Source organism: Stegodyphus dumicola, chromosome 6, assembly GCF_044657685.1.
Source record: "Stegodyphus dumicola isolate Sdum_Otavi_A_Nest chromosome 6, ASM4465768v1".
Lineage (NCBI taxonomy): Eukaryota > Metazoa > Arthropoda > Arachnida > Araneae > Eresidae > Stegodyphus > Stegodyphus dumicola.
The window spans coordinates 196,114,292-196,186,380 of record NC_140773.1 but is presented as its reverse complement, the minus strand read 5'-3'; the positions used below and the strand labels follow the sequence as shown (position 1 = coordinate 196,186,380).

The window sequence follows — 72,089 nt, the reverse complement described above, 5'->3', positions numbered from 1 at the left end:
TAATGTTGCACGGGAGAATGTGTGAAAGCCTGCCTGATAAGTACCTGCTCGCGGTTATATTATTACTATTTATTATCTTGCATTTGAGCAGAAGCACTGCGAACCTTACGCATTATGTGGACTTCAAATAAGCTAAAGTTCTGGAGGTAAGATAAGGTATAGTACTTCTCTACTAAAGCACTGTAAGCAATATCTGCAGGATAATGCAAATTATTGTTCTGCAGGTATAGTGGGAGTAATTAGCTGAAATTAAAGACAAACATTTTGATTAAAAAGTATGAGCCAATAACAATGCCAGTTTAACCAACAGGCAATAGTTTAATTTTGCATTCTTCTTAGAGTAAATTGTTTAGTATAATTAAAAACAATTTTGGAAAGCTTTAGAGCTAGGTCCATGTAACCGGTACTTTGTGTTACATAATTTTAGTTTAATTCTCACAAGTGTTGAGGTAAAATAAATTTAAGTATATTTGAGTCTCTTTTCTTTAAGAAGTTGTCATTCTAACGGTAAAAACTCCCTCGCATAAGCAACAGAGAGGTGTTAATACATTCACAAAACGCCAAAAGCTGCCATGCAGCTTTTTTTTTCCGAGATTTGTGGGGGGATTAAACTGTCGGTATTAACTGATCTTACCGCTCAGACTCTGGTGGGCCCACAAAGGTTAGGCCTTTTAGCAAGTTTTCTTTTGAACATTTCTGCGTCCGTATGATTATTATTGCCGTTATGGGCATAAAAATAATAATGATATCGGTTCAGAATTTTCGTGTATTGCTCATTTTTACTTCCTTGTACGAATTAAAGGAAATATTGTAATCACGAAAAATTCCGGCTATCCTATTTCAACGAAAATATGCATTCTGACCGCTATCGAATGCAATTTCATGATGTTTTTGCGTGACATCTGTACGCAAGGACAAAATAAAGGACTCTTTTTCCCCGAACGGATTATAAAATTGATTTAAAATGGATACAGAAGAGATTTTTTCGTGACGTCTGTACCTAAGTACGTATGTATGTATACATCTCGCATAACTCAAAAACGAGTAGCCTCAGAATGTTGAAATTTTGCTTACAGGATTGCTATAACATGTATTTGTGCACCTCCCTTTTTATTTGCGATCGGCCATACCAAAAGTATATAAATATAAATACACGTCTTCTCCGAACACATCTTCCATAATAATTCCATTCTGTTATTCGGCTTGATGAGCTCAGTTTTTTTTAATTTTTATATGTTGGTAAATTGTACGTAGTTTTGCTTTAAAAATGGTTGAATTATGTTATTATTATCTTTCAGTTAAGGTTTAATCTTAACTGTTTTAATTTTATGTATTTAATCTTCATGCAATAGTTGTAGAATTATCAACAATTTATAAGTTGTTTAAGTGCAGCTAAGCCTAATTTTTTTTCCATAGCAGCCATATTTGTTTACATTAGAAACTTAACAGAATAGTGAATTAAGTCAGTTTTTTTACGCTCAGTATTTTTTTTTTTTCCGAGTGGGACCAAAAGTAAACTTTCAGCTTTGTGCACCGAAAAATCTGCATTGTTGCCTGCTAGCCGAATTGCTTGTTTTTGCGTAGAAAATCTAATTTTAATTTTAAAAAAAAAATTTCGTCATTTTTCTAACTGTATTTAGTTTTGTATTTGCTCTATAGATTTCATTTTTTATTGATGATATTTTGAGGTTTTATGCATTTTTGCTTCACCGCTAACTGAAAACTGAATCAGTTGAATGAGAAATCTATATCTAATGAAATTCGATGAAATAAATTTAAAATGAAATGCAGCAAAAATGCATATAATTTAATATTACATAGAAGGAAGTCATGTGATGACCGCATCAGTTTTTTTGTTTTGCATATAGCTGAAAGAGCTTGTTAAATCTTCTGAGTTAATAAATAAAATCAGGCCTATTATTATCATTTTAACGAAAAGGACAGCAGTTGACTCCGTAACTATACTAATAATTACTAACACTAATAATTACTATTAAACTACCAGTTATGATTACAATAGTATAATTATTGTATTTAGTTATTCATTGATGTAGGCATTTAAATTCAGGACACGAAGTAAAATAAACAATAAGCTGATCTAACAATAGTTATAATTAATCACTATCATAATTTATCATTAATCATTTATTGTTATTCGTTATCATACCGACGCCATCACCTGGCATTTTAGTATATATTCTGGTCCTCAACATGTATATGTTGCGGAAAGAAGGCATTAAGTGCAATTAACTCGTAAATTAATTGTATCATTCCCATCAAAGTTTTGATTTTAGTTTGTTTGGTGAACGGAAATGAAACCTGCGTACTATAAAGCCTTTTGTAAAGTTAGATTCCCGTATTTTGGGCAGCGGAGCTGACATGGAGAAACTTGAAATATTTACTTCAAAAGCACAAGCGTTTAGTTTTTAAAAGACAAATACACAAAATATACTTGAAACACAAAATATACTTGAATTACATTTACACAAAATATACTTGAAACACAAAATTACACAAATACACAAAATTACACAAAATATACTTGAAATACGGAATTCTACTATAGATCTTAAGCATAAAATTGGACTGTATCTTGCACTGATTTCGGAGTCACATTAACAAGTATCATTGATATAATGGTTAAAAGAGGTTAGCCGTTAAAGCAAATACTTTTTACAAAAATCTCCACTGAAAGTTCAAAGACTTTACTCAGTCACGACTGCTTCCGTATATTTTTCTTAATTAAAATACTCTTTTCAATGAAGCTTTAATGGGTGCAGTTTCCTAATTGAGTTGTAATATTTTTTATCTTCCGATTTGCAAACAGTAGAAGAGGAGGATTTCACGTTAACCATTCGTATCAGCTCATTGATCCGGACACTGGGTGTCATCTATACAGGTTGCCACATAAATATTGGTATAATTATCAAGGGCAGATAGGACACGTCAAAAGAATTGAGTGACAACTCCTAACCGGAAACGTCGTGGAAAAGTGATATCAAATGTACAAAAATGAGAAACACAAAATAAAGATTAGCAGACGTATTTATTACCTGTAAATATTGCATAGCATTGTAGTAGATGATACCCTTTCAACATGCTACAAAAGATGTTCAAAGCTTCCTATTATTACAAGCGATACATGCGTTAATCCGACGGATTATGGATTGGCGAACAGAGTCCAAAACACCTGGATTTGCTTGGATATCTGCAGCAGCGCAGACGATTCTTGCAACCATACCTTTAAGTGGTCCCCAAAGAAAGAAATCCAGACTGCTCGGATGAAAAAAGCATGGGGGCCGAATAGCATGACCACCACGCGCAATCCACCGTTGGTTAAGTGACACACTCAAATATCTCCGAACACATCTTCCATAATTTGGAAACCATATGTTGCGTTTTACACTTTGTGGCAGAAGCTGAAGTAAGCCTGGTAGAACCTATTCCAAAAAGATAAAATAATTTGATGATATCATAGGTGATGGCAACGAACTAGTCGCCAACAAACCAGCCCAAAGATTGTAAACAGCACCACCTACCGGCGTAAGATCGTGTTTGAGGGCATATCTACTATGTAATTCTCAATCTGGTTGACGTACCCTACATGATGTTAAGGTTTGTGCGAATATTTATGGGGTACCTTGTATATGTAAAGAAGAATTTTTTTGTTTATGTAATTCATACAAATATACATATTTATTCTGATCTCAATGAAATTTTGCACACTGGACAAGAAGAAGGTCACATTTTACATAAGATTTCGAAAACCCATACCACGGAGTCCATACTCTTGGCTTTTGCATTAGAAAATTGAGCTCAGCTTGAGTACATGTCACCCATCTTAAGTTCACGTCGGCGTTGTTGCGATCCTGCTGTCCGTAAAAGTTATACAGGCTAAGCAAGAAATTTCTAATTGTTTTTTTCTTTCTACAGGAAATAAATGTGAGTATTTCTACACAGTTTCAATTTTGAAATCGTGTTATCCATCTTAGGTTCACGTCGTCATTGCTACATTCACACTGTCAGGTTTTATTAAAACCCTTTGATATTGCCATCTTAGATTACTCTTTTTAAAAGGAAAAAGCAGAATTAAAGCTCCACCTCTATCAGTTTTTCGCAAATATTTTGAAAATTGCATCGGCTTATACCTGGAAAGACGTAAAGGGTTTACGCCGCTTATAAGTGAAAATTGTGGCCGATGATCGTGTTCGTAGATGGCAAGTCGAGCGATGAAGAGTCGATTTGTTTTGAAACATGTCCGGCACCTTGGATTTATTTACTTATTCGGAGGCGATTAGTCTCAGTGAGAAGGAAGAGCAGGCTTGGATGAATGTAGCAGTTTTGTTTCCGTGACAGTCTCTCAAAATAACGACGAATTAATCTGAAATGTACCGGGAAAGAAAAAAGATCATGAGGTGGAGGGGGGATGAAGGTAAAAAGGCATGCAGAGCAAGAAATTTACATGACTAGAAAATGACGTAGAACTGCAGATATAATTTTTGATGAGAAATGTTTCAGCTGTGTCAGTAAATTATGCCAAACTTTCTTTCCTTTCGTCATCAACTGAACAGCTCTCCCACTGAATAAGGCGTGTGTCAACCTTTTGGATTCCCCCCCAAGTGCCACAGCAACTTGTAACGACGTTGCAAACTCGTCGCGGATGTCGTTGCAAAAACGTTGCAATATGTCGTCTTTAAGACGCCCAGATGTCCGCGAACATCCACTGATTTGCAACCGTTGCAAAGACGTCTTATTTTCTTTTTACGAGCTCTATTTCACGAACACTATATTCTCGATTAGCATTGTAGTACGTTGCTTGTAGTACTTGTAGCATTGTAGTACTGAAGGCAGTTGAAATAAGTAGATACAGAACAATGAGAAGATTCACAATGCGTTCTTTGATTAATAGTGCATTCATTACATTTACTTTTAATATAAGCAATAGTATTTATATCAGTTAATGCTTGATTGAATTTCAAACATGCAGTAAGTCTTTTCAAACGCTTTACAGATGGCATCTTTACAAATTACTTGAAAGAACTGCTAGAATCTGAATTAATGGCGCAGTTCCTTGTTCGAATTTGGCAACTAGCCAAAGCGAGCAAATCTCGAGATGTTCGTTTATATAAGCACCCAGTAAATAATGTACAGGTCTGCTTCTCGACTGTCGAGTTTTCCGTCATATTGAACAGCCGTGAATTCGTCCTTACTTCAAAAATAAGAAATAAAGTCATATTTCAGTAGTGAAATAATTGCTAACATGTGATTTACATTGATGTCAGAAATATGATTTTTTAAAGTATATAAAATGCATAACTTATTAACTTACTTCATAGATTAGTTTCATTTTTAAATATTTTTCTATAATATTTATAAAAAATATTTTAAGTATTAATTAATTTAATAAAATTTTAAACAATTATTTAGCACGTATTTTTAGTACTAATTAAATTTAATAAATCAAAACTATTTATATTAAATTTACATTTAATTAGATGAATCTACCTTAGATTAATATATATAGATGAAATAAAGTAATGAAACATTGCAAAGTAAATCTTATGCGGACTTCAGATTCTTGAAAGGGCAGATTTAGTCTCTTTTCATTCTAAAAGTAATGCTGATGAACTAAAAAAAGTGCTAAAACGACCACGTCTAAAAGCGGTCATATCAAATGACGTTTCAGCGACGTCGACAAATTGCCAAGATGCAACGGCAAATATTTTGAATCTTCGCAACGTTGTCTTTATAAAGACGTCGTAAAAGTTACCACGGCCACTTTGCAACCTCTCCGATCAGTTTGCAATGTCGTTGCAACATCGTGTGCTACTTGGGCCATCGATAGAATTAAAAATAAATAAATAAATAAAAATAAAGAGCTTTACTACCGCGTCCTCCGGGAATTGGCCACGCCAAACGAGGAACACTGAAAGAAGGACCAGAACATGGAAAGAAGGCGCATGGTGGGAACTATTGATACTAAGGGGAATACTTTTCACTATTATGGTAAAATGAGGGGGAAAAAAGGAGACAGTTCTATATCTCCCGTTCTACTGGGCCGATTGACTAAATTCAACTTGCGTCTTTCATGTCTCGATAGCGCGACGTAGAGTTCGTACAGGGTGATCAGCGAATAAGCCCTGATTTCAAAATTAAATATCTCTGCAAAAAAAATCGATAGAATTTTGCGGTAAACTGTACATTTATTAGCAAAACTGTAAAAATGGTGTCCAAAAGTTTAGAAAATTTAGTTACGAAAATCGTTACCAGATGGCGCTGGGCACTGAAAACTTTTTTCTCTGAAAGGAGTAAAAAAAAAAATTAATTAAAAAAATAAAGTGAAGCAGCCTTTGCAATCAAAATACAATTTTTTCAAAATGTTCACCGTTCGAAACAATGAGATGGCGTAAACAAACAATGAAATTTGACATCACGTCTTGCAATGTCTCGACGGAAATGGAATCACATGCAACACCAATCACCTATTGCACCCCATAGAAAGAAGTCACAAGGACTCAGATCGGGAGAATATGGAGGCCAAGCTATTCCTGTGTCTGTAAATTGAGGATAATCTAACGCAATTACTCTATTCCCAAAGTATTCATGAAGAAAGTGAAAAACTTTGTTTTTTCGATGTGGTCGAGCCCCATCTTGCAGGAACCAGTCGCTACCTGGTCGATCCTTCAACGCTAGTTGAGTGCTGACAAATTGTTCCAAAATTGTAACGTAACGTTCAGTAGTTATCGTTTCTCGTACGAAAAAGGGTCCGATAATGCCTCTGGCGCATACCGTAGCACATGCCATAACTTTAGGCGAATGCAGTGCTTTTTCTTCATACAAATGAGGATTTTCGGTACCCCAAAATCTTCAGTTTTGTTTATTAACGATTCTATTCAAATGAAAATGTGCCTTCGGTGAACTAGATGCATGTCACATCAAATCTGCCGTTGTCGATCATTGTTAGAATCTGATTCGCAAAGTCAACCCTTTGTTGCACAGCTTTCATGAGTTATGGCCTAATGACTTTGGATTTTGTATGGAAACAGCAGTGGGCTATTTTTAAATATTTTTTGTGTGCTCATGTACTTCAAAACTGTCTCTGATGCAATCCGTCGGATGCTTTTCCTAGAATTTTGCTGAACAAATTAAGAAACTTTGGCTGCATTTTCAGGAGTGACTATAGTTTGCTTAGGCCCAACATTTTCCTTTCGATCATCAGCCACGCTGCCAGTCCATTAGAATTTCGCGAAGAGCATGTGAATGGTTTTCGCATAGGGTCCAACTGGAACATTGAATCTGTTTGGAAACTGCGACGTGTTGCTGTAGGACTGTGTTCTAATCGGTGAAATTCCAGAACCAAAATACACGTTGTTCAATGGAATACATTATTTCACTTTCTACGCTAGCCTCTTTTCACTAGCCAACAGTTGTACAGATCATTTTCGATTTCGAAACACATTTTAAAGGCTATTGATAGGTCATTGCGATTAGAGCGCCATCTGTTAGCAAGTTTCAAAACTAAATTTTATAATCTTTTGTACACCATTTTTACAGTTTTGCTAATAAACGTATAGTTTACCGCATAATTCTATCGATCTTTGTTATAGAGATATTTAATTTTGAAATCAGGGCTTATTCGCTGATCACCCTGTATTACATGTATGTATAGCATTGCTCTAATGTAGGTATTTTAGCATAAAATCGGACTTTTCCTGTAATGACATGCCAATTTTGTTCCATATTTCGATTCTACGACTCAACTTATGTCAAACTGCCAAGTTTTCTAAAACGCGCCCGAGTGTTTTTATTATTTAATATTAGCTGTCAAAATTTTAGCTCCTCAATGTTAATTCAACTTGGTATGTATTCATTAATATATCTTTTGCTTTATATAAACTTAAGTGATTCCTTCTTCCAGAATTCGAAATTTAGGCTTAATCCAAATATAGTTCGCACATATTTTATGATTTATTTTTTAAATTTCTATTTTTAAATATTTTTTATAAATTTTTCAAAAATATATTCTATAAAATTTTTAACATTATTTTAAAGTAGGTTCCTTTTAGAGGAGGTTTTTTCTTGGCGTGTGTACGTACGTACGTATGTCTGTCGCATAACTCAAAAACGAGTGGCCTCAGAGAGTTGAAATTTTGTATATAACATGTAATTGTGCACCGCCCTTTTTGGTTGTAATCGGCCGCACCAAAAGTATATATATCTATACATATACCCACTTTGTTACTCGGCTCAGTGAGCTCAGTTTTTTTATTGTAATATGTTCGTAAATTGTGCATTTTTGGCATTAGAAATGATTTTATTATGTTGTTCCTTTCTCCAAGTTAAGATATTTATGCCTTGAGTTAATCTGCGTGCAATAGTTGTCGAATGCTTAACAATTTAAAAGTTGTTCAAGTGCGGCTAAGCTTAATTTTTTTTACGATAGCAGCCTTATTTCGGTACCTTTGAAACTTAGCAGAATAGTGAATTAAGTTTTTTACTTTAAGGGGGCTCATACACCATAAACCCCTTATGATCTTCGAATATGTGACTGTTGCAAGAATTAGAATATTTTATTTATTTTAAAAGCAATTACTTCCAACTTTTTACCGCTGACTACATAATACAGCTGCTTTGGAAACTAATAACCAGAAATTTTGTATTGCCACAAATATTTTTGTATTTTAATCCGCTTTCTGACAAAAGTTTTCGTCATGTTTCCAGGTTGCGCGCGTGATATTTTAAAAATGGCTAACGGTGCATACTTGAAATTTGTTGGAATTCTTTATATGGGCACTTCTAACTGAACCAAAAATGTGATGAATATTTTAATATTAAAAATTTTATGCACAAAACATTGCAGATTTTTTTAATAAAATACATTTTATAAACTCATCTCCAAATGAAATAAAAATTTAATATGAAATTCTTAGAATTTTTGCTTCACAGTAGTTTCCAAATATTGTAAAAGCTATATATTAAATATGGATTTAAATTATGCAACAGAATGTTTTAAACTGTGCGCGTAAGGTGGAAACGAAATATTTTTTCACAAAGCGGATTAAATTATAAAAATATTTGTGGCAACACAAACTTTCTGATTACTATTTCAGAAAGCAGCTATATTATGTAGTTAGCTGTAAAAAATTGGAAGTCATTGCTTTTAAAATAAATAAGACATCCCAATTCTTGCAACAGTCACATATTTGAAGATCTTATGGGTTCTAAGGTACATGAGTCCCCTTAAACATAATCAAAATAAAATAAAAATGTTTTGATCTTCTGATGTGTTTTCAAAACCAGGCAGATAAAAAGGTACAGAATTGCGGTCCATTCAGTGCACATATCAAAACATGATCTACCTCTTTACTTGCTATTTAAACATCGCTTATGGTTGATCATGGTGGTCGAGTTAAACAAATATATAATTTCCATAGAAGAAAAACTTGACTGCATTTGACCCCGGCTTACGTTCATTGAAAAAAAAAATAATGTTTCCATCGAGTCTAATGACATCTCATTATCTGACTCGCAAACACAAAAAAACAAAATAACAATCAATATATCGTCGATTGCATGGGGGAGTGCGTCGCAAGCAACAACAAAGAAAACTTTTTTTTTTTTTTTTTAAATATTCTGCCTTTGTGTTTACTGTCAATGGTTACAGACAGACCAAAAACACTTAAAGAGATGTTTACAAAGTATTAGTGTTGTAGCTGATTGATTCTCATTAAGACAAGGGCGTATAATTCATCCAAGCTCTATAAAGCTTCTATGCTATCAAGCGTTTATCAGGGATTATAAGCGAAAATAATCGACGAAGCTTGTAAGCTAAACTGTCACACACTTCGGCTAAATGTCATGGTTAATCTTTGCGTTAACAACTGATGCTAGAACAAAGAATATCTTTTTCTTTTGTCAACACGCGAAACTGAATTTCTGCCTTAATATAAGAAGCAATAGACTTGAATAAAATTTGTGTCAAACTTTCAGTAATCTAGAAAGGAAACGGAAAACTTAAGAGGAGAAAAAATTGGATTTTTTATGTTTCATTTCTTATTTTCTCGATAGTTGGTGCTACATTCGCTTCGTCCATTGCTTTCGGTATAAAAACCGATGTCGATCTTCTCATTTTGCATCCCGATTTCAATAGCAAATTTGCCTCTATTTCTAACAACTCAAATATTGAACATGTGGAAATGGACCTGCGGAAAGAAAAGATATCATCTAAAATCACACCGATGCTATGCCCAAGGCCAGATGTATTTTGGAAATGTTCATTAAAACATTTTCGGGAAACCATGATCGAAAACTTTGAAGAAATTCTAACGAAAAAATATATCAAAATTTTCTTTTCGTGGCAGAAGCATTACGCGCAAGCTATTGCCATATTGAATACGAATGGTGCTGAGCTCAGCATTTTCATTGGTTCTTCAAATTAAAACAGTTATTTACCGACTACCAGCTGTTATCTTGAAAAAGCGTATTATGGAAGAATTTCAGACTTTAAAATTACCTATTTCCAAACTGACACATTTTTCTCGAAGTTAAAAAGGCATAATAGATGGAATTTTTTTCAAAAAGTACTTTAAGTACAGAACACCTTCAGTAGAAGAAAATACAGTGCAAAGAGAACAGTAAAGAAGGTACAATAGAGAAGCTTCCCATGTTCGTTCTGGAAGTTGCTTGAAACAAAGAAGAATGAAAAATTTACGAAGTTAAATGCTTTCTGCGCTGCAGGTTCTCATTTGTAAGTTCAAGCCGTGAAGATGTCTAATGATTTGTTTTAAGTGCTAGGAACAAATTTGGTTATTTTAAAGAACCCCATTAGCCTCAAGTGCGCCACAGAAAAAGAAAGTCTAAATGTTAAGTCCTTGTTGTCTAAAAAGTTAAGAAGAACATCCTACAATTCAAAAATCTGTTCAATGTTTCCAAACTTCAAGAGATCCCAAAATAGAAAACCTGCAAGGAATGAAGAAATATTTCTATCCAAACTTTCCTCAGTCTGTGACAGCAGAAAAGGAAATTCTTTAAGAAGGTAAGGAACAACTTACTTCAATATCAGTAGACTGAAAACTACGAAATTTTCTAAAAAAAAACTTAAAGATAAGTTGCTATTGAGATCCAGATACAAATTGGTACACTTAGATACTTATATATACCGAACTATTGCATTACGCAACTTTGCCGGTTCTTGAAGGAAAGCCCGAAAGCACATGACATGATGAGTTTCAGACGTGGGAGGATCTCTGAAGAGAATTCGTAGTAGGTTGGAGCAGGAGGGGCTACGAAATTCGCAGGGCGGAGAGTGTCTGCAGGCACTTTTATACCGAAAGCAAATGGATGAAGCAAAGTCAGCACGAATGTAGCATCATCTATCGAGCACGAATGTAGCACCATCTATCGAGCACGAATGTAGCACCATCTATCGAGAACGAATATACACCATCTATCGAGCACGAATGTAGCACCATCTATCGAGAAAGAATGTAGCACCATCTATCGAGCAAAGAGAAATAAACATAAAAAATCCAAGATAATTTTTTTTTCCTCAAGAGATTTAAGAAGGAAAATTTGCCTTGGGAGAAGTTAAAAATTGGAATGGAAATTGTTGAAACAACTAACAGAACTGGAGTCTGGTAATTGTACTTGTTAGAGATATGATCTCATCCCTTTACCGACTTGCCTCAGATTTCTCTCTGTGGGACCACACCTGAATTTTGTTATGTGATGAGCCTATGGAGTTGAACGTAGTTTCTTAGAGCAGAACATTTAGGCTAACTAAGCATATTCATTTCGCATTCCAGCAATTCATTTGCAAAACTTTTTCGTTCCTAAACAAGAGGGACTTGTGCAGAGATGATTGTGACCTCATTAAAAAATCCTGAAAAAAGTGTGCTGCAAAAATTCATATAATTGGAAATAATTCAGAATATTCATGTGAAACGCATATACACAAGCATATGTTTTAAAATTATTTCATTAGTGTGTCATTGACAGTAGGCTCTCTCTTTTCGTTTAAAAAGCCGCTGGAGTTTAATGCGTAGCATTACTAACAGAAGTGTGAGGATGTTATAGAATAGATAAAACAAACAAAAGATTTTACACACGCATATTTTTTATTTTATTTTATTTTTCATTTATTATATTTATTCATTCAAAATGAGCCTAGGTAAAATTGGTCGGTGATATTGTAGCGAAAATCGCTCTTTTCTACTGAGGTCCTCATAGCTTAGCGGAGAAGGCGCAGGACTCGAATCCCGAAAGTACCGTGTTCGAAACCCATCAACGGCAAGATGCCTGATAATTGGTTTTTATGTAAATATCCTTATTGTTAATGCTATCTTATTTATGTAAATTTCCTTCTTATTCTTCCAGAACATTCCAGGTCTGGAATGTGTCAGCATGTTCACCAGCTGTATATAAGTAGCTCTTCATTTCAGTTCTAGTTAATAAAAAGTCTTGAGTTTAGACTTGTACTTGCCTGTTCATTTGTAGGATCCCCTCATCTACGCGACAGTTTGGTGGAGGCGCCGGGTATTTCTCATTAACTGAGAAATACCCGGCGCCTCCACCAGAGTACCCGGCAGAGTTACGCCGAAGCCTGCGGATTCGAGGACTTCCTCCTGAGTTTGGGCTCTTACAGGATTCGCGTAAAAGATCGAGAAAGATGGTTGATGAGAAGGAAACCGAGCAGAATTCTCCAGCAGCCAGTTCCGCTTCAAGTAATATCGCACCAATACCGATCCTGACGTACCAACTACCCAGAAGCCCGTGTATATTCAGCGGGGATAGCCAAGAAGATACTAATAGATGGCTCAAGGACTTTGATCGAATCGCCAACTATAACCACTGGGATGATCAAATGTGTCTGGCGAACATCATTTTTTACCTTGGCGACAGTGGTTCGATAATAATGAAGATACATTTACCAGTTGGACTGTTTTCAGGACTGCTCTTAAGAACACCTTTTCCCGAGTAGCTGATGTAAACCGCCAAGCTGAACGAGTACTACTCACACGTGCTCAGCAAATCGAGAGACGTCTGAAGCATACATTCAAGATGTTCTCGCTCTCTGCCGGAAAGCAAACCCATCTATGTCCTGAAGACGAAAAAGTGGCCCATCTCATGAAAGGTATTGCTGAAGATTTGTACCAGGTCCTGTCGTCCCAGGACTATGACAGCGTCGATGCCTTCCTGAAACGCTGCCGTCACATAGAAAGCCTTCGACGAAGACGTATCGCCCGATCACGATTCCAGAGGCTGCCTAATGTCTCCGCGGTGTCGGCCGATGCGGACGCCAGTGAACTAAGGTCTATAGTGCGCACCATCGTCAGGGAAGAGCTTCAGAAGGTCCTTACGCAAGTTCAGGGCTACACGGAAATAGAACCCGTAGCAGCGAATGACATAGCATCTGTGGTCCGGGAAGAGGTTATAGAGGCGCTGGCACCACTCACAGGAGCAGGGAGAAGCAAAAGCACTAACCAATGTTTACTTCCAGTTAGGTCGCAACCGATACGTGAAGCCAGCCAGAGAACTGCTCCACAACGTAGGACAGATCTGTGGAGGACTGACGATAATGTACCTCTCTGTTTTCATTGCGGACGCTCAGGACATGTTCTGAGGTACTGTAGGGAAAGACGCCAGATATTTGAAAATGCAAGAGCCGAAAAAGACGTCCAACCCTCGACGAGACAGGGATACTGAATCTACGCACAGCTTCGACGACGAATATGCACAACCTAGTTCTTCCCGAATAAGAAGCAGTTCACCTTATCCGCGACGCTCTCTCAACCGCCGACAATCGCAGTCACCAGTACGCCGTTCCAGCCGTTCCCCACGCAGAACCAATGAGGAAAACTAGCTCAAGCGACCTGTACAGGAGGTGAGGCCGCAGTTTAAGAAAATCCTCCGACGTACACCACAGCCAAGTTGGAAAAGAATAACACTTTTATCACCGTGAACGGACGGACAGTGTGTGAAAGCCCTTGTTGACTCGGGTGCTGATTATTCTGTCATATCCGAACAGTTACGTCGACAGCTAAATGCTCCTATGTTTGCTGAGAATGGACCTGTATTGAAAACTGCCTGTGGTAAAACTGTAGCTGCCTCGGGAAGCTGTGTATTGAAAGTTGATTTGAATGGGACTAAGAAGCCGTTTGAATTCCTTGTGTTTCCTGAATGTAGTCATCAAATGATACTTGGATGGAACTTTTTCCGTGCCACCGATGCCGTTATCGATTGTGGAAATCAAGAACTTACACTTGGAGAAATCCTTCCAGACATTGAATATTTAAATAAGTCACAGCTCTCCTTGTTTTCCGCAACCGATTATGTAATTGAAGCAAACACCGCAAAGCGAATATGTGCCTTGAATTCAGAGCTACAGGAAGCAGATGAAGCTATGATTGTTGGAAATAGAGTTCTTATGTGCGTAAAAGAACTATCGATACCAGCCTCAATTGTCACTATAGAGGATGGTTGTGGTAAATTATGGGTAACTAATTTTTCTCGACAAACCCAACTGATACCAAAAGGGTTGAATTGAATACCGAAATGGCTTAACGACCATAAAAAACGACGCTATTTGTTCCCTAAGTGATCAGGCTCCAGCAGGTTCCAAGGGACATAGGTCCAGGAAAAGGTTATCTCAAGAAAACTTAAAAGAGATTTTTGATACTGATTTGACCAATGCTGAGGAAGACGAGCTATTGAGTCTACTAGATGAATTTAGTGACATTTTTGACTTTAACAGTATTGTTAAAAATTGAAAAAATCCCGATGCAATTCGGGGAAGCGCAAGATTGATACAAATGACAGTGCACTAATCAAACAAAGGCCATACCGTGTGTCAGCCACTGAGAGGCGTGTGATTGCAGACGAAGTGCAACGAATGCTAAAAGAAGATGTGATACAACCATCAGATAGTCCATGGTCATCTCCAGTCGTGCTTGTGAAGAAGAAAAATGGTGAATGGCGTTTTTGTGTCGATTACAGAAAATTGAACAAGGTAACTATAAAGGACGTCTATCCGTTACCTCGCATCGATGATGCTTTGGACTGCCTGGCTGATGCAAAACTCTTCTCTATGATGGATCTGAAGTCAGGCTACTGGCAAATAGATGTTGATGATAAAGACAGAGAAAAGACAGCTTTTGTGTCTCCAGATGGTCTCTATGAATTCAAAGTCATGCCGTTCGGATTATGCAATGATCCAGCCACATTTGAACGGATGATGGACACGATACTAAGAGGTCTCAAATGGAATATTTGTCTTTGCTACCTCGACGACCTAATTTCGAAGAACATCAAAAGCGTTTGAGGGAAATGCTGAAATGTATCCAAAGAGCAGGACTGACGCTAAATTCCAAGAAATGTTCATTCGGCAAAAAGAAACTGACTATACTGGGACACTGAGTCGATCAACATGGGATATATCCTGATACACAAAAGGTAGAGGCTGTAGCAAAGTTCCCTATTCCGAAAAATATCGCCGATGTCCGAAGTTTTCTGGGCTTGTGCTCCTACTACCGACGATTTATCCAAAATTTCGCAGATATCACAAAGCTCCTACATGACTTGTTGAAGAAAGATGCAAAATTTTCTCGGCACGCGTTCCAGATTGAATCTTTCGCAACGCTCAAAAGGCTGCTGACCAGTGGCACTGTTTTGGGACATTTTATTCCAGACACAGAAACCAGGATACATTCTGACGCTAGCGGCTATGGTATCGGTGCAGTACTGGTTCAGATCCAGGATGGCAAAGAGAGACTAATAGCCTATGCATCCAGGTCCCTTACTGCAGCTGAAAGGAACTATTCCACCACCGAAAAAGAATGCCTTGCCGTCATCTGGGCAATTAGTAAATTCAGGCCATACCTCTACGGAAAACCCTTCACGGTAGTCACAGATCACCACTCTTTATGTTGGCTGGCCAATGTTAAGGATCCATCCGGAAGACTTGCACGGTGGGCTCTCAGGTTGCAGGAGTACGACATAAATATCGTCTACAAGAGCGGTCGGAAACACTCAGATGCAGATTCACTATCGAGGAAGCCTCTTATAGAGCCAATATTGAGAACAATGAAGACATCCCTTTCTTTGTAGCAATCGTAGATTACGGAAAAAAGCAACAGAAGGACAAAGACAAACGATTGAAATCCATCATTACAACTCTCAAGAGAGGTGACGCATATCAAAATTATCAAATAAAAAATGGTATACTGTACAAAAGAAGCTATGATCCTATGGGACAGCAGTGGCTCTTGGTGGTACCAAAGCAACTTCGTAGCGACGTTCTAAGAAGTCTTCATGATGCTCCAACCGCTGGCCATCTCGGATTTGCCAAAACGTACGACCGAATAAAAAGGAAGTACCATTGGCCAGGGCTATATGGAAGCACACGGCGGTATGTATCACACTGCCGAGAATGCCAAAGACGGAAATTCCGATAAAACCTCCTGACACACCGTTTACCAAAATTAGAATACATCTACTTGGACGCTTTCCTGTTACTCGAAATGGGAACCGGTGGATTATATTTGCACAGATTACCTTACCAGATTTGCAGTCACAAAGGCAATACCGACAGCTGAGGGCTCCGAAATTGCCACGTTTATTGTTGAAGAAATTGTACTGAAGAATGGTGCCTCCAAAGAAATGATAAGTGACCGAGGACGCAACTTCCTATCCAATGTTGTTAAAGAAGTAATTCATCTGTGCAAGACGCCTCATCTGCTGACGACTGCTTACCACACTGAGACCAATAGCTTAACTGAAAGATTCAATAAAACATTGGTAGACATGTTGTCCATATACGTAGACGTTGAACAGAAAAATTGGGATACTATTCTACCATTTGTAACCTATGCCTATAATTCAGCCAAACAAGACACAACGGGATTCAGCCCTTCCTTCTCATTTATAGCAGAGATATCCAGACTCCTCTCTACGTAATTTTCCCATACAGTATCAAAGATCCCGAAGATAGTTATGCGCAACATCTGATCACTAGAGCTGAAGAAGCTAGACAGCTTGCAAAACTCCATATTATTAAAGCGCAAACCACAGACAAGCGCCGATACGACGAGAGACATCGACCTGTCAGCTACAACATCGGAGACTTTGTCTGGGTCTTCACTCCAGTACGAAAGGTTGGGTTATCTGAAAAACTCCTAAGACGTTACTTTGGAGCGTATCTTTGGAGCGTTACTTTGGAACAAAATAAGAAACAACGGAATTCAAAAGACGTCGTTCACGTGTTGATGTTGAAGCCCTATCTTGATCCGAAAGTACGATGAAAGAAAGCCCAATATTTCCAGAAGACCTGTTGCAAGAAGCCAGACCAGATCGCAGCGGGACGCTGCTTCTTCCTAAGAAGGGGGAAATGTAGCGAAAATCGCTCTTTTCGAGCGAGGTTCTCATAGCTTAGCGGAGAAGGCGCAGGACTCGAATCCCGAAAGTACCGGGTTGGAAACCCATCAACGGCAAGATGCCTGATAACTGGTTTTTATGTAAATATCCTTGTTGTTAATGTTATCTTATTTATGTAAATTTCCTTCTTATTCTTCCAGAACATTCCAAGTCTGGAATGTGTCAGCTTGTTCACCAGCTGTATATAAGTAGCTCTTCATTCTAGTTAATAAAAAGTCTTGAGTTTAGACTTGTACTTGCCTGTTCATTTGTAGGATCCCCTCATCTACGCGACAATATGAATAATAAGATACATAATTTAAGGTATCTGCAGTTATGTTCCCAGCAAATGTTAAATCTATAAATGTATTGACAGGTGGTACTTGGCTAGTTACTTGGCACCATATTGAGATTAAAATAATGTTTTACAAATTCAAGTGCCTTTTCCTTTCGTTTGACGTCTACATTGAAATCTCCCATCATAATAACAAAAACATCTGTATCTATATTAAATACTTCATCAATGAAGAAAGTAGTGTCAGAATACTGCTTCAGTGCACTAAACATAAACGTCTTCAAATCTCCTGAATTAACAGTTGGGGATGAATACATACGAATGATAGAATAAATCGTGACTGTCCATTAACAATTATATCAACCATACAAATACCGCCTGCTTCTGAATCTTGTATTCTTTTACGCTACTTAACAGTAAATCCTGTTACCACATATGCTACACTCGTCAAATTTCTATAAATTGCAACACCACTTGCTTGGCGAAATAAAATAAAATACAGCACACATAACCTTCACACACTGACTTGCTAATGCACTCTTTCACCTGTCTAATGATTAGATTGACTTTTAACATTTGTAATTCCAAAGATATAAGCATATGCGCAGATCTGAATTTTTGCTTTCTCATCATGAAAATGGAACCGCTGCCTATCTACATAGCTTCTCAATAATTAAGAAAATGCTAAAGTTCGCATTTTGGTTTCAAGGACGGATCTGTTACTTTCTGAAAACTATTGCATTTATATTTTTCTTAGCTAATAGCTGAAAATTCAATATGATCATCAAGACATATTCAGGCAGATAATGGCATTTTGCTCAGCCAGCCTTCCTTAGATTAGAAATTGCAGAATGCATGCATATTAAGCGCTGGAGGTAAGGAACTGCTAGAAAGAAAGGAAGGGTTTATAGAATATAAAGAATTTTAACTATCCAGTTATGCAAAAAATTATCCATAAAAACCTTTATCAGTGGTCATCAGAGGAATTATTTGACTCAAAGTTTTTTCCAATAATAGTAAATAATATTTCAGTGAGTGCAACATCTAAGCTATTGCTACTCAAGGATATTCTTCATTCGAACAAAATATCATCTATACAAGTAAATGAACTTAATAACTGTCATTGGAAGCAAGTTAAGACAGATTTAATCATTTCAATCAATATCGGGTATTTCTTTTACTCATATTATTTCAATTTGAATATTTCAGCCCGAAATTACCCAATATTAATTTTCTCCGCATGAGACAAACAGCAAAAACAACTTCGTATAAGACACTTACTTTCTTAATTAAGAAGTTTGACTTCTCTTTGAACTTTGTATAGTCAAAAGTTTTAAATTTATGTTATCTCTTAATGATATATTTGCTCTAAAATAAAATTTGAAAATAATTTAGAATTTAGAGATTTATGGATTACAGAGACTACACTTGATAAATCCCAGAACAAAAATTCCGGATTTGAGAAAGTAACACATCCGGAAATCCGAGCTATATCTAAACCACAATCACATCTGTACTTGTATCTGATCACTCTCGAAATCGATAGAATTTTATTCACTACCTACACCAAAATATGGCTGCTTTTTTATCTAATTGAAGAAAAAAAAACAGTTGTTTCTATAGTTTAAAAACAAAAAAAAATTCGGCTATATATTTCATAAACACCTCACATTTTATCATACTTTTAATCTAAACACTGGGTAAACTTTCTCGACGGAGAGATGAAATCTTCTCCTAGCTTGAACTTCCAATAACAAAGCGTAATTACAGCAAGCGGGAAAACAATTCAAGCATTCATTTGTACACGGGATTGAAGTTCCACGAAAACGAAACGATTAAAAGATTAACAAGATTTAACATATTCTTCCTGAGACCTGAGTACACAACAATAGTTCAATTCGCAGCAAAGCGAATATTAAGATCTCCTACTTTAAGTTAACGAGCGAATCTAAGTTAAATGAGAGAGGATTGTAAACTTAGACTAACAGCGCTTATCTGCATTAAATAACACTATTGTTGAAAGAAATGCTATTCCTAGTTACTTTAATTCAAACACCAAGCTTGTAGCGAGTGTTCTCAACTGTTATTATTAGATGCCATGATTTATCTTCCAAAACAAAAATACGTGTATTTTCACAAAATCGGGGAAATTATATGCAAAGAAAACAGCGATAGTTTGTTATCGATATTATTCTGATGCTTAAATCAATAAAAAAAAAGATAAATAAAAAAATCTGAAAGGTTTCAGATTTTAATGGTTGCTCAAAAAGGTTTGTTAAGGTTTACTTACGCTCTCGCTGACCTCGCAGTCTACCAGTCTACTGTTACATTCACTCCTACTAAACAATTTTTTAAAAATCTTTTTAGCTTTATTACCAAGCATTATTTTCTTCGCACTTACGCCATATACAATTCAACAGAAAAATTACAAGAATTTTAAAATCAGCATAGTAGTATAGGTTTATAATTCTCGATGCAGCGTTAAATGTTCGCATCATTTAACCAATCATAGCTTAGAGTACTTTATGCATGTACTCGGTATGAATACCGCTCACAAATAACTACGTCATTCTTCGTTTCCTAAGCTTCTACTCTGCCAACACAGCGCTGCTTTATCTTGCTTAAGTGCTGACGTCTTAACCAGTGCATATGTAAATCATCGTATTTCATTATGATTGGCTAAATATCTACTAAGATGGTTTTATATGCGTGAAAATAAAGATTGGGACTTTTTCAAAATTCATTTTTGTCAGCAGCATCTTTTCGTCTTTCCACTCAGTCATCTAAGACTGTAAGCTGTTAGGGTATCCGATTCCTCCTACGCATTAAATTATGACATATATATATATATATATATGTCTGTGTGTGTGCGTGTGTGGGTGGGTGGGGAGTTGAAGATGGTATCCTCAAGTAAATAACCTTTCCACACAACAGACATTTAATGAATAATAATAGAAAAGCTACAGATTTGAATTTGAATAACAGTACCTTTGCGCGTTCTCGCGCTTGTTATATACAAATACAGTTCTGCATGATTTTAAGTATTTAAATAGCAACTCGGCGCTTACTCGCGCTCGCTATAATTGTAAAGTTCTTTTGTTACCACTTTTGCGTAGAATCAACATCTATCATCATCGTCTTTCGCCTCGCTCTCGCTGCTGGAGCATAAGTGATACCCTCTGGTGGCTGTGTTGAACTAACTGATACCACATGTATATTATTAAATCGTAATAAATTGCCTAATACTTGCACAAAAGTTGCAAAGTAATAAAATAATAATTTATTTACGAAAGGATTATTGATATATATATATATATATATATATATATACACATACGTTTGGTACTACCAAAAATGGAGGTGGACAACTAGATGTTATAGCTGTCCTGTATACAAAATTTCAATGTTCTACGGTTAATCGTTTGTTAATTATGCGAGATACATACTTGCATAGACATCACGAAAAAATCCTTTTGAATCCAATTTAAGTCCATTTTACAATTCGTTTTGGAAAAAGGAATCCATTATTCTGTCCCTACATACAGTTGTCACGCAAAACAATTGTCCATATTCATTCGGGAAAGGTCAAACTGGATATTTCTGTTAAAATATGACAATTACAATACTTCTTTTGCTTCTCACTAGGAAGTTGCGGTTTGCCTTAAGAAAGCAGCATGTCCCTCAGTAATTATGCAAGCAGTGACGTGAAGGATTAAATTCAAGTTGTATAACTGTGCACGTTCTCAGATCATTTTAATATCAGTTTGTTTTTCAAATAATCTGTTATAGCATAAAAGCATAACGAAAGATTTACACCCTCATACTGTTGGCAATATTAGCTTTCTTGGAAGAAGGAAGTATGGAAAATCACCTACACACTTGCCAGTATGAGAACCAAGAATCTTCTAATTACGTATTCAAGGAGGAAATGCAATAATTCCACAGTCATTCTTCCCTACTTAATAATAAGAATATTGTTTACTTTTATGATCTTCAAATAATTTAGATATTCTACCGAAATCAAACATTCAAAAAAAGTCGAATCTAAAAGCTTTGTTGGTACGATTTTTGGAAGCACTCGAATTTTTAACTCTAGTAGCAATTCTGTGAATGTTTCAGAGTTTTGCCAGTTTTCGCATGCACCATGAAATGCTCCTTGTAACCCTTCAAGACCTCTAATTTTTATCTATACTTTATCTCGAGGCAAATTTGCATTATGTTTAATTTAAATTAGAAGAAATATATTTTGTTACATTATTTTGCTTTATTTGTTACTGGATTGCATTAAATTATACATTATTATCAACATTAATCACAATTACAGGCAGCAACAGATATGTCCTTCAAGAAACGATGTTAGGTCTAAGCCTTGACGGCTCAATTAAAGCTTCGTTAAATTATTTACAATTTCCTCAGTGTTCATGTAAATGTATCTATGAGTATATTATATTTTCATGGTTGCTTCTTTCATTACGATGATTGATGATCTGGTGTTATCTTTCTCCGCCACTATTCCCAGCCGAACTGAGGATGAAGATTACTGTGACCTTATAGTTGGCAACGGCATTTACTTTCCCTTTCTTCTCAGACTCTTTATAGATACTGTATGCTCACACAATGTCATGTACCTTTGAAGACATTACTTAATGAATGCGCAACAGACCTCGTATTTAGAATATACGTATATATATATATATTCTGATAAGACTACCAGGAACGTTAAAAAGCTTACTGTTGTATATTAAAAGTAGTTTTTTTTTAAATTTGTAATCAATATGATGTCGAACTTAATGACAAGATAAATATTTCGTGAGCTTTGTTATTTTATTTTGATATACAGAACGTTGCGGATAAAATGTTTATTATTTTAACTAACTAGCTAGAAAACTGGAAACTTTGCTGCTAGAAAAATCTTTTCAACCCTTGTCACTTCCCTCTTCCCATGACAATTAAAAAAATAAATAAACTTTACATTTTAGCTTGTGAATTTTTATTTACATCTTAGTCTAGCACAAAAGTATTTTATATCACGGATCTATCATCAGAAAAGGCGTTGTCAGTGGCTAATTTTTGCCGATAAACATCACAGTCAAAAAAGATCTATGTTCATTTCTGCTCTGTTAGCGTGGGGAATTGATCTAGATCTTCTGAGCAATTGGCATGAGGTCTCGTACTTTGAGACTAACAGCATGCTTCAGACCGAAAGACAGAGAAATTCATGGCTTTTACAAGAGCAGTTACAGTTAATACAGACTAGATTAATGAGGTCTGAGCTGCAGAGTTTTCATTCTCTTTGTTTTAATAGCACTGAAGAAGCGAATAATAAAGGATGTAATAAACTAGCATGTTACGCTTTTAGAAAATTATGACTTATAAATAAGTTATAGAAAATTATGAAACTCAATTTAAGCAAATTCTTTCTTTGTTCGTAAAATTTTCTGTACTTGCTTAATGAAAGAGCTTTAGAGAAAAAAACTTTTCAGCAACTGAACTGAATTTCTGTAAGCTATGTTTATAATTTTTATGCTGTAACGAAAGCGAGTTTGCCGAGATGGAAAATAATCAGACCTGTGGTCTTTTTAATATTTATTTTGAAACTTAAATAAAGATTTCTTGGTTAAATAAAAAGTAAAACATCAGCTTAGTTAATGAAAGAAAAGACACGGCTTTCCCCGTTGCCGGACGCGACTTACTCTTACGGCGGTAAAGACGCTGAACACTGGTAGTTCGGCTCCAGGTTCGAATCCCGCGAACGGGCTGGCTGCATGGGCGTTTTTGTGGTTTTTCCCATGTGTAACGTGTATACGAGCCAGTTTCCCTTATAAAGTCCTCCACGAAGGCATCCCTCCCTTTAGGCAGATAGCCCTCGCGTGCTTTGCCATAACTAAATAATAGAATTCTACTCTTACGGCGGCTTTTAGACAAAAGCACTTTTACCTTTTTCATTTTCGTCCCAAGGAAACCGCACAAGGGGGTTGTCTTTAACAAGTTTTTCCCTTCTCAGCTATTTCAGCGGACACTTGGGGTATGTTCCGATGAAAACAGTAAGTTCTCTAATTTAAACCGATGTTTTATCAAAACCGAGGATTGTTACTATGTGTACTATGCATGAGTTTTTGCTTTTTAATCTGGTTGTCCGTGGTCCAGCAGTTCTCAACGTCCAGCTCGTTCTGAATTTGTTGGCATTTGCCACCAACGCTTCGCTATTTTTAACCCTCAGGGTTCAAAATATGTTTATAACGTAAACAGTGTTTAACACTGTCTTATTAAATTCTTATAATAAACTGTAGGATGTCAACTCGGAGTGAAAAGAGAAAGAAATTGGTGATGGCAGACAAAAGAACAAGTATTAATCATTGTCTATGCTTGAAAAGTTTTAATTACTGGATGTTTTAGATAAAAGCATGTCTGTATAAACGTTGTATGAATACTACAGTATATAATCGCTGACTGAATGCAACTTAGCCAACGAAAAGTAGGAATGTTTTAAGAATTCTTTGGAAGGGGAGGGGGTTTTGAATGTGAGATGGAAAAGTTTAAAGTTGTAGGAAGCTTTGGTATAGGGATATTTTGCATCACAACAGTGGGATCCGAATTGAGCTGGAAAGTCTAGACGTTGGGCGTGTGTTTGTTTATATGTATACATGCTAATGTCCTTTTCTTATAAATTAAATGTCCTTTTCTGTCTTTCAGCCAGATTCCAAGATTGCTGGATTTTAAAGGTAGGATCCTGTATTAGATGCTCTTAATATTATGTATTAAATATATGATTATCATGATTAATGGTTTGCGCATTTTCTTCAAGAATTGACGATGGAATAAAATCTTGATGACTTAATTCAGGCTTCAATAAATTATTAAGTTCCTGAACGTTCCTGTAATAAAATATATCTTTCGATAGAATAGGATAATAAATAATTCGTTCTGACCCCTTTCTTATCACCTATGCTTATAAAGAGTTTCGAAGCATCAAACGTAAGTCTGGCCCAGAAAGTGTCAAAAATTTTAATAGTGGATGATAAATAGCTGCAAATGACGGAATGATTAATATCTCCTCTGAAGTCTTCCTATGAATATATTACATAATAATTTACCATGTTCTGCTTCTAATAGAGAATCGTAGCATCTAAGATCAAATTATCTCTCTGTAATTTTTTTCGCAAAATTTTTAACTCTTCATGATTAAAATTTCCTTAATGTCATACTTCCAACCAAACTTTAGCACTGAATGTGTAAAATGTCATCATACAGTCAATGATCGTAAAATTATACAAGCAACGGTTAGCATGAACGTGATTTGAAGGATACTCAGTTAACGTGATGTTTGAAATCGCTTTTATTTGCTGCTTTATTGGAGTAATTGGTTAGTTAACGCGATTTTAAGTTACGTACAAAATCTGTTTTAGAAACACCAGTATCGTTAAAATATGTAAAAGGCGTATAAGCGTTCTAATAAAGAAATAATTATTGTCGTTAATATCTCTGGTATATAAACGTAACATTTTAATGAAAAAGCTTATGTGTACACCACATGACATTCTTGCACGGAATATTAAATTATATGCCATTTGTTCCTGCATTTTATTTAAACTTATTTCCTCTAATTCCATTAGAGATATATTTTTCTTTCAATTAATTCAGTTCTCACTCCTCGGCAGGGCAAAAATACATAAAAACTCAAAATATTTTCATTAAAAATTGAAAGATGGAGAAAAACATAAAACACCAAACACGGTTAAAACAACTTAAAAAATAACAATTAGAGTTTTTACGCAAAAACAAGCAATTCGGCCAGCAGGCAAGGATGCAGATTTTTCTGTGCTCAAAACTGTTTCCTTTTGGTCCCACTCGGCAAAAAGACACTAAACCTGCGGAAGCTTTCCTATTTTTGAAGTAAGGACGAATTCACGACTGTCCAATATATATGGCGGAAGGAGAAGCAGACTTGTACATTATTTACCGGATGCTTATATAAACGAACATCTCGAGATTTGCACGCACTTTGGCTGGCTGCCAAATTCGAACAACTGCGCAATTAATTCAGATTCTAGCAGTTCTTTCAACTAATTAGGCAAAGATGCCATCTGTAAGGCGTTTGAAAAGACTTAGTTCATGTTTGAAATTGAATCAAGCAATGACCGATATAAATAATATTGCTTATATTAAAAGTAAATGTAATGCACTGTCAATCAAAGACCGCATTGTGAATCTTCTCATTGTTCTGTATCTACTTGCTTCAACTGCCTTCAGCGAGTGAAATTATCGTGAGAATGCTGAATTTGTTCGTGAATATCTGCTCTACAAGAAATGCCACAATGCTAATCGCGAATCTAGTGTTCGTGAAATAGTGTCTCTGTGATCTATAGTGGTCTGTGGAATACAGTGTTCGTGAAATAGTAACATTTTAATGAAATAATGGTTCGTTCACTTTAATCGTTCGTGAAATAGTGTCTCTGTGGAAATAGTGTCTGTCTCCAATCACTGTGGTTCCAGCGGTGCAATATTTGGATAAACTTACTAGCTTTGTGCTTGGATTATAACGTCATGTTGGCTTTCAGAATTAATTCATATAAAGCCAAAAATAACATACAACGGCAAGCGACTTTTTTTGCTGAAAATGCAATCAATACAGATGCAACAACAATTCAGTTTGTTATGGTATGTTCATTATTTTCAAAATACAAAGAAATTATTGGACTGGTACCAGTACTTAATTTGACTGCTGAAGATGAATTAGATATGCGTAACAGCAAGAAGCAATATATTAAAATTAATAATAATGCACATTTTATAAGTATGTTGTCTTTTGTATAGTATGCAGAAAAGGTTAATGATTTTAAACAGTGTATGAAATGTATGATCGAAAAAATAGTGTTAAGGAAACATTAGCATTTCTATGAAATATTGTAATATATAATTATGTGATATTTAATTGTGTAATATTAAAAAACACTAAATATTTTTATTGATTGCAAATTGCAGTTTTATTACTTTTCGTTTGGTATCTATTCTTCCAAACACTGTGTAATTCGCGTTTTTTTTTTAAATATTGCCGTTATATATGTTTATTAGATTATCTCAATAAATGAATGCTGGAAATCAGGTTTTATTTTTTATTAAATTTAAGTACCTTCTATTTTTTTCGCTTACTTTTTATGTACTTGTGATAACAAAGAAATTCATAATAAATAGAAAAAAAAAGTTTCATCGTGTGCTATTTAACGTAGTTAGCTTACTATCGTATACTATATTATTTAAATTATATAGTATAGGATAGTTTGTACAGTAACAAAAGGAAAGTTAGTAATAATAAAAAGTGCATGAAATAATCATTGTAATCTACCATTATTCTAAAATGTAGAAACTAAAAATAAGTAAATGCCCACCAGCGGCCGAGCGGTAAAGACGCTGAACACTGGTACTTCGGTCTGAGGTTCGAATCCCGCGAACGGGCTGGCTGCATGGGCGTTTTCGTGGTTTCCCCCATGTGTAACGTGTATACGAGCCAGTTTCCCTTAGAAAGTCCTCCACGAAGGCATCCCTCCCCTTAGGCAGATAGCCCTAGTGTGCTTTGCCATAATTAAATACACCACACCAAAAATAAGTAAATACATTAACATATGATCGAAAGAAATGGTGTTAAGAAACACCAGTATTACTAGTAAATACTGCATTCCATAATTATTGCACTTCTAATTGTTGACTATTTAACAAACACAAATATTTTTTTATTAATTGGAAATTTTAGTTCTGTTACCTTCCTTCTGCTATTTATACTTTCAAACACTACTAGTTAATGTTTTTTTCTTAAATAGTGTTGTCATGTATGTTGTTTGTTAGGTAATTATTTCATTTTAGATATGAATATGGGAAATTATTAAATTTAGGCATATTTTTTATCACATTTATTAACTATTTTATACTATTTTCATTTGCATATCTTGGAGATATAGAAGTTAATGGTTATATTTTTTACTCTGAAACTCGAATAAATTTATATTTGAGTTCAGGTAAAATACTGATTATGTTACCTTAAGAACCGCTTCCTAATTTATCATGACAGGGGCAATTTTCAGTGCCTCTGAGATTTAACAGAAATAAATGTGATAATGCTGTTATCAAAAAGGCTTTTTTTTTACCCATATATGTATCTTTACTTTTATTTATATCTAATTGAGTTTTATTTACTTGAAACCTACTATTAATGTTATATATTTATAATAATCACTTTCATAACTACTCTCCCTTAAGGAAAAAAAATGATGAAACCTTAAAAAATCGTAACTTAGAATTTAAGTTATTTAAAAATATAGTTTAAAGTACTGAAAATAATTAAGGCTGTTGTTAATTATGCATATGTAGTCAGTCTAAAGAGAAATTTAAAAACTATAGTTTAAAGTACTGAAAATAATTAAGGCTATTATTAATTATGCATATTTAGTCTAAAGAGACAAGTCTAAAGAGTCTAAAGAGTCTGGTTTTCAGGAAATGATAAAATATTTAAACTTTAGATAAATATACGGAATGCAAAATTTTTAAAAAAGAAGAAAAATATTTTAATTATTAAGCTCATTTTTGTGTATAAATCAATATGTAACACAAGGACATAATAACGACATTTTCACAACTGTTGCAAAAAGGTGGAATATTGCGAACATTTAGGCGTCTTTAAGACGTCGTGATACGTTGCTTTCACAACCAAAATATCACCTGCGAAAGACAATAACGACGTCTATCCGACAAAACCTTATCTGCAAAGACGCAATAAAGACGTCTTTGCAACGGTTGCTAAACAGTGAGTGTTCACTTACATCTGGGAGTCTTAGAAACGACATATTGCAAAGTTTTTGTTATATGTCGTCTATGTTGCAACATATCGGCGTCGTTTTTGCGACATCCGCGACGAGTTTTGCTACTTCCGTCATTTTTTCCCCATAAAGCCATTCTTTCCTTTATGAAGATAGCTCTTGAGTGTTAAACTGTAATCAGAGAGTCCATGTCAAATTCTGTGTCAAAATATCGCACGAAAAATATCTTCAGATTAAAACTTGTTCAGCTCACAATATTTGGCGAGATTCAGGGTGAAAAATTGCTAGCTTTGACACTGCTTAAGCATATTTTATCTGTTTTTCAGTAAACGGAGGATTGCCAAAATCCTACAAATTGCAGTTTCGGTAAAACCAAACAGCAGGCAATTAAACTTCAGTTATGGTACTAGTTTACAGATAGTACTAAAAACGATAATCACTAGAATATGGTAGCTTACTCTTTAATCCTGAATACAGCAACCATTTGCTTGATTAAAATATTTAAACATTTCCCTGGCAATTAATGTAACAAATTGCAGAATACCACAGCTTTTCAAACCTGAACAATTAGTGTCTCATCAAGAGGGAATGGGAGGAAAACGATTGACATCCCTTGAAATGAAAGCTCTTTTTTTTTTTTTTTTCTTGTAATTTTGCTTGTATAGCCTCTCTTCCAGAATCATGATGAGCTTTGAGGAATTTGACTTTTTTTCCTTGAGGCACAAGATTTGTTCATTTTCTGATACTATATGTTACATTTTTGCTTCCTTGTACTATATAAATGAAGTATTGTAATCGCGAAAAATTTCGGGTATCATATTTTAACGAAAATATCCATTTTTTACCGCTCTCAAATCTATCTGAACGATGTTTTTGTATGACATATGTATGTACGGATAGAACAGAAGACTCTTTTTTTTTTTTTCAAATTGATTTGTAAAATGGATTTAAAGTCGATTAAGAAGAGATTCTTTCGTGGCGTCTTTTACATACGTACTTACATATGTATGGATCTCCCATAACTCCAAAGAGAGTAGCCGTAGAACGTTGTGATTTTGTATATGAGACTGCTATATCATGTATTTGTGCACCGCCCTTTTTCCTTGCAGTCGACCGCACCAGAGGTACATATCTATATATTTATGTGAGTGTATGTGTATGAATGGGTATATAGAGTGGGAATATATATATACACTTTCACCCTGTTACCCGTTTCAATGAGCTCAGTGTTTTTATTCTTATATATAGGTAAATTGTCCATTCTTTACTTTAAGAGCTATTGAATTATGCTGTGCTTACATTCTGGTTAAGGTTTTTATGCCTTTAGTTAATCTGTGTACAATAGATTTAGAATAATCAACAGTTTCAACAAGTTTAATTGTCGTTAAGCCTAAAAAGGCCACCATCTTTTTACATTTCAAACGGTTAGTAAAATAATGAATTAAGTCAGTTGGTGCGCTAACATCAGTGCCTTTTTTGCCAGTGGGATCAAAAACATAGCTTCCTGCGCACTGGTCAAATTGATTGTTTTTGCGTAGAAATTCTAATTTCAGTTGCAAATGTGTTTTACGTTTTCCTGTATTTTACAATTTTTAATGAAGATTTTTTGAGTTTTTATGTATTTTTGCGCTGCTGTGAAGTACAGCTTAATTCGTTGAATATGAAATACTTTATATCTAAGGAAATTCGAGGAAATAAGTGTGAATGTAATGCAGCAAAAAATGTATACAATATAATAGGCCATACAAGGAAGTCTTGTAATGTCCACATCAAATATTTTAAGTCTTCGTAGTATATTAATAATACATATTTCTTTGACTTGAACGATTTCTAAAAAAAAAATGATATTTTTGGTTTCTTAGTATAGGAGCCAACAAGATGCGGAGGAGATTTCTTCGGTTACCTCAGTTCTCCGTCATTGTTCATAAGAGAAGATGACTCCAACAGCGATTCTGGAGATGTATTTTCTCATCTTTTTAAAACTATTTGAAATAAGTTCTGAGCCTTCTTAAAGTTTGGTTCCAGTAAAAAATTTAGAAGCTTTTCACAAAATATTGCAAGGAAGGCTACGAATGAATTGAAAATAAAAATAAAAGCTGCTAGAAATTCTTGCCCTTACGACAGTGCAGATGTTAATGATAGCACGCATATTACCCAGTCGTAGGGCGTTAAAATGATAAATTTGGGAATATAGATCAGAAAATCAGGAAAGTTTCGAATCCAGGACAAAATTCGGAGATAATGCAGAGCTGCAGGAAAGAAATATGAGAGTTTTCTGCCTAGAAACTTTAGCGAAAAACTTGTAACTGGGCGCGGGGGGGGGGAGGATATTACTCTTAGTGACACCAACCAATATAAAGAAAAAAATGGCGTAGTTCGTAAACAGCAAATAAGCTTTGAAAATCTCCGGAACTGCACATAATTTGTTCTCGTTTGCTCATTTGAAACCCTGTATGATGATTGCAGAAGAAATATTTTCAAAATGCTTTTTTACCTAATTGGGCCAACACTGGTAGTTCGGTCTGAGGTTCGAATCTCGCAAACGGGCTGGCTGCATGGGCATTTTTGTGGTTTTCCCCATGTGCAACGTGTATACGAGCCAGTTTCCCTTAGAAAGTCCTCCACGATGGCATCCTTCCCCTTAGGCAGATAGCCCTCGAGGCTTTGCAATAATCACACACACACACTTTATCTAATTAATTTGAAAAAGCTACTATGAATCAGATGAGTTAAATTATGTTTATTGATTGGTTTATGAAAGTAAAATTTTTGTTATGAAATGTACCCTTCTTCCCTATAGGAATAATTTCGTTGCTTTTATTATTTCAAGTGTGATGTAGTCTTAGTTATCATGTATTTTAGTTTAGGCCCTACTGTTGTGTAACTCTTAAGATAAATAATAAACCTTAATATTTTTGCAATGCTAGAGTCAATTGTGTTAATAAGATTTGAATAAATAATAGTAGGAAACAAAAATTTAGCTTTAACATGTGCAAAACTAATCTCGTCGAAATTTTCTAGTCTACACTTTATAAACCTTAGTAATTTAGTAACTTAGTGTAATTTTTAGACAATTTCATTAATTATATTACAAAATTTTATTTTTTACTTTACTAATATTACATTGAGGAAAATAATTTCCCATAATTTAATATTTAAAAAATTTGATATATTATTAGGATATGTACAGGCGCGGTGGGATAGCTTTCCCGCAAGACAGGTTTAGGGTTGCCATAAAATAGCAAGGGAAGGCACGATGGCCATATTTGGCAAGAAATCGCCCATTTGGGGACATAATTGGCGATATGCCATGGACGGATGGAGAACCTTCTGGAATGAATTCTTACCGTTTTAGCCCACAGCGTTCTCGAACACAAGCCGAAAGCTATATAACCCTGCTGGCCCACAGTCAGTAGTATGTGCCTCGTCTAGCGAGCTGATAGTCAGTCATTCAGCGAGTGTCTGGAAGTCTAGCGCCGAGTTGGTAGTCGAGTGCATCAAACAGTCTCTTAAATTAGTGTATCGCGGTTAGTGCATCGTCGAGCAAGTGTGGTAAGCTCTGGGAACGACTGAACCGAAGAGTCAGGAGCTGTGCTCTGCGTGTCTTCGAGTGCATGGAGAGTCTCGAGGATTTCCGAGAACAACCAAGCAGAGTCGGGAGCTGTACTCTGGTGCTTTGCAGTGAAGCTGTCTCCACCGTGATAGCTTGATAACCTGAAAGCTGTGTCGCTGATCGTGTCAGCGTGTTTATAACAGTTCGACGACTGTGAACGAGATTTTGAAGTTGTCCTGATTAATACCGGCCAATAAAGTGTGTTTCGATACTTCATCAAGTGTCGTCCTTCTTCACTCTAAATCCACACGAACCCCGTACGAACGCAAAGGAAGAAAATAACGTAACAACTGGCGTCAGAAAAGAAAAACGCAATAATATGTAACTTAAATTATCAGCATAAATAAAATTTTGTCGCTGACTGCCCTGTTATTGGAGCTCGATTCAACATTATTGAATTTAGTGCTTGGTGAAGAAGCTGTAATGGTGGGTCAAAACAAAAGAGATGGAGACAAAAAACGGGCTTTTCCACGCCTCCCAACACGAACGGAGAGAAAATTGAATTGTTAACAACAATGGTCTGAAGGAAATTTTCAGAAGCTGCTAAGGAAACCAAATTGAGAGGCGAATTAATACGAGAAATAAATTTGGGTGACGAAAGAATTATTTGGGGTTTGGGGGGGAAGCTATTGAAGAATTTTTTATTTCCTTCTATTTAACTTACCAGTCGCCCTAAGGTAACGATACTGACTGCCGCATTTTTTGACTCGGGTATGAATCCCGGAGAAAGCGTGAATATTTTAAGTGCACAGTGCCTGTGCGACATAGGGGCACTTAAAATATTGACAAGCCGAAAATCATCCCGAGTGATTTTGTGGTAGGGACAGATGGATTAGAGATATTCGGATCATCTTCCGAGACGTTTTCCATCAAAACCTGGGTCAGAGCTGCTCAGTTTGTCCGGTGAAACTATTGCCTGTACAGCCAATGGTGACATTCTGGTGCTTGTACCTGTCTGAAGGTGCTTTCTAGATTTCATGGGAAGTATTTTCAAGAAAGGAAGAAAATAGTAGTAGATTTCAAATACAAAAAAAGAAATGGATATTTTCGTCTAATGAAAATCTAGGAGATGATCAATTTGCATTTTCCGAAGAAAATTCTTTATGTTTTTTTATTAATATTGTCCTACTACGTTCCGAAACATAAACCACTATTTTTATTTGAAAATTTAAGCCTTTTTCCTAGATATTTGTTCTAAATGTTTGTAGGATATTAACGAAATTGGAGAATGAGAGAAAGAAGCTTAATTGTCTTTGTATCGAATGGTTACTTCTGTATGGAACAATTACACTTTTGAATACTAAATAAACTATGCAAGTAATTACCTTACATAATAACTGAATAAATTCGGTTAATAAAATCGTCATGTCTATCTGTGCTAGCTTACTTGCATGCCTGGAATCAAACAGATAATAATGAATCATTATTATTTTTTTATCTTTTTCTTAATCATAATAAAAGATTATATATTTATTTAGGTAGATTATGTTTCAATCTCACTAGAAAAAAATAAATTCTAATCAGAAGAATGATTTCATCAAAAGTAAGTTATGCACATATAATTTTTAACTTTTCAAATTAATTAAACATCTAATTCCTTTATGTAGAAGTTTTTGCATATATATTTTATTATACTGCTTACATTACTTTTCTGTTGGTTTTTTGTCCCCCTTTTTACACTATTATGAATACGTCCTATTATAGCGTCGGGTAAATCAGTCATCACTGAATACATATTGAAATATCAAATTACTTTTAGTTTTTACATGTTACATAGAGCAAGAGGATCATAAAGACTCAGATACAGTGTCTGTAGTTTGACTGTCCTGGTTTGAATACACCAATTGTTCTCAAAATAATTTTATTCCTATTGAAAGTTCATAGATGGCTTTCTTCGCCTTCTTAATTTGTTCGTCATCCAACAAAATTCGGTGTTTGGGATCTACATATATTGAATCCAACAAGATCTCATTGTCTAGCAAATTAGTTTCTCTTCTCTTCATTGAAGAAATGATTCCTTCTGCAATAAACCCTCTATTTTCAGAAACCACAAACATCGCATTCTTCCATTCTCGCTTCCTCTTAATTCTTCAGATTGTAGATTTTTTGTGGCTATGTACAGTTTAGAAAGAATACCAATTCTGCAAGATCATTCCACGGTCTTTCTGTTAGTGAAACATTAGGGTTATCTAAAAAAAGGTTTTAATTCTAACAACCTCTTTATCATCAAATATGTACTTCCTTATCACATTGCTTGATCAATAATTGCTCCTTTTCCTGCTCACTTCCTAAGAATGGCATCAATTTTGGGAGTTCTTGCTGCTATTGCTGCTTACCTAAATTTAACAGCGAGATTTGTAACTAAATGAATCAGTTTAATCACTAATGGCAAATATCACATCCCTCCTCCTCCCTTATATTTATTTATTAATATGTCAATAAAATAGAAAATAACTATTTATTAATGTATATAGTTCATAAATAAAAATAATATGCATTTTAATTTCATTTCAAATTCAAACTGTTCTACAAAAAGTGGAGTCGGAGACTCCATGACTCCGACTCCACAGCCCTGGGTTTTAGAGGGTTAAATGAAAGTTTTAGAAGGAGAGGGCGTGTTCTGCCTGCTTGAAGCCCACGTTGCTAACTTAGATTCTCTAGCGATCGTTATTCTGCGGTGTTCAGTTATCTTGCCGTTAGGCTCTTCTACTCCGACTTCGGTCAGAGCCAACCTGTGTACTAATTATACTGTAAAGCCATTGGGCTATACTTAAGTGTCATTAGTTTTATTCCATCTCTTACCTTTGCTTTAAAGGCAAAGCTATTAGAATCTTTAAGCACGAGTTGGTGCCGTCTGTTAAACTTTATATGGATTAAGAAAGGATCCTTTACAACCTTTCGCCGTCTGTGTGGCACTTACACTATATAGTGATAATTCGCTAGTTGTCTTTTAGAGTTCTGGTCTTATTTTATGCTTCCTAAGAAAGCCACATGCTATAAGGTTACCATTTATCAGTACAATTTGACTTTTATGTTTCACACTTGGGAATAAATTGTGTTACATATTAATTTAACTTACTCTAATTAAGTTTCAGGTTTTGAAATACTGTTCCTAGAAGGTAATACTTAAATTCTAATAATATATATATATTTATGTAATGACAAATATATATATATATTTAATAATAAATGTGTACTATTGTGGAAGGTTATAATTAGAATCGGTAACTAATTAAACTGTAATGGTTAAGTAAAATGCAAAACTAAAATATAAGCGGCAATAGAGCAAGATTTTATTTTTTAACTCCTTTGTAAATACATTTTAAAGCACATTAATTTTAAAGATTTTTTTCTCCTTTTTCTTTACAAATTGTATGTATATACATATATTATATTTTTTCTATAATGAAAACAAAGTCTTAGTCTGTTTTCGTGTGTAAAACAGAACTTTTTCAATCTTTTCATGCTTTAGGTATCCTTTTTATGCTTAATAAGTTCATATGTAAGTAAAGAGGTGCTACTGAACAACTGTAATACTTCCTTTTCGAGGGATTTAAATACAAAAATATTAACTTAAACTCATTCTGCCTAAAGAAGTAAAATTATAAAAAGCGTTCTCCTTTTATTAACTAAATAATGTCGCTAATAATCCAAATATTTCAACTTAATACCCCTAGGCTAGGCTTTGACAGAGTGTCTTTTCTAATGTGTATTCTAAATGAGATGCCATTTTCTTCCACTCCATGAAAAACCAATAATCTTCGTAACACTGCTGAATATAATATTATTCACGTATTACAAGATGTATCAAAATTGGCAAATTATTACCCTATATAAAAAACCAATTACACATTTGCGTCATTTTTATTTATTAAATCATTGGGTCCGTTTTATTTTCTTGAAAAAAACTGCAGTTATTGATTGTCTTGATTCTCATCATGAGTTTCCCTTTCTATACACCAGTGTCTTTTACAAGTGTTGCTTCAAATTTCTTCGGCTTATATGATTTCTCTGGAGAAAAACGGATGCAAAAGCCAATTCCATAACATCTCATTCCCCCAGGGCAGCATGTTATTCCGCCTGGGCAACAGACTCCACTGAAATGAGGGCAACATGTTAGACCTTTCGCAGAGACACAGAGTGCTGAAAAAGGAAAACAGAATTCATTATGTTTCCAGAAGTATCACGTGAAATTCTTTTTATTCTAAATCCGAATTTTTCTTAAACAATAAAATAAATAAATAAAATCTGAAAGCTTTCAGATTTTACATTACGCCCAAAGTGGCGTTTTTTTAACGTTTTGCTGTTACATTTATTTATTAAATATCATGTTCTTCGCACTTAAACCATAAAATTCATTTCAACAGCAATATCGCAAAATAATTTTAAAATGAACATATCTTTAAAATTTTCGATACACAGTCTCACTTGCTGGAGATAAAAATGTTTTTTTTTCCCTCGTACAGTGCTGCCATTGCACGTTTTGAAATCCTTGTGTTTGTTAATAAAATATTCATGTACGTTTTGAAAAATATAAAATAGATAATAAAACAAATTCTAAATTTGGGCTTCCAGATGACCATATCCGGTGGAAGATTACGTTATTCAAAATTGGATGGGGCTAGGTACCGTTGTTTTATCACAATGTGAGGAACATATCAACCGGGTGGCCATAATTAAACTGACAGTGCTCACAGTGTTATGTAGCGGTATCTATTTGCGAGAATGACGCCACATTTTGTAAGAAGATTAAACAAGACGAGGGACGTAGGATTCCGCGAAAAAAAAATTAGTTCCAAAAGTCACCGCTAGGAGAATATTTGGCGCTATATAATGGAAAATAGAGTGTTAACGAATGCAATTTAATACGGAATAAAATTTATCGTAGGTTCATTCTTCTATGAGAACATTAGCCCAACAGGACCGGAAACCTGTTCTGTTACCGGAGAGAAATATCGCCACATGTTGAACAGCTTTGTAATTCCGGCACTTCAGCAAAGACAATGCCTGAGGAAAATCATTTTCATGCAAGATGGAGCCCCTCCACACGTTGCTGTACCGGTGCAACAGATGCTACGACAGAAATTCACAACAGAAAGAGTCATTAGCCGCTACTTTGCAACTGCATGGCCACCTCGGTCGCCTGATCTTACCCTATGCGACTTCTGGCTATGGGGTTACCTTAAGTCCAAGGTCTATCAAGGAGTGGTCCAGGACCTAGCTTGGTTGAAGGATAACATATCACGGACTGGAGATTCCTGCAGACATGTTACTTTCTGCTGTTGTGCATACTGTGCACAGAATGCAATATGTGGTCCACAACAACGGCACCCACATTGAACCTCATTTGAATGCAAAATAAAAGGTAATTTCCGTATTGATTTGCATTTGTTAACACTCTATTTTTTATTACACAGCGCCAAATATTCCCCTAGCGGTGCCTTTTGGAACTATTTTTTTTCGCGGAATCCTTCGTCCCCCCGTCTTGTTTAATCTTCCTACAAAATGTGGCGTCATTTTCGAAAATAGATCGCGCTACAGAACACTGTGACCACTGTCAGTTTAATTATGGCCACCCGTTACATTTATTCAGATTCTTCATTATTTAATTCTTTAAATATAATACGGGCTCTAATAGTTAGTGGTAACAATTTGAAAAGTGAACCGACATGAAACGTTTTCAACGCAAAATGCCAAAACCAAATCAATAGCCCTTTTGGGCTATTAATAATTAGCTAATAATAATTTTAACTCATTAACAATCTGTTAATATTAAAAAGACTGCATTTAATTAACCCATTCCCTGCCATGATCCCCATATGGGTATCGCCTACATTTGCATACATTGTGACGTCATACTGCACCTGGGTAGTCCCTTACGGGTGGTCATGCTTTCCTGAAGATTGCAACTAAGGGTCGAAATCTTAAACAAACACGTGGATTCAGGTAGTTGAGCTCACGAGTTTATTTTTCTTGCTCTCTCGTTACTTTTCAAGAGAAAAATAATACTGTTATTTTCAAAGCACAAAAAAGTTACTTAGGAACAATTATTTTTGTTGTACTGAATTTCCCTTGATCATTGGTAAGTAATTAATGTATTTATATATTATTTATTCTCATACTGTAATTTGGATGGGAATAATGAACTTAGATATATCGATCACCATTTGGGGATCATGGCTGATAGTGACTGAAATTGTAAAAAAAAATTGTTTTCCTTTTTTTCCAAGAAATGTCGCGTAAAAGATATGTTTCTTTAAAAGAAATAGAAAAAACTGTAAATTCTGATGATTTGTTTGCATCTGACGGGGAGGACGATAATAGCCCCATAGATATTGTTGAAATTCCACCAGAGAGGGTTGATGAGATTTCAGATAATGAGGACATGGATGACAACGTAATTGATGATGAAGAACCACTTGATGTTCCCGAGTGTGTGAAAATTCACCGTGTGGCAGGATTTGAGGAAAATGTTTTAGTGAATGCAACTGAATCTTCAGCAAATGAAGTAACAAAAGGTACCGGCTTACCACCTGCTAAAAAGAGAAAAGAAGTATTGACTTCCAATTGGAAAAAGAAGCAACCTAAGTACTCGAAACTATATGAAAATTCTGACGTTATAGAGACAAGGCAAAATGATGTCATTAGAAAACTCAGGGGAAAATCCCCGGTAGAGTGTTTTGAAATTCTTTTTGATAATGAAACTGTTACCTATATTGTCTAGCAGTCTGTAATATACGCCAGACAGAAAAACAATCATCAATTTCAGCTTTATAATAACTGCCTAAATAATTTATTGGAATATTTCTTTTCACTGGCTATCATTCACTTCCGCAAGAACAATTATATTGGTGTGAAGATGAAGACATGAACATTCTGTGTGTTAGAGCATGCATGAGTCGGAATAGGTATCTGGAAATTAAACGGTACCTACATATCAGTGACAACTCCGATTTAGAAAGGATTCCACTAGGTGAACGTGATAACCTCTTCAAGATTCGCCCATTGATTGACAAGCTGAATGACAAATTTCAACTTGGGGTGTTTTCTGAAAGTTTGAGCATTTGACGAACAAATGGTTCGTTACTATGGACATCACTACCTCAAACAATTTATACGTGGTAAGCCAATGGTTGGGTTCAAACAATGGTCTATCTGTTGTTCACAAACTGGATATTGTTATCACACTCAAGTGCATGAAGGCAAATCAAAGAAATTAGGAGATGATGAAAGCATCAGTGGGCTTGGGACATCTGTTGTCCTTCAAATTGTATCTATTCTTCAGATACCAAATGCTCATAAAGTTTTACTTCGACAATTTTTTCACAGGATTTTCTCTGATGAAAAATGTGCAGGGCATTGACGTTAGAGCAACAGGAACTGTTCGATTCAAGAGAATGAACAAATGCCCTATTGCAACAGACAAAGAGATAAGGAAAAAAGAACGTGGGTATATGACTACAGATTTGATTCCCGTAATGAAATTTTAGCTGTCACGTGGAATGACAACAGTCGTGTAAGGCTTCTGTCTAATCATGAAACTATCGAAGCAATATCAGAGGTGAAGCGATGGAGTAGAACAGAGAAGAAAGATATTCAAGTACCACAATCAAAACTGATATAAGAATATAACAAATACATGGGTGGAGTAGACAAGATGGATTGGAATGTTCAAAAATACAGTATCAGAATAAGGGGGAAAATGGTATTTTCCTTTGCTTCCTAATGCAATCGACGTAACACTGGTTAACGCCCACGCACTGTATTGTATTTCAAATGATACAATTCCATTGCTAGACTTTAGGAGGATGGTTGCTAGAGGATATCTTGCTTTATCTTCATAATTCTAAGATGCAAAAAAGGATGGAAGGAATTCTTTCACTAAAGCATCAATTAATCGTGTTTCTACTGTTATCAGAACATCTGGTAATCATTATATTGAACGGACCGAAAATGGTAAACAAAGAAAATGTGCAGTGTGCAAAACAAATGCAAGAAAACAATGTGGAAAATGTAATGTTGGATTACACGTAGACTGTTTTGAACGCTGGCATTAAAAGTAGATAGTATCAGACATGATCCCCATTTGGGGATCGGACTTAAATTTAAAATTTTTGAAAAAAAATTGACGCATTTATGAGAAAAATACGTTTTTCTTATTATTTATATGTAAACTAACAGAAATAAAATAAAAATTTGGCAGTTAATGGGTTAATTTGTCTTCCACCAGAAGAAACGTGATTCAGCAAACAGACGTAATAAATTTAAAAAGTGGCATCTTTAGCCTGATATGTACAAAATCGACACAGCAGCACAAAAACCATGTCGATCGTAATTTGGTGTCTACCCCACTCCGTTACCTTAAAAAAATAATAAGTTAAGTAAATTATCAACCTCTTGATTGTGTGCGGTTCCTAATAATAAACTTTGTCTGCGGTCGGCAACTTTTACTGTATACCGGGTCGATGCTAAGCTGGAGTCGATTCTACTCATTATATGCCTGTGACTATAATGAGCAGGTGATTAAATGTTCCTTAATTTTATTCATTTTTATGGCATCATTATGAAATTTTTTGATCGTGTCCCTCGTGTGTTGGACATTATAGCCTGTTAGTTGAGTCGATTCTACTCATTATATGCCTGTAACTCATTATATGACATATTCTACTCATTATATGACATATTCTACTCATTATATGCCTTGAGTCGATTCTACTCATTATATGCCTAGAGTTAGTTCTACTCATTATATTCCTGTGACTACAAGATTACAATGTGCAGGTGATAAATGTTCCTTAATTTTTTTCATTAATTATTGCATAATTATTAAATGTTTGATAGTGTCGCTCAAATGTTGGCAACTGTAGCCTGTTAATTTAAAATACGAGCTTCAATGTTATTTCTTGCACTCATTTGTCTTGTTACCGTAAAACTACAGCTGCAATAAACGATTTGGAGCCACCTCATTGTGTTCCACACTTCATTTCCGTTTAAGACCTTTCGCTTTTTGAAATGCAGGCGAAGGGAGGCTGACTTCAGCTACAGCCTAAGAAGAAATGCTATGCCTAGATGACTACATGCGTTGCGATCGCAAATGGGTAGTGTTAGCAATGGCCTTGAAGAGCCTATTTTACAGTTATTCTGCCGGTTTCATAGTACTAAATTCTTCTTTTAACTATAGCTCACAGGAAATTCGTGAACTTTACTTAACACTACATATTTTTTTATTAAAAAAATAGAGAGAGTGAGTGAAAGAGTAAGATAAGGCGAAAAAAAGAAAAAGGAAGGAAAAGAAATAACTGTTTAATTCTAATCATAATACAAACAGTTAAAAAAGTGTTAAATATTTTAATAGCAGTCGTTCGCCAAGCATGAAACGTCCATGTTGGTCCAAATTTTAGCCTAAAATAATAGAGTTATCTCTAACGATAGATCAACAAATTATAAGAAATATAATTTGTTTTCAGGTGCGTAGATATTTTTATCATTGTACATGTTTAAATAAGCCGTGATTGTAGAAGGAATATTTCCGAAATGCTAAAATGTGTTTAATTTGAATCAACTGCACTAAATTCGATAAATTGTATTTATTAATAGTTTTAAGGGAAAAAAACCGAAATGAAGGATTTTGTTGTGAATATCAATCCATCTCCTCTACCAAAGCATTTTCGTTAATTTCATTCTTCTAGTTGTGTTTATTTCTATTTCATCTTAGTTTTTATATATTTTAATTCATTTTGTTTCAGGTAAAAATATAGTATCTCAGTTGTACTAACAACATATGCATAAATAACAATAGGAAACAAAAATTTAAATTTAAAAATACAAAAAATTTACGTTTTGTTATTATGTCAGAATATTTTTATTCTATACTTTATTAAAATATAAAAGAACTTTTACAAAATTTCATTAACTTTATATCGGGATTTATGTTAATTAAGTAGTTATGATTTTGATCTTTACTATGAGTTATTTCTTCCGTATTCCTCACCGGTGTTCGCGACATCGCGGACGAAAACGTCGCGGAGAAAATAATGCAAGGCAAAAACGTCCTGCTACAAAACATCGTGGGAGAAAATAAAGCAAAGAGAAAACTTCGGTGGTGTGGTGTATTTAATTATGGCAAAGCACACTAGGGCTATCTGCCTAAGGGAAGCGATGTCTTCGGGGTGGACTTTCTAAGGGAAACTGGCTCGTATACACGTTACACATGGGGAAAACCACGAAAACGCCCATGCAGCCAGCCCGTTCGCGGGATTCAAACCTTGGACCGAACTACCAGTGTTCAGCGACTTTACCGCTCGGCCGCTGGTGGGCCGAGAAAACTTCGGAGTTCTGAAACATCGTGCTACAAATTATCGTCATCGAAAATAAAGCGGTTCAAAAACTTCGCAGTTTAAAATCATTGGCGTCGAAAATATCGTGGTAAAAAATATAAGTACCAACAAAACATTGCACGCATGCGTTTTTCCAGTTTTAAAAGCTGTAAATGCATTTTCACATAATGATTTGGAAGCACAAGAAGGAAAGAAGAATATTTTTACTTTTATATTTCATAGTTTCGAATGTTGAATAAGTAAGAAGGAAACTTAAATTTTAAAATTAAAATGAGTAGAAAATAAATGCAACTTATAGCACTTTTTAATTTAATAGTTTTCAATGTCAATAACTAACAATGTCATTAATAAATTAATAATATTTTATAAAATTTTTATTCATAATTTTTCATGAAAAATACAGCCTAGCATGAGGTTACCTCTATACAAATATCTTAGTTAATGATCAAATTACTTTCTTTCACATTTATTAGTCTGATACTGTTCTGGTGAAAATTATATCTTATTTTGTTCCCGTTTATTCTTAAACTGTCGTTAACATTTGTTGCGCTTCCAAATCCTTATGCCAATATGCATTTATAACTTTTAAAACCTGAAAAACGCATGGCTGAGATGTTATCGTCATGCGATTATTTATAGGTGCTTTATTTTTTACCACGATATTTCTAACGACAATGTTTTCAAACTTCGAAGTTTTTGAAACTCTTTATTTTCGATGACGATACCGCGACGTTTTCGCCTTGAGCTGTTTTCTCCCCGACGTTTCCGTCCACGATATTTTCGGCTGTAACCCCCCACCAAAATGCAAGTTGCCTTTTCGTTTATCTAAGTTGAGGGTTTTGATGGGTTTCTGCCACTCGCCTTGGGCTGTTAGAATTTCTCCAGCTCTAGCAAAAAGCTCCCGGCTTCTGTAAACTCTAGGAGCGGAGACTGTCCACTTACAGCCAATAGAGTATTTGAGCCAACTTCCAACTTAGTTATTTGCCTATGTACTCTTAGACTACTTTATCAACATTTAAATTTATTTGACTCTTACTGCTTAATTTACATAGCCGTGAGTTGTAGTTGTCTTTAATATGAATCAGGCTTTTCATGTTATAAGTTAAAATGTTAAATAAAATGGCTATTTAAAAACATTCGCAAGTTTTTGTCGTACTCTTTCAGACATAGTAGCAATAGCTAACTAACCTGTCTAGTAAGGGGTCCAGGACTTATCTTACGTTCCCAGAGCAACTGCAACATGTAGCAACAATGAGATTATTCTTCGGATGATATAATTTTTGTGCATTCTGAGTTATAAAATGAACGATATGTAACGCTGTTGGGTGACCTATAAGGCCAGAGTGTCGTTATGGTAAACAAATATAGTGAATTTTAAAGAGTGCATTTATTGTATTGTGGTTTATGCACTATCGACGAAGCAGATTTAATTCAATTCAATAAGTTTAAATGAATATTCCAATTGAATATTCCGTACAAGAAAGTCATGGGTGTACATCTGTACATCGTACAGATTTTTTACTTCTGTGTACGAAGTAAAGGAAGTATTGTAATCGGGAAAAGATTCGTATTTCAATGAAAATGTCCATTTTGGCTACTCTAAAATCCATTTAGAAGGCTTTATTGTGCGACATCTCTACGTTCGGACAGAATAAGGGAATATTGTTTTTCACTCTGAATTGTAAAATAGATTTAAAATGAGTTAAAAAAGCATTTTTTCCTAACGTCTGTACGTACGTTCGTACGAATGTATGTATCTCGCATAACTGAAAAGCAAGTAGCCGTAAAACGTTGAAAATTTGTTTTTGAGACTGCTATAACATGTAGTTGTGCATCTCCCTTTTCCTTTGAAGTCGGCTGCGCCAAACGTTCAAACGTTTGTATGAGTGTATGTATTATTGTTATTATTATAAGAGCACAGCTCCGATCCTCCTAGCAGGCACAAGCCGGCCAATGAGTGTATGTATATGAGTGGGTATACAGATAGGGGATATATATATAGATACACACATATGCACTCACTCTGTTACCAGGTTGCATTTTTTTCTTTAAAAAGTGAATTACACATTTTTTGCTGCACTTCATTTAAACTTACTTCTTCGTATTTTATTAGAGATATACAGGGTGATTCTAAATTGTTTTTTTCCAAATGTGATAGTACTTATCCAAATGAGCAATAATTACCATGGAACATAGGGTCGCATTCCATTCTGAGAGGCAGAAAAAAGGAATATTAGAATTTCAACCTGAACTTACAAGATTATTATATTACGACTGAACATTATGAACTAACTACATATTCCGCTGTATACCGAGTATTTTCTTCCCTTTCGCCATCTTCTATCCTCTTCTCCTGGAATTACTGTGCTGCCCTCATTCTACTTGAAGCGCCCTTCTATGCGACTCGAAGTTCTGACAGCCGCAACACAGCATGAACCTTTCATGCTAATCTCGGCATGCAGCAGAAGTTGGAGTTAAATTGATAATATTAAGCCCTTGATTAGAAAATTAACTTGTTGCAATCCTTTGCGAGGTTGGGACCTTGTGAACCAAAGATGTGCATTTGAGTGTTTGCCATTAAAGTCTGAGCTGGAATTAACAATCGAACGCCAAGTTTTCGATTTTATCCGTTTTGAGCACTCTCTGTGAGTTTTTCATTAAACTGATTGCGCAACTTTTTGTGTCGCTCATTCGCTCTCCCAACACTTAGTAAATTTATAAGGTATTTCTCCCGTCTTCCTAGCGTGCTTTCGTGGTGTAGTGGTTTTGCACGCTGGGCCGGTATTCCAGAGGTCCGTAGTTCGGTTCCCGGTGAAGGCGATTGCTAATTTTTCATCCCTCTGGCTTTTCCAATTAACCTAATGTCCTTAAAAGTTTAGGTTGGAATTCTAATATTCCTCTTTTCTGCCTCTCAGAGTCGAATGCGACCCTGTGTTCTATGGTGATTATTGATCATCTGGATGAGTACTATCACTTCTCTTAATTTGTAAAAACAATTTAGATTCACCCTGTATTTCTCATTCTATTAGTTCAGTTTTCACTTCGCGGCGTCTTCAATAAACTCAAAACATCTTCATTAAAATGCTAAAATTGATAAACCTAAAACACCAAATACAGTTGAAAACAATATTAAAAAAGTACAATTAAAATTAAATTTTTTACGGGAAAACAAGCAAGTTAGCCAACGGACTGAAGACAAAATTTCTAGTGTATAATTCGATAGTTACCTTTCTGACAGACTGCACAAAAAGACTCTGAAGTTGGTGCACCGGCTGATTTAATTCATTATGCTACTAAGAAATTCAAAAGTACACAAATGGCAGCCTCGTTAAACCTAGAGTCACTTTTAAATTTTTGATAATTCTACAATTCTCTCCACGATTCAAGCTTCTGGGATCATTAATGACGGCAAGATAAGAGAATTATATAATGTACATATTTACATCTCTTTGCAATATATTTCCTTGAACTGATTCATAAATATGTTTATACTGGATCCGGGATTGTGCTTGAGACTGGAAACATAACTAAAGGCAAAAAACCTTAACCAGAACATAAGAATAGCACAATTGAGTCAATTTTAAAGCAAAAAATGCAACCGAGTAACAGAGAAAATTGTATATATATATTTCTCCACTCTGTATACCCACTCCTATACGTACACTCATATAAATATATAAGAAAAGCTCTTCTGAATCCATTTTAAATCAATTTTATAATTCCATTTGGGGAAAAGGAGTCCTTTATTCTGTTCTTACGTGTGTATGTCACGCAAAAACATCGTTAAATTACATTTAATAGCACTCAAAATGTATACTTTATGATACCCAGAATTTTTCGTCATTGCAATACTTCCTTTACTTCGTACAAGGAAGTAAAAATGAATGTGTACAATATAATTATTAGTATAAGTAAAATTTACGTTTCTTGACATTTCATTGGAGCTTAGGCCAAGATTACTAAACGTTTTTATGATGTGAGCGCGGTTGAAGCGTAGCGTTTGAGATGAAAATTGGAATGGTTGACCAAAAGAAAAGAAACGAAGTCCGAAACGGGTGTTTACACGCTTCTGCAGAAATAGAAAACATGCTCAATCAGCTGCAAAAATGAATTGATTTCAATTCCTTTTTTATATGGATGAGCAGAGAGAGAGAGAGAGATGTGAAGGCAGTGATATAAGAAAAGTTTGCGAAAATTACTTGTATGAGTTTGGCTTTCGGATTTCATTAGCAGTGAATTCCAGAAAGAAAATATGGCCGAGCTCAACTATAAAAATTGGATGTTGTCCTCTAAAATGAGGAAAGAAATTAGAGGAAGTCAGCTCTAGGCTTTTCGTACTTACTATATAATCACGTTTCAAAACACAAATTACTGTATTTACTGGAATCTCCCTTTTATTCGTAGATATTTTATCTAAAATTTTGTAAGATGCTAAATTCGGATATTTTAATGAATGCAATTTGAGAATGTGAGGAAGGAGTTCAACTATCATGCTTATCAAATATTTACACTGATTAAAAACTAAATAAGCCTCCCAGGTAAGTTACCGTACACATAAAATGATTAACTGGGGCTATAAATAATAGTCAGGTCAAGTTGAGTGATTTCAATTTAGCATTTTATCCATTCTGCTGGTTAATAGTGTGCCTGAAAATAAATAAAAAATAATATAGCTTCAATTTTTTTTGTAATTTTTCTTGTTGTTATGTTGTTGTTGATTTTACCAATGTTATTTGTTTAACACACGACACAAGTCCAGCACAAACACACGACGTTCAACGTGCCAAGCAGACATTCGACGCGGCATTCATCTGTCGTTAGCAAGAGCGTTGAGCACCATACAGGCGACAGCCCGATTTAATCTCAGTTCCACTTCCAATTTTGAGAGAAAGCACCTCAAGGAGACCAGTCCGAGAATGTCCCACCTCTTTTCTAGTACCACCAACTTCACGACAGGACTTTCGGCTCACTGCATATTTACAGTGTCTCCATTCCCCACACACACTATACGTTTAAAAGCATCCATCGGGAATCCCGTATTTGAACCCGGGCCCTTCGGGAGGGAAGCCACATTCAATAACCAATATCCCGTTTGGGCGATAATTTTCCTTTCTTTACCTCATAGTACTTCATAAATTAAATTTCCTTTTATCCCAATCAGAAAAAAATTCTTATCCTCCAAATTATGCTTGTTTAAAACTACCGAATCCTTTTTTTTTTTTTTTTTTTTTTTCTGAAATTAATCCTAAAGTATCTTACATGCAATAAATTCTCATTTTTGAATAAATGTGTACATGCAATAAATTCTCATTTTTGAATAAATGTGATAACTTCTTTTTTTTAATGCATTTACTACATTAATTTTTTTTTAAGTCCAAAGGGGCTTTGCTCGGAAGGACTATTGTTTTCGTTTTGCTATTTTGCGTTGAATCACTATAAATGTCCTTTTCAGTTTTCAAACTGTTGCCACCAAATGTTAGAGTCTTCCATTATATTTGAAGAAATTAAATAATGAAAAATCTGCATAAATTTGCATGTCTATTTCTCGCATTGTGATTAAAACAACGGTACATAGAGCCATCGAATTTTGAATAACGTCATTCTCCTACGAATATGGGCATGTGGAAGACCAAATCTGAAATTTGGAATTTGTTTTATGATCTATTTCATAGTTTGTAAAACTTTAACGAATTTTTGATTAACAAACTCAAGGATTTCAAAGCGAGCAATAGCAACACTCTACGGGGAAAGGGGGGGAAACCTTTTTATCTCCAGCGAGCGGAAGTGTGTATCGGAAATTCTAGAGATAGGCTCATTTTAAAATTGTTTTGCGACATTGCTATTGAACTCAATTTTATTGTTTAAGTGTAAAGAACATGATATTTAATAAATAAATGTAACAAACAAAACGTTAAAAAAAGCCTCTTTAGGCATAATTTAAAATCTGAAACTTTTCAAATTTTTTTAATAGGAATATTGATGTCCATCCTTAAACTATTATTTTTTTCAATCCTTGCATATGTTTATTTCATTCGTATCTAAATGAACAGATGCTACAATCTGACAATTATAGTATTTCTGTTTAACGAGATTCAGGCACAAAAATATTAATATAAACACTGAATTTCAGAACAAAGAGTTAAGATTACTGGAAAAAAATTCTCATTTCTGTAATCAATTATTGTCAATAATGTTCTCCACGTTTAAAATTGACAACATGTTAGTCCACCTGCGCAACACATGCCATTGAAATAAGGGCAACATCTCCATCCGCTCCTTGAAGAGCAATACCCTAGAAAAGGGAAATAGGGTCTATTATGCCTGGAAAACAAAAAAAATTACTTAAGTCTGCTTTGTTTTTATATCAAATCTGCCTACTTTTAAATTCGAATGAAAGCAAATGATGAGTTTTATCAGTTAAAAGTTTTGTCTAGCGCTAGAAGAAACACGATACCTCGAAGAGGCACAATGAATCAAAATGTGGCTGTCATTTTTGGTAATGCTACCCAGAATTTCAAAAAATCGGTTTTGATTATGCTATGTCCATGTCGATTCTGGGCATGCATTAAAAATAATAACTGCGGTTCCTAATTATAAGCTTACACTATGACAAAGTCGTTTATATACCGATGTCGATCCTATGTCTGTGTCGATTCTACGTTTAGTCGTTCATATGCCTGTGACTGCCCCACGGTGAATTTTTCAAACATGCTTTAACGTTTTTATTCATTATTGATTCTTCATAGTATCGATCCTATGTTTGTGTTAATTCTGCACAATGTTGGTCATACGCCTGTGAATTTTCTGTGCAGGGATTTTTGAAATGTCGTGTAATTCTTCTCCTCATTATTGAAATCATGTCAGTCATATGCTTCTGCCGATTGTACGCAGTGTCGATAATATGACTCTAACGACACTTTCCTAGGGAGTTTTCAAATGTGGTTTAATTTTTCAAGTCAGTAGAGATTTCTACGGTTATCGGTATTACGCTGGGTTTTGCATCGATGTAGATTTTACGCCCTGACAACACTATATCGATTTATTGTGTTGTGACTAAATATTTGAAAGCTTTGTTTCTTCTTTGTTACTGCGGCTATATTTGGCCAAACATATTTTGCGATTTGCTTCATATAAACAGACGAATAATGCACGAGTGTAAAATAAACAACACAGTATATAATAATAACAACAGTGCTCACATATCGTTGCCTAAGAATATTTTTAAGAACACTTATTATTGTTTTATCACATGCATTGTTCCAGTCAACTGTAGAACTTTCACTAATAAACGTTTTGTCAAACCATTTCCTGACGCCTATTCCTCTGCCCAATATATTTAAATCTAATAGCAGTGACCATTGATATTCTGGAACCGCTGAAACAATTTCAAACACGGGGCCCTTCTTTTTGCAATATTTAATATTGCACCTCCAAATGGTTTCGTCATTTGTGGCCATTTTCGCATACTCGTTGGTCAGGCAGAAGGGTGTCCGCTGATAATATCGCGGCAAAAACATTGCGGACGAAAACGTCGCGGAGAAAACAACGCAAGGCGAAAACGTCGTGCTACAAAACATCGTGGGAGAAAACATCGCAGTTCTAAAACATTGTTGTGTAGATAATTGCCTGATCGCGTTATAAAAAACTAGGTGAATTATTTTCTGATTTAAGAAAATCTTAATTTTATTTGATTCTGAATTATTTATTTTAATGCTTTAATTTCGGGGAAAAACAGATGCTTCTAAGAATATTATTTAGTTTCAAAGGATATTATTTATTTTCCTTTTATTTGCAATTTTGTCCAAGCTTTGATTCATCGTGAAAAGAAGCAGGTAAGGGAGGCGATTTTGCTAAGTCATGACTTCGCGGGTTGTTTTGTCCTTTAGAATGTTCTATAAGAAATTTCTTTTGTGCAATTGACCTTTAGGACAGTAAGTACGTGACAGAAGGGTCAAGGGTTACATTTTCACTTTCGATGTAAGTCATTCTGGTTTTGGCGATCGGGGTCCGGTTGTTGGCTAAGTGAAGAGGAGCGCGCATGTGTGATCACCCTAGTTCTGTCATTTGGGGAAAGAAACGCAAATTTTGTCCAAATTAAGGGGGCAATAAATGAAGCCATTGTGGGAGCCCGTGTTTGTGAAGGAGACGAAGAAAATTCGAGTTTCAATCACTTACTTTTGGGACTGACGTTTTGACTAAGACTTGGACTTCGAACTTGCTTTTGGGTTGAGCGATAGAAAGGATGTAATTTCGTCGTGAGATGTGTTTCCGGAGGGAGAGGCAAATATGCTCCCCGGCCGCGTTTTGGCAAAAGGGCGAAATTGAAGAGTGGGCGAGTTATTCTGAAATATCTGAAACACTTTTGGACTGACTTTTCGACGGTGAGGTACTGTACTGGGAGTTCTGGTGATGAATAAGGAAGGGTGGTTCGTCTTCCAGTTGTGCCTACAGCAGGGAACGGCAGTTATGCTAACCGGCCACAGACTTGTCTACAATTTTCCTGCTGGAGCTGAGAGTCTATGTGGACAGCCGTGCGGGGCAAGCGGTTCTCTTGCCTTCCAGAGTGAAAATTTTTTGTCTATGGAAACCAGTTACCCGGCCGCATGTTTCGCCAAAAAGTGCCAGGACAGGACGATGTGCTCTGAACTTCGACTTGTAACAGAGGGGCAGTACCGTTCGTCGAAAGCCTAGAATTAAGATACGAGTTCTCTACTTCAAGATGTCTACCTAAGTCCTTTTTTTTTCTGTGTTTGAAGTATTCCTATGAATTTTAAGTAAAGTTGCAGAAATTTCCTTGGAATTTTAAAACTAAGATTGAATTTTTAAATTAATTCTAAATGGCTTGAAATTGTCTCCACTTCCCCTTCTTTCTTTTTCTGAGACATAAATGACAAAGAGTAATTATGGTATAAAAATATAGTTTGTTTTGTGAAATCATACTTAGAATAGATGTTGAATTTCAGATAATGTGTTTCTTTTAACATCCTAGAAATTACAGCAGTAGTTCAAATTAAATTAAATGAGTCATATACTAGATTTGCAAATCATTGATTTAAATGTGTAATAAATGATATAAATTGAAGAATTCACATGTGTAACTAAAATAAGAAAACTGAGTATCGATTACCTAGGATGTGAAATTTAATTTTAATTGTTGAGGTATTTGAATAAACTTGTATTTTAATCTCGAAACCTATTTCTTATGTTTTCTTTATATCTTTTATGTGTTATCTTATATGTATATTAATTTTACATCTTGTTTATACGATCCTCTCACGGCACGGTCCCGGATGCATTTACACAACGCAATGCCTATGTTTTCACTAGTACGATCACTAAAAGTGTGGAAATTAGCTAACTCTTAAGAGTTTAGATCTCAGTTTGATATTTAGCTAGTTACGGTTTCACCACTATCTGTTTCTGCATCAGTTTCCTCCCTAAGAGGAAGTAGAAACAGAACAACATCGCGGTACAGAACATCGTCGTCGAAAATAAAGCGGCTCAAAAACTTCGCAGTTTAAAAACATCGCCGTCGAAAATCTCGTGGTAAAAAATAAAGTATCTACAAATCATCGCATGACGATAACATCGCAGACATGCATTTTTCAGGTTTTAATAATTGTAAATGGATATTCCCATAATGATTTGTGAGCGGAAGATGTAAAGAAGAGCAATTTTTACTTTCACATTTTTTATTAAATAATAAATTTTTGCTGAAAAAGTAAGAAGGAAACTTAAGCAGAAAAAATTAAATGCAACTGATAGATTATATATACTTTTCATGAAAAATTACCAGTAAAAAGTTTATAAAAAATGATTTATTAAGGGCCTTTGTTAGTTAGTTATGTCGGTTTAAAATTCTATTAAGTGCTATAAGTTCCATTAATTTTCTATGCTTATGTTTCCTTCCTATTTTCTCGGCAAAAATTGATTAGTTAGTAAAAAATATGAAAGTAAAAAATATCCTTCTTTCCATCTTGCGCTCACAAATCATTCTGGGAATATCTATTTATAGTATTTAAAGTCTGAAAAAAGCATGTTTGCAATGTTATTGTCATGCGATGATTTTTTGATACTTTATTTTTTACCACGATATTTTCGACGACGATGTTTTTAAACTGCGAAGTTTTTGAAGGGCTTTATTTTCGACCACGATGTTTTAGAACTGCGATGTTTTCTCCCACGATGTATTGCAGTACGTTGTTTTTGCCTTGCGTTGTTTTCTCCGCGACGTTTTCGTCCGCTATGATTTTGCCGCGATGTTTTCGGCTATAACCGGTAGAAGACCTCTTCCTTGAAAACATGATATGGCATCCACTTCATTACTTGGTAAATAAAAGATTGTTAAGATAATAGTCACAAAAAAATTTAATATATTTTTAAATAAGCAATATAAATTCAAAAAGCTCATCAAAACTGAATAATATAAGAACGCGCGGCGAGAGCACGGTGCTAATATACGATTACGCGGCGAGAAAATAAATGCAGCATATTTTGGTGAGATATAGCTCGGTAGATTGGCGATTCAGTCTCTGGGGCTGCTATAACAAAGTACCAAAGCTTTTTACTTCATTTCATGAAGTACATACTTTTGTTTCCTTTACAATACTTAAAAAATCCAATGTTTTAAAACTCATTGAATCATTGGTAATAAGGTTATTACCCGAGGGCAACTTATTTCGAATAGGTAAGATAAGTTGCATTTCAATTTATTGTCTGTATATTTATATTTTAATATGTTTGGTTTTATATTTGCTTATATATATGTAATATACTCGTACTTTTTATTTTATTTAAATTTGGATCAGTAATTGTAAGATTTTAAAATACCTTTTACTTGTTTGGTTTAGTTAATTGTGGCAAAGCTGGAGAGAGTTATTTGTCTATGAAGAGGGATGCCTTCGATCACGATGTTATGAAAACTGGCTTGAATCCACATTACGCATTGAAAAAACTATCAAAACACCTATGCAGCCAGTCCGTTTGCTGAATTTGAACCCAAGTAGAACTCGACAGCGTTTTCTGACTTTACCACTGCGATCCTGGCAAGCCGTATATCCTGGCAAGCCGTATATTATTGAGCAAATAAAATTTTTAAATAATCATTTTAACTGAACTGGTATCGGTTAAATTATTAGACGACGATATTGATGAAATCCAACTTATCTTATGAGAACAAACTTCAGTAAACTTAAAGCTCTTCTTAATAACATTTAACATGAAAAGTATAAATTACCATGAAAATATTTCACACGAATAGGATAAGTAGAATGTCTTACTTCCTAAGCATATTTCTCTGTTAGGATCGGTTTGAGCTGACACCAGGGTAGCGCATAGAAGAAATGAGATGAAAATCACAAACTTCCTAAGTAGTAAATCACGAGAAATTCATTGTCTCAAATACAGTAATGAAATTATATTAAAGACAAAAGATTAAATAATTATGCTATAATTTAAAAATATCCGTATTATTTTCAATCTTATTATATATAAAATAAGATTAATCAAACACTGGGAATTTTGAAATGAAATGCTTCGCCAGAATTAAACCTTAATATTAGAGATTAAGAAACGATGTTCATAAACAAAAAATTGCAATTTTTGGAAGGAAAAATGAAAATTACATTTTTGTAAAATCCTCCATTAAATTAGTATAAAGCAAAAACATTTAGAACAAGAGCGTATGAAAAACATACGGAAATTCTGAGTTTAACTTACAGGATAATAATACATGACGGTCCTTATACATGGTTATCGAAAAAATCCTAAAATACGAAAATGTATAATTTGTCTGACACTGAAAGATTTATATATTATATTAGAAATGATTTAGCAGTTCACAAGGAACATATTTTACATTTACTCGACATGTAAAATACTTTCTCTGCCTGCAAAAAAATATATGCTCGAAACTTCAGTCATTTTAGTATCTGCCTGTAAGCATTTTGGCATATAATTGACACATGATCAGCGTGTGCATAAAAGCCCTTATGCAGCCTAATATTTTCTCAACCGTTAGCCGTTAAAATAACATTAATCAAATACTGGCAATTTTGAAATGACACTTTAAGCAAGAATAAAACCTTATTATTAGAAAGTAAAGAATGAAGTTCATAAATAAGAAATTAGAATATATTAGAACTTTTGGAAGGACACCTGAAGATCAGATTTTCCTTCAGAATTGCGAAAAATCATCTATTAAGTAGTAAAAAGCAAAAATACATTTAAAACAAGAAGGTATGAAAAAAATACAAAATTTTGAATTCAGTTTATACGATACTAATGACATTCGTTACATATGGTTATCGAAAAATCCTAAAATACGAATTCGAAAAAAGTATAAATTGTCCTGATACTGCAAATTTTATTATAATAATATTAGAAATGATTTAGCAGCTCACAAGGGATATTTTTTTCTTATTCATTTCATATGTAAACTATTTTATTTGCCTGCAAACATTTTTTTTTTTTTGGAATAGCGGGCAGTATTTTGTCTTTTTCCCCCATAGGCCACTCGTAAGGCCGGAAATGGTGGCCATTTTATTGGGAAGGCACATAAGAGTCGGACACTGTTACCTCATATGAAAGGACAGACAGTTACAACCATGCTGCCTGCAAAAGGTGTATGCTCAAAACTTCCGTCATTCTTACCTACCTCGAAACATTTTGGCTTATTTTTGACACATGATCAGCGTTTCCATAAAAGTCCTTATGAAGCCTATACTTTCTCAAACGTTAGCCATACACTTATACTTCCAGTTATAAAAATGTTTTAAATAAGAAAAATACTAATGTTATTGGATTTAATAAAAATCTGATGTGTACACCACATGACTTCCTTGTACGGAATATTAAATTATAAGCATTTTTCCCTGCATTTCATTTAAACTTATTTCCTCGAATTTCATTAGAGACATATTTCTCAAATTAATTCAGTTCTCACTTCGCAGCAAGGCAAAAATACATAAAAACTCAAACTATTTTCATTAAAAATTGAAAGATATAAAAGCATAAAACACTAAATACAGTTAAAACAATTAAAGAGACAATTTTTGCAATCAAAATTCCAGCTTCTATGCAAAAACATGCAATGCGGCCAGCAGCCAAGAAGGCATATTTTTGGTGCACAAAACTAAAAGTTTCCTTTGGATCCCAATCGACAAAAAGTCACTAAATTTGCAGAAAGACTTAATTCTTTGTTGTGCTAAGTTTCAAATGTAAACAAATATGGCTGTTGTGGTAAAAAGATTATGTTTAGTGTGCTTAAACAACGTTTAATTATTTTTAATTCTACAGTTACTGCATGCAGATTAACTAAAAGCATAAAAACCTTAACGAGAATATAAGAATAATATAATTAATTTTTAACAATTTAAAGAATTAATTTTTAACGCAAAAAGATGTTAGGTTTATTATAAGTTTAAAACAGTTATTTTAAGTTTTTTACACTTTACTATCTCTTCTAATTTCAGCCTTCAATTCCTTACCAGAATGAGTTTTTAGAGTAGCGTTAAATACAAATGAGTAGTAGGTAGTATTTAAGTCGAAGTTCCACTGACTTCGAGAGAGAGCCTCAGAGTTTCTGACTACCGCGGGTTTTTCTTTTGGCTACATCTGTCTAAGCTCTTACTACGCTCGGCCGTATTACCTGCTCTTGATATTAGAGCCCAACTAGTTAGAAACTGTGTTAGCTTGGGCTAAATCTCTTTAGCTTAAGTTCTCATTTCTCACATTGAGTTTAATCCCAAGTGGATGCTTTGTTGTACAAGTGGCAAGGGAAGGCCTGAGAAAGAGACCGTTTTCCCACCTTTATTATGAGTAATAATAGTTCACTAAATTCCTCCATGCTTAGATTTCAGATAAAAGGGAGTAACCCTGCAAAATGCATAATTTACCAACATATAAGGATAGAAAAAGCTGAGCTCACTGAAGGGAATAACAGAGTACATATATATATATACTCTTTGTGCGGCCGATTGCAACTAAAGTAGAAGGTGCACAACTACATGTTATAGCAGTCCTATCTACAAAATTTCAACGTTCTGAGGCTAATCGTTTATGAGTTATGTGAGATACATACATACGTGCGTACGTACAGACGCCCCGAAAAAGTCTCTTCTTATTCAATTTTAACCGTTTTAGAATTCGATTCTACAAAAAGTCCTTTATTCTGTCCTTATGTACAGATGTCAAGCAAAAACATCGTTAATTTGTATTCTTAGTGGTCAAAATGGATATTTTCGTTAAAATATGATACTAAAAATTTTTGTGATTACAATACTTCCTTTACTTCGTACAAGGAAGTAAAAATGTGATATCAAGAACTTGAAAACTAGTTTTATAAAAATTACGGAACTTAATTCCTATACGGTTTCTATTGTAATAGTTAGTAAAAGATTTTGCACATTCTAAAAACTTAAATACAAAACACTTGACTTTTTACTATAGAAATTAAGCAACTTATATAATTTTAAAGTTAGATATATCTTATCCATTGGTCTTAGACAAATGGAAAGAAGAAATTCTTAAATTTGTTCGGAATTAAAAATAAATATAGAAATATTTCCTAGGTAATGGTCCGGGTAACGGATTAAGCTAATACTCCGAAATATTTGAAACCGTACAAATCGGGAAACTAAATATGCACAAAAGTTATTATTGGTTCCAAAACAAGTCTCTCTATTCTTCAATAAATTCAAACGCCTTTATTTGTAATGTTTTAAAAAAGCCCGTTTTCCATAATTCATCTTTTATTCTCTGAAGACTGCAATAAAAATATCTCACTGCACAAGATCTCTTTTTTCCTTTATGCATTTCTTTTTAGCAGTGAACTGCGTTGTCTATCATTCGGTCAAATTTTAACACTATGTTTAATATGTTTAACATACGCTTTGACAAAATTTAACCATTCCAATAACTTTTGATGGTTGTTCAGCCGTTGACTTTTGAGCAGGCACTTCAACAGTCCTTTTTGTCTTAGTTGCCTTCTTGTTCTTCATAATTTCATTATTCACAAGTGTTGATAAATGTTTTATTATCTAGTGATCTCATGTGATGCAATCAGTTATGTTCATAAAATCTAAATGACTGGAACCGTGTTTCTATCCACTGTTTATTATGTTTTTAATGACTTCAAAACTAATGAGAGTATTTGCATAGTATAATATGATATGTTTCCTTACTGCCCTTTACTTGACGCCATTTCTTTTTACCTACATTGTTTGTAAATTTCTGTAAATTTTGCAGCTCCTCCAAAAATGCACGGTGCTATTAAAGCGCATTTTCTTTTCTAGCATTAACTGTCAAAACTGAAGAATGTAGGATAGGAGGAAAAGTGTATATATATATATATATATATATATATATAAACTTAAAGCATCTAAAGTTAAAATTAAATTCGAATCAAAGCAAGGCAATTCCTCAATAATATCGTGGAAAAGAGATTTAACACAGTATCTGAACATATCAAAAGAATTCATAGGTACAACAAACTCGGAAAAAAAATGCGAAAAGGAAAAATATACAAAATGATAAAAACATAAAAATTAATCTCCTTTTACTGAAACTCTCATGCTTATAATTAAATGTTCGGTACAAGGAAGTCACGTGGTGTACACATCAGATTTTTTCTTATTAGACGACTCCCAGCAAAAATTCCATTCTGTATAAATCCAGTTTTCCATTTCGGCAAAGGTCTTATTTTTTTTAATCTGGGATATCAAAATTATCGGTCTCATCACTAAGTGCCGCCATTTTAGCAAGGGCGTTCGAAGTTTCATTTCAGACAATTCCATTGTGTGCTTTCCCCCAATGTAATTTAACAATATGTTTCCTTTCAGCCTTTTTAAACAAGTCTTTTATTTTATTAGGCAGTCGATTTTTATGATCTGGTTGGCGAGTGGCTGTAGCGCAGATTGTGCATCAGTATAAATACTCATAAAACATGGAATTGTTAAGTTTTTATTAATCCAATTCAAAGCCTCTGTCAAGGCGTATAGTTCTGTTTGATAAACCGAATTCATTGGTTTAAGTTTTATTCTTACATTGACTGCCTCCACTCTGTGAAAATAAATTAGCGCAGCGCTACGCACTCCCCCATCCATTCCAGAACTATCTGTAAAAGCGTCAATTTCGCCACCAGGAGGAAAATCAAGATCATAAAATAATCCAAATCGTGACATTGGGTGAATAACAGCCTCATTCTTTTGTTGAAATGTCTTACTCGTGAGTACGTTTTGTCCAGTTTCAATATCTATAATAAATTTATTAGCTAGTAGAAACACTTTGTAGTATAATTTGTATAAAATCGAGAGAGGCGGTACTCCCGCAAGGACGCAGGCAACTTCAGTCGAAACGGTTCTGAAAGCTCTTGTAATGGCAAGCATCCAGCCTCTCTGCAGGATGTTCAATTTGATTCTAATCCTGAGTACCTCCTCTGCCCGGTAGCCCCAAACTCCTACTCCGTATAATATTTTGGAGATGATCACATTTCTAAATATCTCTCTTTCTATTCAAAGTATCAGCACTAAAATTATTCTTATAAAAATTTTTAACGTTATCTGTGATTCTATGTATGTGTTTAAAGTGTTTCGGAAAATTTAATTTGCTATCAATAATAATTCCTAGATATTTCATATTTTTACCAAATTTGATACAATTACCCTTAAATTTCAACTGTGGATATATAGACTTTCTCCCACCCCGAAGAAAAAAAAATGTCCACACGTTTTTCATTATTAAAATATATTTTCTCTCTGTCACTCCATTGTTTCGAATCATCTTATATTTTTTTTAAATACTTTTTCCATTTTTTTCAAGAGAGTCTTCATCCACGATAACCAATATATCGTCGGCATAACAGATAATCTCACAATTCGAAATATTGACTTTCTGCAGCAAATCATTAAAAATGAGTGCCCAGAACAGAATATCGCTGCAAGAGCCTTCTCGACATCCTTTGTAAATGTCGGAAAAGTTGTAAGTAAGTACCTTTGTAAAGGTTCAGATTATCAGATGGACCCTTAAAAACCATCTTTCGCCTTTTAAACTAACTTTTTATAATTTCAGACATATTCTTAGCAATTCCAATATTCTTCAATTTTCGCATCAGGGAGCATTATCACCTTGCACTATCGAAGGCACCCCTGGCGTCAAATGAAACCAGAGCCACATGCCTACTCTTTCTTTTCTCTCTAATGCCAGATATGACACTATAAAGAGCCAATTCGGTTGACTTTCCCTTTCTAAAACCAAATTGCTATTCAAAAATAATATTATTCTTATTTAAAATACATTGCAGTCAGTTAAGTAAAAGTTTATCATAAATTTTTGCAAATGTTTTCAGTGGGCAAATTGAACGAAATCCTCCTTTATCCTTTGGCATCAAGATTAATTTTCCAATTTTGCATACATCTGGAAATATCCCCAAATTCAAGCATCTATGACATAGAACTATTAAAAAGGAAGGAGAATCCTCAAACAAAATATTCAACAATGTGAAAACTTAATAAAAAACTTAATAAGAGACAAAAATTGAAAACAAATTTTTTAAACCCAGGACCGCTATAGCTGCAGGATTGAAGTAAAATAAACTATAGGTAAGATATATAAAATATGATGGAAACTTATTCCCCGCAATCTTCTACTGCGTAATCGATATTTCCGTGATTTTTTAACTTCAATCTTCTCGCGACAGCAAAATCATTGAATTTCCCCTGGCCAAGCACTCACCTAATATCAAAGTATCTGCAAGGAACTAAATTTTCATAGCATACATATACAGCAGACGACTCCACCAAAAAAAGGAAAATTTATCATATTGAATAATTGTGAAGCTGTATAAAATAAATAGAAAAGAGGTCTGACTGTATAAAAGAGGAAAACGATAACTCTTACATTAAAAATAATTTTCTAAAGTATTAGTCCAAAGAGGTAATTTGCTCAGAAGGACTATTAATTTCGTAATGGCACTTAAATCACTATAAACGGCGAATCCCTTTTTAAATTGTTGCCACTTAGTATTAGAGACTTGTATTTTATTTAGAGAAATTAAATAATGCAGGATCTGCATATGCATGTATGATTCTTGCATTGTGATAAAAGAACGGTACCTAGAGCCATCAAATTTTGAATAACGTACGTCTCCACCTGATTATGGGTATCTGGAAGCCCAAATTTGGAGTTTCAAATTTGTTTTAGATCTTATTTGATATTTTGTAAAGCATTTAGGAGTTTTTGATTAAGAAACTCAACGATTTCAAAACGATCAATGGCACACTACCGTACGGAAAACGAGCCTGCATTTTCATCTCCAGCTTGCGAGATTCTAAAGATATGCTCTTTTAATATTTTGTGATATTGCGGTTGAATTGAATTTTATGGTTTAAAAGTGCGAAGAACATGATATTTAAAAATTAAAGGTAACACACAAAATAATAATTTGGGCGCCCATTTGGGTGTAATATAAAATCTGAAAGCCTTCAGTTTTTGTGTGTGTGTGTGTGTGAAAGAGGTAAACTCTGAAAACACACAAAATAAATGTGGGACAATTTTATATCTTCCGTTCTACTGAGCCGATAGGCAAAATTAACGTCTCAAAGCGCAACTCAGGATATGTATTAGATTTATACATAGCTTTTTTAATTTTTTTTTCTTGATTAAAATTTATTTTGTTTTGAAACATTTGAAATAGGGCTATAGTGAATCCGGACTGAGGTCGAAATATTCGATGTATTAATATGCCGAATTTATGAAAAAAGTTTCGAAATTTAGTATATTCATTTATGAGCTTTGATTCTATGTAGGCTATCGTGAAATAATCTATCAGCATAAATGTTTGGGGGAAAAGGTATATATTACTCACGAATCTTAAAGAATCTCTCTTCTGGAATACAATGATAGGCTTCGTACTGGCACAAAATAATAAAGAGCATTATTTGCATAAATTTAAACAGGAAGAAATTTTTAATCAATTGAATTATTTTTTGTGTGGCTATTAAGTTATGATCCTAAAGTCATAAAATAACAAAAAAAATATTTATGAAGCATTTTAAGGATTAAAATTAATAAACTAATTCTGCTGAAACGCTTTCAGCAAACCAAATATTACTAAATTAAAAATTAAAGAATATTATACACTAGTAAATCATAAAAGAATATCGTTTAATAACATTCAAGAAAAAGAATAACCTCGAATTATTTTAATTTCTCTTTTAACCACCCCCTCAAGGAAACGCATAACGCTGGAAAAAATCCTATAATTTTAAATTGATCTTCTGGTCAATTTTTGCCGAGTCAAACTTTTTGTGTTTCATAACTTTATAATGAATATTTTAAATTTTACTCTGTATAACTACAAAGCATGAGGCACCATATGAAAAGTTAGAATTCGAAGTTTTTCAAAATTCAATTTTGCTATTGAAATAGGCCACAATAATAATAGGCGCGTCATTTGAAATATTTTTGCAGTTGGAAGTGCATGTCTACGACTAAATGTTACGAAAATAAAGGCTAAACGAACGCTTCTATGAGCATCGTTTAAAAATGCCTCCAAACATGATTTACTGGACTTATAAACTTAGTACTTATTAGAAGACTTACAAACTGGCTTCAGTTATAATAAAAGAAATAAAATTATTTGCATTTTTAAAAATACTTTTAGCGGTGCATAAATTATAACATATGTCATTAAATCTCTGAAATGTTATGATACGCCTATGAGAGGGATACGCTTTTCTGAAATGTATTTTAATGACGAAGGGTTTTATAATAACTGGAAAAATAACATAAATATTTTTTAAGAGCTCAAACTTTAGTTATTGCTAATAAACACGACAAGAATCGTATACTAAAATCGGTGATCGATAAAAATCACCTAAATATTTCTAAAATATATTTACTTACATGGTTACTTAATAAACTTCAATGTGAGGATTTCAAAAGTATCTTCTGAATATGAAGTTATACATCGCCTTCCTTTTATATGCATGAATAACTGCTGAAAATCTGTAATATTTCTCTCAATCTACCAGATAACGTTTTGAAGTTTAAGCATTTTTGAAGTGTTAATCTTCATTTGGAATGCCATGCAAAATCAAAACCCTAGAGAAGGGAACCATATGGCATATTTCAAATGTGAAAGTGATAAGAAATCTCTGTCCTCAGTAAATCTGCTATAAAAGAGAAAAAAAATGAAAAGTTTTTACTTTTTTACATGACACCGTAAAACCGTAAAAAATATTTCATATAAATGAATTAATTCTCCCTATTAAAGCCAAACTGAGCAAAATTTCCAATATCATTGCTAGAACCTAGGCATTCACTGTGAGAATCTTAACATATGTAGAGTCTCATCCTCTTTGGAAGCATAAACTAAAACGAGATTTCGAGCTGAACCTAAGCGTATTATCATCATGTCCAGTAAGAAAACAGAGAACGTAAGAAGCGTGTAAACGATCCTAGTAATTTAACAGAAAGCACTTCTTGAGCTTACAAAATCTGCCAGAGTTTATGGTGTAACTCAAAACGTAATGAGTTCGGTATAACTAAGTTAAGGCGTAAGTTAGTCAATGGCAACTGATTGCTCAAGTTGGCTCAACTTAAGCCAGCGTGACAAGCTGTAACGGAAAGAACAACACAATGCCGCAGGCCGACAGCTGTTGAAGAGATTCAAATAGTAACGTGGCTTTCAGAGGCGGAACACGCTCTAATTCTACAATCTGAAACCTTCCTTTAAATACTATCTCTTTCTACTTCAGTTGAATATGCAGGACCTAAAATTTGCATTCTGGCTGGAAAACGGAAAACGAGAATGACAGTAAAGCTATTGAAAATAAAATATTCTTATATCCACAGAACTAATTTTGAAGTCTACATAGTAAGCAGTATAGTAAGCAGTCCCAAAATCTGTTAACTTAAAAATAGTCTCTCTTGTTTAGCAATGCAAAAATTCAAGAACTGATCATTTTTCACTTCAAAGCTACTCGCAATGGCTTCTAAACTAATTAAATCATTTCTAATAGTTTTGCAGATGCATAATGAGAATACTGACTATCTTCTCTTAAAAGTTCCTAACGAATGTCTACATCCTGTTACGCAGTATATAATCCAGTGTAATCACAAGATTCCAGAATTCGAAAAGCTGCCATATTCTTCCTTCTTGTTCTGTATAATATTTCTTTATTGCTTAACCGCTGTAGTTAAAAATGTGTAATATTTCTGCTAAAGGAGTAGTTAAGCTCTCCAATAATATATTAATACCCCGAAATAGATATTATATCATCTACAAATAGATATTATAACAACGGTACCTAGAGCCATCAAATCTTGAATAATGTACGTCTCCACCCGATTATCGGCATCTGGATTATCGGACACCCGATTATCGGATATAACAACAATATAATATCTAATTAAATCCACAGCCTGAAATTCAGAAAAAAAGTGTTATTCTAATATTACTCTCAAATGTTAATTGAGATACATAATAACTGAAAATCATCTAATTTTATTTGGTCCATACGGAAGAGGGGACGGAGATCCTTTATTCGCTTTCAAGCGGAATTGGGGAAACAGTAACCTATAGGTACCCATGCATTTTGCAGTATTATTCGTGCATATTTCCATAAGTACTACACCTCCTTACCTTCTATTTTAATTTATTACTTAAATTGTTAGCCATTAAATTTGGTTTAAGATAAAAAATAAATCAACCTCAGAATTTATAAAGATATATTTTGATGCAATAACAATTTATATCATTCTTAAGACAGAATTCATTGTCACTGTGCATAAATTTGTTTATTAGATAGATTTTGAGACAAAATAACGAATTATTTTCACTACTGCAGCAATTAGAATTTGCTTGAGTACCTCAATTGATTCCTCAAAAGGAGTACTTCGCTTAAAACATTGTCCTAAGACCACCAGTTCATAATTATAAAAAAGCGGCAAGAGACTCTAGTTCACAAATATACGTTTACAGTACAAACTCCGAGGTCCGAGACCGAAATCGTTGGGACTTTGAAGATTTCGGGATTTCGGATAATGAATTTAAATTAAGTAACATGGTATATATGAATCATAAAGAAAATATTCTTTATTAATATTTCTTTAAGAAAGAAGTATTTTGCAAAAAAAGAAAGTTTTTTTTTTTCTGAATCACCACCATCTGTAATTAAAGTATGGCTCGAAATCGAAATGACGATGTTTTATGGATTTTAAACCATATTACATATTTTTAGATTTCTTGGATGGTCTTACTTCAGCATATACTTTTAAAGGCTATTTTATACTTGCATTTTAGTTAAAATTCCGATACACATTTGCTGATTGACAGATGGATTACGTTAACTGTACTTAGACTGCTTGGAATGCAAAATTTTCATCTTTTCCTGCTGATGATCAAATGAAAGAAAATCAGTCTGAGTAACATGGCCACTCCAAATATGTCTTTGTGGTTTTGCTCATACAGGAAAATGATAACTTCCTCAACGACTCATGGGCTAAATGTGCGGTCGTAGCTACCAGGAATATAACGTTAATCAATGTACCAACGTATATCGTTGAACATAGTGCAATTCTCTAGACCACAGATGTCTGAAAGCGATAAATAGAAATCTCACTCAAGAGAAAAACCTATTTTAAGGCACTCATGCTTTTATTGGTATATTATGTTCTCCAATTCTAAACTTTGTAATGAAAAATAAATGCTAGTGGTTCGATTCTTCGAACATTATATCAGTATGTATATAAAATGTTGTAATTAATGCAAATATTTCTATTTGCTTACATTTTAAATTTTTCTGTACTTTTTATGAATATTCATTTATTTTAATTGGTTATTTATTTACTTAAAGCAATGCTTTTGGTTATGCGCTTTTTACCATTTTATAAAATGTTTAAGTTTGTGCTCATTTGTAATTTTTGCGTAGTTTTAGTTCACATGATATTTTGAACAACATTTACTTTTCAATCGATTTATGTTAGAATTGTAAAGCTTTTCTAAGCAGACCCAGCGAAATCATCTAATAAACTTTACCTAGACTTGACGCCAAAGTTTGCTGTTAGCATTCATATACTGATATATTATCGTGAACTTGGTGGCATTATAAAAGTTTCCATAAAATCATATTTTCGAAACCCTAGAAATAATTTTCAAAATAATCAGTGACTTTTACTACCTTTTCCCTAAGCACAACTGCCATTCAAATGCTGGGCATAGATTATATGAGAATTAGGGCAATGAAGGCTCTGATACATTAAGCAAACAACCAGATCTGTCTCCTTTGTTCCTAAAAGCGTCCCACCATTGCCTGTCTTTTACTTAAAAAATCTGATGTGTACACCACATGACTTCCATGTACGGAATATTAAATTATACGCATATTTTCATGCATTTCATTTAAACTTATTGGATTTAATTAAATCTACTTCGTCGATATCGCATAACCACAATAGAACAAATGCACTCTTTAAAATTCGCTATATTTGTTTACCATAGCGACACTCTGGCGCTACGTTCACTTAACAGCGTTATATTTCGTTCATATTATAACTCAGAATGCACAAAATTTATATTGTTTGAAGAACTAGCTAATCGTTGCTACATGTTCTATTCAAATACTATAATAAATCTAGAACGATGTATAAAAGAAATTAAGCAAACAAAACAAAAAAGCAACAGTTTTCACAGACGATTCAGTATTTCTCATTCAATTAATTCAGTTCTCACTTCGCGACAAGACAAAAATACATATATTCAAAATATATGTAATTGAAAATTATGAAATAATTCTTAAACACTTATTTCCTCTAACAAATTCTAGAATGTATTAAGCATGATCCAATTCGCAATAATAAAAGAAGCCGTTACCTTTGTTCTTGAGAAGCTTACTTTCTCTAGATTGGCAACAAATCTTCTATTCTGCTGTTTCAAATGTAAACAAATATGGCTGAATGGCAAAAATAATTAGGCTTAGCGCCACTTAAAAAACTTTTAAATTGTCTTTAGTTCTAAAATATTGCACGCAGATTTACTAAAGGCATAAAAACCTTAACCGGACGATAAGAACAACATAATTCAATCATTTTTAAAGCGAAAAATGCACAGTTTACAAACATATAAGAGTAAAGAAACTGAGATCACTGAGTCGGGTAACAGAGTGGATATATATATAAATATATTTATATAGGTTTGGTGCTGCCGATTGCAACCAAAATACGAGGTGCACATCAACATGACTATAGTTAAGGGCGGCAGTTCACTTGAGCAGCGTTCAGCAGTCCTATATACAAAAGTTCAACGTTCTGAGGCTACTCGTTTTTGAGTTATGCGAGATACATACGTACGTACAGACGCCACGAAAAATTCTCTTCAGAATTCATTTTAAAGCAGCTTTATAATTTTTTTGAAGGAAAAGAATCTTTTTTTCTGTCCTTACGTATATCAGATGTTACGCAAATACATGGTTAAATTTCATTCGATAGCGATCAAAATGGATATTTTCGTGGAAATATGCTGCCTGAAACTTTTCGTGATTACAATACTTCCTTTTTACTTCCTACAAGGAAGTAAAAAGTGACGTATGAACTATCAGTTAAAAAACGGTAGGAAAAAACGAGGCACATAATGGATCTCAGAATCCACAACATGTTTCGATGAGTATCATCTAATGCAAATTGGATTTCCTAAATAGGTTTACTTTACTAATCAGGCCCTTTTTTACTTGCATATCAGGATTTAATATTAATTACAGTGGTCAATGTAGCTATGAGAAACCCAATGATCCCCACTTCTAAATGGTTTCCCACAGAAGGCAACCTTCTACCTTCGTTTGTCAGCCGATCAATACTGAGAAGCCACTGATATACGAGTATTAAAAAAGGCCAACTATACAGGTAGATAATTTCTCTTTTGAAATAATAGATGGCAAGTATGCTTTACATTTTGCACTGTCATTTGACGATATTAAAAAGTTACTGTGTACGCTGTCTCCAAAAGTCTTTGTTTTCGCAATGTTGATCGTACAGATATACTTCCAATTGCAAAAATCTTTAAATTACACAAGTGTTCGTATTTGAACATTTCCAAGCATATTATTGTAAAAAGAAGATCAAGGTACGTTTTTTCTAAAAACGAAATTTTTTCTTTACGATCTTAGATATTTCAGGCAGTCTTATATGTTAGTAATATTTAGTATTGAATAACCACTGGCAGTCTTCAGTATTGGCATACAGCCAATCCGTACGGTTATTTACATAATTTTAAACGGAGAGGAAATTCAGTTATTAACAAGAATAGTCTGCAGGAAAATTTCAGAAGTTGCAAAGAAAACAAAATTGAAAGGCAAAATAATGCGAGAAATAAATTTGGCTGACGAAAAAGATGTTTGAGTTTTTGGAAGTAAGCTATTCAATCAGGGAAGCTACTGAAGAATTTTATACTTGCTTCTGTTCAACTTACCAATAGCCTTAATAGGCTAACGATGCTGGCTGCCGCATCATTTAACTGGGTTTCGAATTCCGGAGAAGGCGTGAATATTTGTAAGTGCATAGTGTCTATGCCACATGGGATCACTTAAAATACTGACAAGCCGAAAATCATCTCGAGTGGTTTTATGGTAGTGATAGATGGGTTCGCGATCTTCGGATCGTATTCCGAGACGATGGCTGATGATTCTCCGCCCCCAGATTTGGCGATTGGGTTCCCTAAAAACCCCAGTCGCCCTTTAAGAGGGGGAATACATAAGGTATATCTCCCACCTTTTTGGCGTGCTTAGTGGTATAGTGGTTCTGCACACTGGGCCGGTATCCAGAGGTCCGCGGTTCAATTCCCGGCAAAGGCCTTGTCTATTTTTCATCACTCATGCTTAAAAAAGATACCTAATGTCTCTACACAGCGAACAAACACAATGACCATAAAAAGCAACATCTTTATCCTGATATGGTACAAAATCGACACGGCAGCTCAAAATGTGCTTTCGATTCTATGCCCATGTCAATCGTACATTGGTGTTTATCCCATTCAGTTGTCTTAAAAATAATAATTTAACTAAATTTTTACTCTCTTGATTGTACGCGGTTCCTAATAATAAAATTTGTCTGCGATGGGCAGTGCTATATACCGGGTCGATGCTATGCTTGAGTCGGTTCCACTCATTATGTGTCTGCGACAACAATGTGCAGCTGATAAATGTTCCTTAAATTTTTTCATTTATCATTGCATCATTATGAAATTTTTTATAGTGTCTCTCGTATGTTCGCAACTATACCTGCTAGCTGAGTCGATTCTACTCATTATATGCCTGTAACTCATTATATGGTATATTCTACTCATTATGTGCCTACTCATTATAGGCCTTTAGTCGATTGTAGTCATTATATGCTTTAGTCGCTTCTTCTCATTATATACCTTGAGTCGATTCTAATCTTTATATGCCTGTGACAACAATGTGCAGGTGATAAATGTTCCTTAATTTTTTTCCTTTATTTTTGCATCATTATGAAATTTTTTGATAGTGTCGCTCGTGTTTTGCCAACTATAGCCTGTTAGTTTAAAATAGGAGCTTCAATTTTGTTTCTTGCACTTCGATTTGTCTCGTTATCATAAAATTGCTGCTGTAACAAACGATTTGAGTCGCCTAATTGTGTTTCACCACTTCATTTCCGTTTAACGCCTTTCGCTTCATGAAAAGCAGGTGAAGGACGGCTGACTTGAACTACAGCCTCAAATGAGGTGGATTTAAAAAAATGCTCTGCGGTGATGACTACATGCGTTGCGATCGCAAATGAGTAGGGTTAGCAATGGCCTTGAAGGGCCTATTTTACAGTTATTATGCCGATTTTATAATTCTAAATTTTTCTTAACTATTGCTCGAAGGAAATTCGTGAACTTAGCTTAACACTAGAAATTTTTTTATTAAAATAAAAGAGAGAGAGAGTGAAAGAATAAGATAAGGCGAAAACAAGAAAAAGGAAGGAAAAGAAATAACTAACTGTTTTAATTTTAATCACAGTACTGAGTTAAGAATCTGTTAGATATTTTCCTAGCAGTCGTTCACCAAACGCTACGTCCATGTTGACCCTAAATTTAGCGTAAAGTAATAGTGCTATCTCTAATGATAAATCAACAGAATAATTTACAATGGTGCGTAGATACTTTCAGCATTGTACACGTTGAAATAGGCAGTGTTCGTAGAAGGAATATTTTCGAAATGCTAAAATGTGTTTAATTAATTTGAATTAACTGCACTAAATCCGATAAATTGTGTTTATTAATAGTTTTAGGAGAAAAAAATCAGAAATGAAATTTTTTGTTATCAATAGCAATCCATATCTCCTCTAGCAAAGCATTTTCGTTAGTTTCATTCTTTCAGTTATTTTATTTCTATGCCATCTCAGTTTTTATGTATTTTAGTTCAGTTTCCTTCAGGTGTCGCCAAACGTAAACACATAAATATAGTATCTAAATCAGTTGTAATAACAACATATGCATAAATAGCAACAGGAAACAAAAATTAAAACTTTTAAATATTAAAAAAATTAAGTTTATTTATTATGTGGGAATATTTTTATTTTTTACTTTGTAGGGATATATATTTATTTTAAATACCCAATTTATTTAATTTTTTATAATCCTTCATTCTCCTAATTGTCAGTGCCGTAATATTTAAATTTGGTAGCGCGCGTGAAGGAATGCAAATTTCACCTTGGAGATAGAGTTTAAAAACATACGTTCAGTAGGAAAGAGGGAGAGTTAGACTATTGCCGTCACCTTTGTTGCTTAAGAGTCTGCTCCCCAGAGTAATTGCTGGTTCGCGTGGCTTAAATTACGTTTATTTGCTGCCACTAGTTTTCGACCGGAGGGTAAGAAACAATTTTGGTTTAGTTTAGCGACTTGTACATATCTTCAAATCTCTGATTAATTAGTTCTTTTGACTTCAATTACCGCCCAAGCAGAGGCGTAGTTTGTTAGCGTCGTGTTCACGCACTATAAATTTTAAAGAGTTAAGGGGCTCATACACCTTAAACCCCTTATGATCTTCGAATATGTGACCGTTGCAAGAATTGGGATATTTTGTTTATTTTAAAAGCAATTACTTCCAACTTTTTACAGCTGACTACATAATACAGCTGCTTTGGAAACTAGTAACCAGAAAGCGTATGTTGCCACAAATATTTTTGTAATTTAATCCGCTTTGTGACAAAAGTTTTCGTCATGCTTCCACCTTGCGCGCATGATATTTTAAAAATGGCTAATGGTACATACTTGAAATTGGATGGAATTCTACTTTATATGGGCACTATTTTCTAACTGAACCAAAAATTTGATGAATATTTTAGTGTTAAAATATTTATGCACGAAAACATTAAAGATTTTTTAATGAAATACATTTTATAAACTCAACTCCAGATAAAATAAAAATTTTAAATAAAATTCTTAGAATTTTAGGTTAACAGTAGTTTCCAAATGTTATAAAAGTTATATATTAAATATGGAATTAAATTATCCAACAGAATGTTTTAAACTGTGAAGGCAAGGTGGAAACTTGACGAAACATTTTCTCAAAAAGAGGATTAAATTATAAAAATATTTGTAGCAACACAAACTTTCTGATTACTATTTCAGAAAGCAGCTATATTAGATAGTCAGCTGTAAAAAGTTGGAAGTCATTTCTTTGAAAATAAATAAGTTATCTCAATTCTTGGAACAGTCACATATTCGAAGATCTTATGGGTTTTAAGGTGTATGAGTCCCCTTAATAAAGAGTACCTTTCACCCTTCTTCCATGCAGTTACTACTCTTAAAGCTTCCACACAGGAGTTACTCTAGTGGACTCTACAACTTTGTTAAAATATAAAACAATTTTTGAAAAATGTCATTAACTTTATAACTTGATTTATGATAATTAACCAGTTATTATGATTTTGATCTTTACTACGACTTATTTCTTCCGTATATATTATTCCTTACTCCTCCATCGGAGTCCGCGACATTGCGGACGAAAACGTCGCGGAGAAAACAACGCAAGTTGAAAACGTCGTTGTACAAAACATCGTGGGAGAAAAGAAAGCAAAGAGAAAACATCGCAGTTCTAAAACATCATGGTACAAAATGTCGTCATCGAAAATAAAGCGGTTCAAAAACTTCACAGTTTAAAAACATGCTCGTCGAAAATATCATGGTAAAAAATAAAGTACCTGCAAAATATCTCATGACGATAACATTGCACAAATGCGTTTTTCAGGTTTCAAAAGCTGTAAAGGCATTTTCGCATGACGATTTGGAAGCGCGAAAAGGAAAGAGGGATATTTTTACTTTTATATTTTATATATTTAAATCAAATAATAAATTGTGGCTTCAAAAGTAAGAAGGAAACTTAAGAGCTTTAAAAATTAAAATGAGTAGAAAATTATAATAGTACTTAACAGAATTTTAAAGTTAACTAACAATGCCATTAATAAACTAATCTTTTTGCATAAAGTTTTACTTATAATTTTTCATCAAAAATACAACCTAAAATGTTTAGAAAAAGGAAGATAAATACGTGCAGGAGGTTACCTCTATAATAATATCTTAATTAATTATGAAATTACTTCCTTTCACGTTTGTTAGTCTGATAGTGTTT

The 72,089-nt window shown here is 34.3% G+C and overlaps 1 long non-coding RNA gene across 1 annotated transcript; it reads right to left on the bottom strand.

Moving 5' to 3' along the window:
• Nucleotides 1-35,970: 35,970 nt before the first annotated feature.
• LOC118189351 (uncharacterized) lies at nt 35,971-62,495 on the bottom strand. The gene is made up of 3 exons (XR_015041796.1): nt 62,365-62,495; nt 53,742-53,827; nt 35,971-36,268 (listed from the first exon to the last, which is right to left on the bottom strand). It is a non-coding gene; the product is annotated as an uncharacterized LOC118189351 (long non-coding RNA).
• Between the last annotated feature and the right edge of the window lie 9,594 nt (nt 62,496-72,089).